General features: G+C 52.4%; 2 protein-coding genes across 2 annotated transcripts; both read right to left on the bottom strand.

Annotated features, from left to right (window-relative positions):
• Positions 1–10,515: 10,515 nt before the first annotated feature.
• On the bottom strand, positions 10,516–13,576 carry LOC104475527 (potassium voltage-gated channel subfamily A member 2). The gene is made up of 2 exons (XM_010123190.2): positions 13,518–13,576; positions 10,516–12,887 (listed from the first exon to the last, which is right to left on the bottom strand). The coding sequence occupies exon 2, from the start codon at positions 12,693–12,695 to the stop codon at positions 11,196–11,198; it is 1,500 nt and encodes a 499-aa protein (XP_010121492.1). The 5' UTR covers positions 12,696–12,887; positions 13,518–13,576; the 3' UTR covers positions 10,516–11,195.
• A 26,121-nt stretch (positions 13,577–39,697) lies between these two features.
• On the bottom strand, positions 39,698–42,224 carry LOC104473086 (potassium voltage-gated channel subfamily A member 3). Its single transcript, XM_010117466.2, has one exon. It carries the CDS (start codon positions 42,106–42,108, stop codon positions 40,348–40,350), a length of 1,761 nt encoding a protein of 586 aa, XP_010115768.2. The 5' UTR covers positions 42,109–42,224; the 3' UTR covers positions 39,698–40,347.
• Positions 42,225–60,948: the final 18,724 nt, after the last annotated feature.

Genomic DNA, 60,948 nt, shown 5'->3' with positions numbered 1-60,948 from the left:
TTTTTAGCATCAGTCATTGCAGGTCGAACAGGAATGATGGGGGGGTTTGGGGCGGGGGGTTACTTATGGAGGGGGTGTCCGCCCGGCTCTGCGCTGGTTTGTCAAGACCACATCCTTGGGCTGTGCAGCACAGGGAGACTTCTGGAAGCTGAATAATGAATAAAAATGCCATGAGGGTGGCTGGGAGCTGAGCAGAGGAGGCCCTTGCCCCGCAACCAGTGCAACTGCAGTGAGAGCTCCTGCATGAGACCATCGCCCGTGCTCCTCCGCTGAAATGGCTGCAGCCAGCTGAGACATCTGAATCTCTTCTTTCCTAAAGCACTTTAGAGCTACTAATGAAAAGCACTGTGTAAGAGCCATGTAACGTCATCATCGGAATAGTAATAGTTACTATCAATGCTTGCTTCTTGCCAGCTTTATTGGATGCCACAATTATTTTTTTTTTTGTGTCTGTCTTTGTGAAAATATGCCCTGCTATACCAAATGCTCTGCTGGTTTTTTTTTTCTGTTTTTCATCCTTGAGGGTTTCAGGGCAGTACAGTAAGCCAAAACCTTTAAAAACATTTGTGAGTAAAGTGCTTTGGGCTGCAAGGCTAGGAGATGTTATACAAGCGCAGAGCATCGTTCTCATCTGATGGAGGTCCTTCAGGGTTAAATTCTCCTTCTTCCTTTTCAGGAGTGGAAATAACCAGCATGGGAATGCTCAAGAGCATGGATTGGGCTAGTCTGGAAGTTGAAGATGCAACCATCTGGACCCCCTGTGCAGTTGCCGGAGGGAAGCCAAGGGCTGAGTGGAGCCTCCTCCCTCAGAGATGCCCGTCTCCCCATTGAGCCCCAGGTGACCCCAGCAGACCAGGCTGCTTTGTTTTAAACAGCTGAAACTGGAGAAACAGCTTCCAGCCCTGCTCCTTTCCCCCGGGCCTGCCCAGCCCTCCCACGGGGATAAAACACGCAGTTTGGAGCAAAGCCCTTCCGCCGTGCAGTGCTGGCAGGGGCAGAGAGCAGCCGCAGCAAAATGGGAAGGCAAGTGCCATGGTGCATCTTCCCTCTGCCCTTTCCACCTTCCCAGCCTGGATTTGGGCTCCCCATCTCAAAGACCTCACCCAGCATCAGGGATGTGGAACCAGCCTCCCTGACCTTCCTCTGCAGCAGCTAGAGCAGGGTGATACCCTTTCCGGATGGGATCCAGCTGCCTGTAGACATCTCCTTGGGGATGAGAGGACTTGCACCCAGAACCGCCTGCCCAGGGACCAGCAAACACCTCTGTTTGCTCAGACACGATTCACCCCAGCCATTCCCCACAGCATTTCCAGGGATCGGTGGGACCTCACCACAGCCACGTCATCTCTGAGGTCCTCCCCAGGGACGATCTGGGAGTTTAACTGGTCCATCCAGCTGATCCTTCTGTAAACACGGACAATACGGGGCTGTATCCGCTGTTGCCTCCTTCAACAACTCACAAATTTATTATCCCTGGAGCCAAAGCTGGTGAGCTGCGAGATAAAAATGCTATTTCTGCCCAGCATTTCTGCAGCTGCCTCCGAGCGTTTGCAGCCACTTTCTAGTTATTAAGGCTCAGCTATGAAGAACTGCATTCCTTCGGCAGAGATTTGCCTGTAATTAGCCAAGGAGAAAAGGACAGTGGAAGACAACCCCGTGCCTAAGCGGAAAAGGCTGCGCTCTCAAACGATGCGCCATCGGCAGTTTTTGCAGGCCAGGGAGCAGGTGCCTGGCAGAACAGATTTGTTCTGCTTCTCTTGCCCGCCCCCACTTTCACCTCTCGCGGGACCAAACCCGTGTCCTTGGGGCCTGATCCTGCCCTGTGCCCGCACACCGGGGAGGCGAGCGAGGGAGGGAGGGAGGTTGCGATGGATGCAGGGGGCAGCTGGCAATGGCGCCCAGCTGATCTCCGTGCAGATGTGAGCAGCACGGTGACCTTGGCACCTCCGGCTCCCCAGACCCCAGCGCTGTTCCGGTCGGGAGCTGATTTTGGCTGCATTAAAACAGCCGCAAAGCAAACTCCCCAGGTTCTCGCCAGCCCTGGGATTTCTCTGCTAATCCTGAGGCTGCCATGCCTGATCCCCTTGGGTCCCTACAAACTCAGCAAACCATCCTTTGAACCAACAACCTCCCAAGGACTCATCCATGGAGCATCGTGCAATTCCGGCTTGGACCAACACCCCCAGGGCGGAAAGCAAGCTTTGCCCAAGCCACAGAGAGTGGGACAGGGGCAAACCTTCCGCTGAGCCTTCGGGAAATCTCCCAGGCACCCTGAATCCACCTTCTCCTACCATTTTTAGGGATAACAAGCCGAGACAGTCCCACCATGGCTCTTTCTGTGTTTTCCCAGCACTGAGAGGCACAAGACAATGTGACGGCTGAGCAAGACCTCAGCACGCTGGGCTGAGAAAGAGCTGGGTGCCTGCCTTCCCCGTGAAACCGGGGTAACATTGGAGCAAGGGGCCTAAATTTCGGTGTAGCTCTAAATGGTTGGGTAGAGCTGGCCTTAATCCTTGGATCACAGTGCATTATTTGATCTGCCCTAATGTTTCTTAGCTCCAGGGCCTCAGCAGACTCAGTTCTGCGTCTGTAAAAGCGTAGGTTTCTGTTTCTTTAGTACATCCAGCTATTGCTCTCATTTGCTAAAGCTCCCCTTCTCCTGCCCCGCACAGAGCGCCGGGGTGCGGATGAGAGCACTGCTCCCAGGAATAAGGTTTTCAACACCCAGCCCAAATGCAAAGGAGGGAGAAGAAGGAGTAAGAGCAAGTGGGAAGGAGAACGAGGGACCTGGCCTGATTTCCAGAGCTGCAGGATAAACGTGCATCTCGGCGAGAGCTCTGCAAGCGCCAAACCTTTGCCTGGAGGTTACCTAAAGATAGGCTGCACGCACCCACGCTTGCAAATTTTTTGTACCCAGCTGCTTGGTTAAGGCTACGCCAAATCAGTGATGGTTCCACTCTGCATCACCTCCCACCCAAGACCCACCGCCCCGGGCACCCGCAGAGCATCACCGGGAGGGCAGCAGCATCCCGCGTGCGGGATCATTTTCCTTTCCCTGCTCTCAGCATCTTACTTAATGGCCTCTCCACAGCTCCACTCCGGGAGGTGATCTCCAGATCCAAGTGCCCGCTTTGCCAAATGGAAGCGGACTGGCTAACAGGCGGGAGGGCTAAAAATTCCCACCTGTCCCTGGGGCAGCTGCGATGGGCTGTAATGGTGTTTGAGCATCCTGAGCTTTGACAAGCAACAGAGGTAGTGCTTTCCTGGCACTTGACTTTTTTCCTTCCTCGACGTAAATGAGCAGGATTTTGAGGGCTTGAGCCCCTGAGCAGAGAGAGGAGCTTTTGCAGAGGCATGCAGCGCAGTCTTCCCTATGAAGAGCATCACTGGATGCTCTTCCCCTTGGAGACCTCTTTAATTTTAGGAGCTGGAGCGGATCTGTGAGGGGTTTTGTGGGGTTTTGCCTGGCGGAGAGGCAACGCTCAGCGAAGAAAGTGGAGGAAAGTAGGCCATTCAGCACAGGCGTAACCAGCCGGGCTGTGCCCAGCAGGGATCAGCCGCTCGCCGCAGTCGGGATGGCAGGCTGGGAGCCGCCGGTTGCGGAGCCGAAAGGGCTGCCCAAGCACGGGGAGGGCTCTGCGTGGGACCCTCTCATTGTTCCATCCCTCTGCTTGTCTCTTTGAACGGTATAAAAGCACAGGCAGCTGGGCTGGCAGGAGGATGCAACACCTCTGATGGCATCTCCCGCATCCTCCGAGCGCGGCTGGGATTGCGCAGCATGCTGATAGACCGGCAATTTAAAATAATTACTGTATCTGCCTCGCAGCCTCCTCCTGCCGTCTCTTTGGAGAGCAGACTCTGTTCTGCAAACTCCTTGTACTGCTTCGTGTTTAGATATTTATGAGCCCACGAGCCAATGGGACACAGACAAGGGAAGGGTTTGGCATCTGCCAAAGCTGGCTGGAGCTTCTCCTGGGCTCGGAAATGATGCTGGGGAACACAAACCGGCCCAGTTTGGGGACTGCTTCCACGCAGCGTTGTAGCAAATACCGTGACATTTCGCTCAGGAAGCAGCGCTCATAAATACTTACGTTACTTTTTGTGCACTCAAATAGTTTTCCATACTTAAATGTTCAGAATTGGCTGCTCTTAAACACCTCCTCCTCTCCCAACAACGTCCATCTAGGGGTTCAGCCACCTCTTTATGCATTTTTGCCGTCCAAATCCTGAGCTAAGCTTTGTGATTTGCTGGGTCCTTGGAGACAGCTTAGCAAGTTGTGTTACAGATGGGGAAACTGAGGCACGGAATGGGACGTGACATCCCCTGGGCCGCACAGTGGCCTCGCTGGCACAAGTGACACTCAAACCCAAGGACCTGGACTTTGAGCCCACACCAGAGGCTCCTCCATGACCAACGTGAGGGGATTGGGGGTGGACATGGAGGTTTAGCACTGCTAGGCCAACCCTTGGGTGACAAGGTGGGCTACCATGGAGTAGGTGGGCCACCTCAGCTCTGCTTTGTGAGAAGGGAAGCCCCAAGCAGCAGCGTTGCTTGCGAAAGCCATTGAGCAAATGGGCAAACACAAAACACACCTGCCCCCTGCCCCCGACGGCTTCCCTCCCTTTGCTGCCCCAAGGCACTCCGAGGAGAGGAGACAAAACAGCAGGAGGAAATACGGCTGCAGGGGCTCCCTGGGGATGGAGCAAACCCACCACTCCTCTGCAAGAGGAGCTGGCGCTGTCCCGGGAGAGTCCATCCCCATTCCCTGCCGGAGATCCCACCAGGAGACACCTCTGTGGACACGAGGTTTGTAAACCCACAGAAGATGTGCTACCGTCCCTGCCTGTTTTCTTCTCCCTCTTTCAAGAGGGATCACAAGCTTAAAAAAACCACCCGCTGGGTGCCTGCCAGGTTTCCCGAGAGCAGGTTTGTCCCCTGGCATCACCCATTCCCCACGACCTGCACAGATATGGCCAATACCCAAGCTGGTGGAGTGGAGAATGATGGGGAACGTGGGCTTGACCCTGGCTGCAGCCTCTTCCCCTCCGCCTGCATTGCTGCTGGAGCTTTTTTTGGAGCAAATCCCAGGGGTGATCCCATGCAGCATGTCTGTCCTCACTGGCGCCCATCACCAAGACCCACCAGCTCCTCCCAGGGGGTCTCCCTCTCCAACAGCCCCTGCATAGTGGAGCACAAACTGATTTTTCTTTGGTTCAGGCTGGTTCTTTCTTTTCTCACAGAAGGTTTAGACATACAGAAAAAAATACCCAGCCTACCAAAAATATAGTCACTTGTCTTTTTCTTCCCCACCCTCCACAGAACTGATATCAAAATAACTCCTCAATAATATACATATTTATTTTCTCTTAATTAGTGCCAATATTTACAAAAATTGTGATACTCTGTGAAGAATAAATTATGTACACTCATGATAAACCAGACAGCAAATGCTTGTTTGGAGCATGTATGTACACAGATCTGTATACCTATGTACAACGGTGAGCCTTATTGATCGGGGCGCCTCAGCCCGCAGATCCCCCCGGCCCCCAGGACGCCCCTGCGCTGTCAATAAGAGCAGTAACGTCTATACACACTGTGCAATTCGGGTACAGCTGGTGGCTAAATTTTCATCTAGCAAACACATGGTTAAATGACTTGACATTCCCACGAGTCCTCCTTTAACGGTTTATAGGCCTCTCTCCATTCCTGGTCCCATTTCTACCGTAACCATGGAAACAAAAGGTTCAGCTTCAGCATCCTTAGGATGAGTCCTTCTTGGATTTCCTCTTCCTATCGATTCACTAAAATTAGGCACTGCACGCAGGGTTGATCCAACGTTCATTTTTTCCCCCCCTTACGGTTTGGCGGATGACATTGGAGGACAAGAGTGCAGTCTCAAGCAAGTGCAAACAGATGATTACAGTCTTACAGGCAGCAGAAAAATTAAAAAAAAATAAATAAATCCCAGAACAAACCCCAAAAGACCAACCCCAAGCTCAGGACAGCCAGGCAGGGCTGGGGAATGGACGTGGTCCCCAGGAGGGTCCACGTGTGTGGACTTTGGTGGTTACATGATGTCCAGCAGCTCCTACAAGCCAAACCATCCCCTCCAGAGGAAAATGATGGATAAGGAATTTCTCTCTCATCACGTGCAGTCGGGCTGGGAGATCTCATCCCCGGGTGTAAACCAGTGGTGTGCTCTCAGGGCTGATTTACACCGCAGGACCCTGGTCCCTCTCCCCTGCGACGGGATGCGGCAGGATCAGAGCACCCATTTCCAATGGGGTGACGAAATTTGGGTGGCCAAATGCAGTAACACCATGGGGAAAGCGAGGCTGCAGGATGCTGTTCACATGGGGCTGGGGATCAGTGCTTTGGCTGGAGGCAGGACAGTGGCTGGTGCATGGGGGGGACCCTGTCCCCACTCAGGGCTCATGGTGAGGGCAGCAGCCGGTCCCCAATGGGAAGGACAGAGGGATGCACTGGACACGGAGGAGGTCGGATGCTGCAAGGAGGGAGTCACAGCCTTTTTTTCGGGTGCGCAGTGTGCTGACCAGCTCCTGCTGACCAAAGAAACCGCTGAGACCCCGCCCCGGGGATGCAGGTCCTGAGATAAACCCAGCTCGGCCCCAACACGAGGAGATGCATCCTGCTGCCGCCCTGAAACGCAGGGTGCAGTCCACGCACAGCTCTTACACTGCAAACAAATCCCTTCCACTTCTGCTTGGCTTTCCCCGCACAGCCACAGAAAGGGTTGCGAGGGGTCCAAGCCGGGGATTCGGGACTCAGAGCAGAGGTGCTGCAAAGCTGCTGGTTGTCAGAGCGATGCGGGGAGCCGGATGCCACCAGCCCCTGGGGATGCTCCCAGCTCCACAGCCAGCTCCAATCTCCTTCCTCACTTGGGCCCATCCCTAGGTGTATTGCAAGCTCTGGAAAAGCTGCAAGACTTTGGCGGCAGTTTGAAGGGCTGACCCAGGAATTATCTGATAACAAAGCAAGCCCCTTCCTGAAATACCTCCTCCCCCTCTGTCTTTTTCTCTCCTTCTGTGTATTTATGCACAAATATGCCCATATTTATACACCCACGTGCTACGCACTCATAATACCAATCCATCCAGAGATCCTTTCTTCATATAGCTCAGTATTCAAATCTGCAGGACTTTGACACAAAACATCGCTGCAGAGATTAGTTCTCCTGGTAAAACACAATGCCCCGTACAGATTTTTTCCTAGCAGCCCCAATCACTTGGTGGCATCCAGTCAGTGTATGAGCCTCACTTCATTGCCCTTAGCAGAGATTTTGGAAGATATTAAAGGGCTGATGAGTTTCTTGTAGGCATGGACATGTGGTTGGGTGTTAGAAGACAACCCGCGCTGAAATCACTTTCCATCTCTCCAAAACCACGGCACAAAGGATAACGCTAAAATACAGCTGCTGTCTCCACTGGGGCCAACCCAGTGGCACCTCCACAGACCAGAGAGCTCCAGTCCTCTGTCCCACCCTGGAGAGAGGCAAACATCTCCACGGGATGAGGACAGGAACCAGACCACCTATATTAGGCATCCCGATGCGATCTAACGCAGACGGTGGGCTCTCCCCCTCCCTGGTCCCTAATTTAGCATTGTCAGTCTGAGCCGCTTTGCAGCTCATTTTTGCACCCTTTCAGAGTGAAGGGGAGTTGGGATACTCAGCATCTCCACAGAAACAGGCCCAGAGCCTCTCAAACCAAATTCCTCAAGAAAAAAAATTTAAAAAGAAGATGAAATAAATCACAGTCTCCTCCTGAAAACTGGTTCAAGATCACATCAGTGAGTCAGAAGCAAAGCTAGAAATAGCACTGGAGCTCCGACCTGCAGGCACAAATCCCATTAAAAGCTATAGGGGAACCATTTCTCTGGGTGGGGGAGAAACCTGAACCCTTCTGCTTCGTGCAGCCCAACAGACCGCTTCCAGCCACGGCCCCCCCGGAACTTTTTTGCCCTGAACCAAACATCCGAGCGCCTATGCGGGTGTTTTCCCTATTTCCCAAACACGGTGCCAAGGGCGACCCAGAGATGCTCTCCCACCCGGCCTCATTTTCCCCAGGAACATCTGCCTGGGTCAACGCAAGACGTGCAGGATCCATCCTATGGAAGGGACCGGCCATGCTGACCCCTGCCATGGGGACAGAGGTCAGCTCACACCGGTCACAACAGGAGGAACGTGGCCTCTCGCTCTTCAGCCCCGTTCGTCCCTGAGAAGCAGCTCTGGGGCTTCCCAAGGCATCCGGGACACCCAGCTTGGCACGTGGGTTTGAATGGGCCTGATCCTGCTCGCAGACCCGCTCTCCCCTCCTGTCCAGCCTTGGGAAGCCCACAGGAACACCATGCCCAAAACAGCCATGATCCTCCTGCTTACCCAACCACAACTGCGCTCACACTCCCGAGATGCTCCCAGCACTTTGGCAGATCCTCTCCCCAAATTATCCAAAGCCCACAGGCATCAAAAAACCAGGCACTTTGCAAAGTCTCCCTGAGTGCCAGCACCCTCCCAAAAAAACCTGCAGCAACCCATCCACCTTGGTGCTTTCCCACACACCAGGGATGGGATCACCTGATGGTGGGAACACCCATGGGTGGGTGGGCAACATCCTGGCCCATTATGCAGCATCCCCATGGACCCACGATGAGCTGGATCGATGGAAGCTGGCCCATGGCCCTCGGAATTCTGCCCAAGCCGGCGACTCATGCCAGCCCTGTCCCAATCAACAGGATGAGCTTCAGAAGCAGAGATTTATTGCTTTTGGTTGCGTTGCTTCTTTTTGTGTGTGCTCAAGAAATTAATGGGCTTCAGGGGCACCCATTTCAGACCTGCAGCAGCAGAGAGGGAGGAGAGGGCTCCTAATATAACAAGATGTAACTAAAGACAGGCCAGGGTCCCATGCTGCGTGGTGCTGAGCACCTTTGAGACCCAACACATTGATGCTGCTGGTCCTCTCCACCAAGAAGAAGCCAGGAGTCTTGGGCACAACCATGGACACTTGGTATAAATTATAGCCAGGCCTGAATCAATCAATCAATCAAGTAAAAATGAGGAGTGATTCCACCTGGCTGAGTGAAGCCACACCAGCACAAGCAATGGACCTGGCCCCAAAGCAGCATTTTGAACCATTGCTGTAGAATACGCTAGCACCATTTGTTTTATTGTCATTGGTCTGGTTTTCCGCTCTGAGCTCAGGAAGGGTTTGGTTGACCTCCCTCACACTCTACAGTGGGCTTCCCTCCTCGCGCCCACCCTTCACCCCAGCGGTACAGCACTGCCCATGCCCCGGGTTGGCCCAAATTCACCTCAACAGGCTGCTAAACCCCATCCCATACACCACGACCTCAGAAGAGGTTGACAGATGAATGGGGTGCCCATCCCCAGGGATTGTCAGCAATGGGAGGAAAAATGCTAGGAAATCCAGACGGAGATGGGGAAAGCAGATGAGATCCCCCTGGACCGCCAGCTCCCACTCATCCCCAAAGAACACCGGGGATGAAGAAGCAGCAGAGACAACCTCGAGGTCTCTGCACCTCAACTCACCCCTTCCAAAAACACTGGAAGGCAAAGCAAAGGCTCTGAGGCACGAGCTCGGACCCATCCCAGCCTCGGCACATGCCCTCTCCACCACAAGGAAACAAACCACCAGCCCTGAGGTTCTGCGCGGCTGGAAAGGAGTTTTCCAGCCCAAAACGTGCCCTGCTCTGGTGATCCCACAGGCACTCTGGGGCAAGTCATCCTGCTCCAGCCTGCGTCCCACCATCCCAACACCCCTGAGCCAGGAAGCCCCCGATGCCCTGCGCGCTCGCACTCGCTGAGGATTCAGCCCTATGGTCGCTCTCTAAATATCTATACACACACAGTAATTGTACGGGAAACGGCTGAAAATTGCTGAACAAACAAGTCAGGAGAGCCGGTACCTGCTATTCCACCTGCTCCTCGTGCCCTCTCCCATCCATCATGGGCTCTGCTCATGACACCACGATTAATGACTAATTACTTGCCCCATAATGAGCGCAGGTGTTTCACTTTCAGCTCACCTTCCCTCGCTTGTATTAGTCGGCTCTCGTGTCCGGATGCTCGGATGCTCAGGCTTTGTCTTGTTATCTATCAAACTGTTGTCAGCACAAGCCTTCTCCATCCAGGTTTTAAAGATAATGGAGGCTTTTTAACTTCCATGAGTCTCCTTTGAGCCATCAGAGAATCTATAAACACTATAAACATGAATACTGTATAGTCTACTAAGAAAATATATATTTGTGTGTGTATTAAATATTCAGATTCATGCAACAACTATCCATGCAGCTGTACTGTGTTACTGGCTAAATTCCACTGCAGTATAAATATGTTATAGGCCACAGCATAGTTGCTCCAGTTTTATATATAGATATAAAAAAAGATGCTTTTTCCAACTCATTTTCAATGTGTCAGTGGAGGTGTCTTTGGTGATCCTGGAAATATTGGTGATGGAAGTGTCATCTAAATAAATAAATAAGATCCAAGCTCCTGATTTATTTACTCGTCCCTCCCGATGCCTAGCATAGAAAATTTAAGACTTAATAAATAATGTGCCGTCATACTAATTATCCCTCCCCTGGGCCTCACACTGGCATACTGCAGTAGCTGAAACTATTGCAGCATGCAGCATTTGCAGTTATGAAACATGAGCCTGGGCAATGCACTCGCACTTGGCATTCCCGGGGCGGAAATCCGAGCCTTCCAGCAATTTGGACACACGGCTGCGTCTTCCCTTCGTTAAGCTCTGCCTGACCTTTCCCAGCCGTTCCCGGTGCCTGGAAGCTGGCTATCGCCCAGCTCTGTGGGCCAGGGACCGGCGTTGGCCGTACCCTGGGATGGCCCGGAGCCGCCCCCACGTCCCCATCCTGTTGCTCGAAATGCCCAATTGCTCCATATCTTTGGAAACCCCCAAACCTGGGATGGGAGAAGGGAAACAAAATGGTTTGTTGTTGGTTGGTTTGGTTTTTTTTTTTTTTGCACAAACGCTTATTCGGTGTGGAAATCAAAGGTTAAAAGTCACTTACACAGCTATTGCTTCCCATGCAGAACCAAATATACACCGTAGAAAATACTGTGTTAACTACAACGCAGAGCAGCACTCAATATCTGCAATTGTTCCACTTCAGCTTTAGATACGGTACTAGATTTTAGCGACTAGACATCGGTTAGCATTTTGGTGATATTCACATAGTTTGTGTTAGCTAGGGTGCAATTGGCTGTCTTCAAGTTCTCCTCCCTAAAATCCTCATTGCTATTGTTTACGCCTTCCTGAATCTCCATATAATCAGACTTACTAATAGTAGAGGCACTTCTGCTTTTCTTTAGGTCAGGGGAAGAGGGGATCTTTGGGCAGCTGGTTACTTGCAAATACTGAGCCTGCTCCTCTCCCTCCGTCTCCCGGTGGTAGAAGTAATTGAAGTTAGACACTATGACGGGCACTGGTAAGGCAATCGTTAACACGCCAGCGATGGCACACAAGGAACCCACTATTTTCCCCCCGATGGTTGTGGGGACCATGTCTCCATAACCAACAGTCGTCATGGAAACCACGGCCCACCAGAAGGCATCGGGGATGCTGGGGAACTGGGACTCACTCTCGTCGGCCTCGGCAAAGTAGACGGCGCTGGAGAAGAGGATGACGCCAATAAAGAGGAAAAATATCAAGAGGCCCAGCTCCCGCATGCTGGCCTTGAGAGTCTGCCCCAGGATCTGCAGCCCCTTGGAGTGCCGGGAGAGTTTGAAGATCCTGAAGACCCTCACCAAGCGGATGACTCGAAGGATGGCCAAGGACATGGCTTGCTGGCCTTGCTGACCATCCTCCGGCTTCTCAGCCAGCTCCGTCCCTAAGGTGATGAAATAGGGAATGATGGCTACGATGTCTATAATGTTCATGATGTTGGTAAAAAACCCAGCCTTGCTGGGGCAGGCGAAAAACCTCACCAAGAACTCGAAGGAGAACCAGATGATGCAAAGTGTCTCCACGATGAAGAAGGGGTCTGTGAAAGAGGTGGACTGCTGGTACCCCATGCTGCTGTTGGAGTAGGGGGGATGGCTCAGCCCGCTGCCATGCATGTCTTCGTTCTCATCCCGAAAAATGGGCAATGTTTCCAGGCAAAAGCTAACAATGGAGATTAAAATCACCATGACGGAGACAATAGCTATAATCCTGGCAGGGCCTGAGCTCTCGGGGTACTCAAAGAGCAACCACACTTGTCTCTGAAACTCATTCTCGGGCAACGGTCTTTCCTCTTCTTTGATGTAGCCTTCATCCTCCCGAAACATCTCCATCGCTTCTTCTCCCAGTTCATAGAAACGAATCTCCTCTGAGAAGATATCTAAGGGCACGTTAACTGGCCTCCGCAGCCTCCCACCAGACTGGTAATAGTACAAAATTGCATCGAAGCTGGGTCTGTTCCGGTCAAAGAAATACTCATTCCGGAGTGGGTCGAAATATCTCATTCTCTTTTTAGGATCCCCTAGTAAGGTCTCTGGGAACTGGGCCAGTGTCTTCAGCTGTGTCTCAAAGCGCAGACCCGAAATATTAATGACCACCCTCTCACAGCATTCATGGTCGGTCTCAGGGTTATACGTGTCCTGCGGGTGACCAGGAAGAGCTGCAGCTTCATCTGCAGGATCTCCAGTAGCAACTGTCATATTGGGGTTTAAAACAAATCTTTATGCTAAACTCTTCCCAGCGCCCGGTGGTGGGATCGGATTCAGGGCAGGGCTACTATCCTGCAGAAGGACAGGTACGTAGGTTTGGAAGTGTCTCATGAAAAGGCGAAGGGATGAGATAAAAAAACAACAGAAAACAAAAAAAAAAAAAAGGAAAGAAAATCGCCCCTGCTGAGAAAGAGAGAGATGAAATAAAGTTGGGGGGAGGAGAGCAGCTCCCTTCACTAGCACATCTATCCCCTTCCTCGGGGGGTTAATTTGCCTTCTTTGGGACTGAGTTCAAAAACTCCCACCTGAACTCATTAGGAAGAGAGAAAACACCTGAGGAACCGTCACCTACACAAAACCAGTGTGGAAAACCTGGCACTGGCAAAGCAGAACTTTTTTTTGGCTAAAAATAAAATTTCCAAATTAAAAAAAAAAGAGGGAAGGGAAGAGAAAGGAAGGAAGAAGAATAACCCCATCCAGCCCTAAAGTGGTGAGGGGACCCGGGGGGGTGCTGGGGACCCGGCTCAGCTCGTTCCCATGCATGCAGCTAAGGGTTAATATTTCACCGTGCAGTCTCAGGCAAGCTACCCTCCTCTCGCTTTTAAGTTCCACACCTTCCCAATCCTCCTGCCCTGGCCATAGAGTGGCGAGGCGACATGCTGCCCTCCCTGCCCACAGCCCACCGGGACTGGGAACTGCCCGGATTGGGAGCTGCCCTGCGGACCACTGCAGTCCCCCTCCTCGACCGCTGGTGTCCCAGCTCCTGTCATCCTCTGCAAACCACCATGGCACACAGAAAACAGATCACATTACCTGGAGAAGCCAAATCTTAGTGTCTGTTAGCGACACCGATTATCTGACCCTGGGGAAATCCTAGAGAGAAACACAGGCTTCCAAGATCCCCATAATTTCCTCTCTCTTCAAAGTTAAAAATAATGGCGAGTCATCGCAGAAAAAGGAGAAGGGACACAAAAGGGGTTAGAATCCCAGATGGTGGAAGTCAGGTCTTGTAATGGTTTGGACTGGAGAGAGAGACAGAGACAGAGACAGAGACAGAGAGACGGAGTCCTCTCGGTAGCTGTTGCAGATCTGCACTTCAGGGCAGATGAACGTCTGTCTGATGCCTTCGGTATGCCGGCGAAAAGATGCTAAGCTCAGCAAAACCCAATGTCCCCAGTGTCCTCGGGAAGTGTGGCATCGCCTGGAAAAAACACGGAGAAGGTAAGGAGCTGCTGGGGGTTCAAAAGGAGCATCTGCAAAGCCTCGGCTCCTCCAAGCAACCCCTTCCTCCTCCCCACGAGCTGTCTGCCCGCCGCCTGGCCAACCTGCACTGCAACATGAGAGGAGGGCGAGAGCGCGCTAGCGGCAAGGCGGAAAAAAACAGAGACCCATCTCACTCCGCTCTCGCTCAATGCCACAGTGTGCAGCTGGGCCGGGCTGCCCGTGGGAGCCGGTGTCAGGCAAAAGGAGAAGGGGGGAGCGACGCAGCCCCTCCTCAGCCGCTGAGGCTCCGCAAAGCCACGGTGGGTTCCCACCAGCGCCGGGCACCTGGCAGTTGCTGGTACCCACTGGGCGCAGCACCCACACCATCGCGTCACATGCCCGGGGTGATTCAGGAGGCTCCGGCTTCATCCGCGATGCTGAACCCCCCACCAGTCCCTGTTTGCCCCCCCCCCCCAAGGCCACCTGCCACCCCAGATGGCTTCAAGGAGCCTCGAGCACGGTGGTCCCAACCCTGGGACCCACGCAACCTGCAGCTGCCCTCCCCGTCCTCCAAAAAGCCAACCCCCCCGGCCCACCCACCCTCTGTGGGAATTTGACTCCAGCGGACAAAATTTCTGTTTGGGATATTGAGGCTCCAGTCCCCAGTTGTCGGGTCATCGGCATCCCTGCTCCTAAGGAGCACTCATTTACATCATCCCGCATTGCCCCGCGCCATGGAGATGTTCAGCCCAGAGAGGTCCAACCAACCTCTCATTTTTTCTTTTTTTTTTCTTTTTTCTTTTTTTTTGCCCTTCTAAAGAAAAAAAAAAGCCAAACAAAAAACCTCTAACCTCCCTTCTTCAGCTCCAACTCGACTTGTCTACTTTGAGCCAGGATTACAGCACCGGGTAGGGGTGGCAGGTGGAAAACAACCCCGTGGTCCCAATCTCCTGGGCAAAGATTTCAGCCGGCCCCAGGCCATTTGTGCCCCTCGGTTCCTCTCCTCATCGCTCCAGGTGCAGATATTGCCGCAGATCCCTCTTTTCCAGGAAATTTCCCCTTTCTGTGCAGCCCTCCTCTCCCTTCTCCTTATGCACTAGAAAAAATAGTACAACCCTGCCAAGGCTTGCAGCATCCAACTGCCTCGCTTAACCCTTTTCTGCCAGGCCCGGAGGAGAGGAGGTCGCATTTGTCCCAGTTTTTCTCCTTTTCCTGCATTTCCCCCCCACTTCCACTCCCCGGCGGGTGGCTCAGGAATTCGGCTGACTTTGACCTTCCCGGCTGCTCCAAGCATCACGCTAAACCACCACCATCACCATCTTTCTGCTGCTGCAAAAAAAAATATCTGGCAGCCACAAACCCCGGTTTCACCAAAAATCAACTAACCTGGATTTTTTTTTTTCTAAACACAGTTTTTCTCCTGCCTGTAAACTCTCTCCTCCCCTTTCTCCTTTCCCAAAACACCCCAGGTTTATTAACAGCTCAGCAATTTACTTTTTTTTTTTTTCTTTTAACATGTTGATTTTCATTTGGCGTGAGGTTTAGGCTCCTTCCTCTGCGTCCAAATCCCAGTGGTGACGCTCGGATCGGAGATGGTTACAGCACCATCCAAGTTGACACCCCGCATCCCAGCACTCAGTTTCTCCCACTTTCTCCCCATCTCATGCTTTCCTGGTGCAACCCCCTCCCCAAGCATCTTTGGGGTTAATTCATGCAAATTTGGGGCTTGGAGGTGGGAGCATGGAGGAAGGGAGGAAGGTTTGCCCAGAGCCCCTCAGTTTCTCGAGCACGGCAGGCAGCAGCCATGCCTGCACTTCACAGGGCTGAGATTTCGGGTGGCACCCCTCGAGGCCAAGGTCGTGCTGGTGACTAAAACATGAATCCCTGCATTTGCTGGGTTCTGGCTGTGTTTAAGCAGGGCAGCGGCGGGGAGGAAGAGGATGCGAGAAGAGAGGGGAGAGAGAAAAAGGCACCAACTCACAATCGGCTCTGCAGTCAGGCATGCAGCGAATGCACAAGCAGCCGCTCTGCTCCACGCACGCCCGGCACCTCGCACCTCCGGCCCCCCAAACTCGGACCCCAGGAGTCAACCTCCAACGGCAGCAGAGCTTCTCCATGAATATTCATAAGATTAATATGAGCGTCTGTCCCCCCCCCCCCCCCCCCCGCCCCTTCGCCTCGCTCCTCCCAAGCAACAGACCTAGATTTCAACCACTGGGAAATAATCATATCCCTGGATACGCGATGCTGCTCTGCCGTGCGGCTCCCATCCCTACCACATTCCTGGTAATAGCCTGCATCTGCTCCGGGACATCTGGGGGATGGAGAAGCACCAGCTCCAGGCAGATTTGGGGAAGGGGATGGGGCAGGATTGGGCTCACAGGGACCACGCTGGGGCTCTTGGCTGGGGCGGGGATGTAAAAAAGCAATAATTTGGTATCACTTTGCATTTACAGACCTTCCTTCACAAGGGGCCATCTCCCACCCCCCAAAGGACGGAGATGGCTCGGCTCCTACAAACGTAGGGCATGAAGGAGATGCATCCATTTGGACCAATCTGCCATTACCCCATGGCCCCACGAAGAGCATCAGGGCAGCAACGAGTCCTGCAAGGCACCTGGCACCCAGCAAACACGCAGGGCTCTGGGTGAGGGGGTTTCATGTCATCTGCGTCGCTTTAGCCTTTTCTGAGGACAGATCTGCCACAGCAGGGTAGGCTGAATCCAGACAATGATTTGCCCAAGGCTGATCCTTATGCAATACGCAGAAACCGAGGCTGGGCAGAGAAGAATTCCAGTGCAGCTGAATCTCTCACTTGTTATCCCTGCGCCGCCTCACGAAGGTTTTGCAAAACCGGGGGGATTTCGCATAGAAACAGCACCAGCTCCTCGCAAAGGGCCACAGGCCCGTCTCCAGCAGATCGGGGGAATTCTCTGAACTGAGTGACGCTCTCCCGATTTACTATCCTAATTGCAGAGCTGTTATTACAGTGTCTGCTCCCACCTCCCTTCACCACGCTGACAACTCCAGGCGAAACCCAGCCTTGCAGGGAACGAGCCGAGCCGATGCACTCCACCCACTTCTCTGTTTCACGCGGATTCACCCAGCCGATATCTCCACATCAACATCACCATTAAAAAATAAACCCCTTCTGGAACACTTCTCCTATCCAAATGGACTTTACAGCCACCCAAACCAGAAACCTCACTCCACCCGTGTGCGCGGCCCTGGGAAAGGCGCTTGGCGTGGGGATGTCCCAAGAAGCAGGCGACCCGGTGTCCAGGTCCCATCAGGAAGCTGATGAGCTCCCCTCGCTCTGCTGCCTTTATTCCCAGGGAAGCCCCCAGGGCTGTTCAGACCTTGTACTTGTGGGTTTGCAGCCAGCCTGCACCATACAAACAAAAAGCAAAAATGTGATTTTTTTTTCACCCTTTTTTGGCCCTGTATTCTGCTGGCGGTGGGTTTGGAGGATGCTCCATGATGTGGTGCTGCGGGGGCACAGATGAAACCCACAGGGCAGGGTGTCCCCATGCCAAACAGCAAAACTCAAGCCCCAGAGTCACACTGCAAAGCGCAGCCCATGCCTGGCCCCACGCCCCATCACCTGGGACGGGCACCAGTGTTTCCGCTGCCGCCGTAAGCCAAGCTGCTCCCTCCAGAGAGGACAGACCCTGTCCCACCACCTCCACGCATCCTGCACAGCCCCAGAGGATGGCACCTTCCCATAGTGTCCCTCCTGGGGACCCCGCGGCACCTCCTGCAAAGCCAGAGGGACTCTGAGGGTCGGAGCGGACACCAGCAGCCGTGCCAGGAGGAAGAGCTGAGCTGGACCAAGGCTTGACCATGGAGCCAAGCAGAGTGGGCTTGGACAGGGCAGAGCACTGAGCCCCCATCTCCACCCCAGCCACAGCTTTCCAGCAGAAGGGGCTGACATAACTGGGCCCTGTGTCATTTTAGGAGCTGTGAAAGCTGCGAGTGACTTTCCCAGGGTTGTGAGTCACCCTCCGGGGAAAGCATCTGACCTCCCACCTCTGCCTATGCCAGAGGACCAAGCTCCCGGCCCCCCAGCACCCCAGCACCCTGGCACCCATGCCTCGGCGTGTGGTGGCAAGAGGAGGGGATGCTGAGAGATGTCAGTGACCCTGATGCGGTGGCACGGCATCTGAAAATGAGGGCAGCCAGGGAACAAAGTGACGTGGACCCGCGGAGCAGGCTTTGCTCTTCCATAGCAGATGCTGCTGGTGAATCCCAAAATATCGTGGTGAGATAGGTCAGAGCAGCTCCTCCTCTCTGAGGAGATGGGGGAGGGCGAGGCCTTTGCCCAAGATTGCGCAGGAAAGGAGGAGCAGAGCAAAAAGCGAAGCTGGGCTCTGCAGGACCTGGGCAGGGCTTCTGGGCCATGGGAGGATGTTCTGGTCCCTGGGAAGGCCCATCATGGCCAGAGGGAAACCAGCAAATATCGCCTGTCTGCAGAGTTAATGTTAAACACATGCTCCCTCTGTATTTCTCCAAGGTGGTTTTCATAATAAAATAGCTGATTATCTTAAAAACAACTCCTTTGCATACCGCTCCGAATTCTCATTTGGTTGAGATCACTGAGTGGCAACATCTTTGCTTCCAAAGATGCTCCACCAGCCTGAGCGGCCGGTCTAGAGAGGAGCCGGGCACCGTTCATTGACAATAAAAGTCATTTAGCTCAGCCAAAACACAGCAGAGAACTTCAGCTCTTGAAGGCTTTGGAGCTCATCGAGATGCTGGTGAATATTTCGTGCTCGCTCCAGGAGAGCTAATGGCCCCGCTGCCGGGCTGGCGCAGGGCAGGCAGCGGTCCTGAGTGGGTTCCTCCCACCTGGGCTGCTCTGGTTAAAAGGCTCTCAAAGCCACTTTATTTCATTTGCACAAACAAAAAGGACAGGACAAGCCAAATCAGTGAACAGAAACTAAATTGATAGCCTCCTGACGGCCAGGTGTGAGTGCTTTCAGCTCTGGAAAGAAAGCCGGCTGGCTCGCAAGCCTGCCCATCACCCGTGGACAAAGACCCCTCAGCCCTCCCTGGGGCTGGGGCTTGATTTTGGGTGCCAGCTGAGTCCCTGTGTCCCCACGGGCTGGCTGTCCATGTCTCCCCATCCTTCCAGTCCTGCTCCAAAGGGACCAAGACAGTAGACTTACTTCACGGCTCCAGAAGTGCCTTTATCTGAGACACCAACCAAACACCGGCTTTGCCCAGCCAGGGCTGCTCCTGTGACCCCGAGGCAGAGGAGAGGTGATGAACATCTCATTTTCTCTCCCGTGATTCATTTTGCCCAGGTCTGAGCCAGACCATGCCCACCTGCGCAACAGAGCATCCCTCCTCCTCCAAGAAGGAGGGAAATAGGGCCAAAAGTTGAAACCTTCTAGCTGTTGAGTTTAGGGAGGAAAAGACCAAGGGGAAGTGGGAGAAACCTCCCGTGGAGATGGCCAGCACCTGTGGGCGGATTGCTTTTGCCTCGGGGGAGCGGTTAGGTGACCTCAGCATCCTCTCTGCACTGCCATGATGGGGCACAACTCGTTTTAGCAATTGGTCCTGGGACTGGTTCCCCATCTAGGTGATGACTGGGCTGAGAGCATCTCCAATCACAGCACAAATGGGACAAGCAGCACCACAGAGGCTGGTTTCAAACCCCATGGGTCTCAGCCCAAGTGTCTGCTGGTGCTGGTGGGGCCCAAGAGCTGCTGAAGGTCAGATCTGAGCCGTGGAGTGGGGCGGGATGTTCCCGTCACCCCAGACGTTCATCCCTCCCCAGTGTGCAGCAGGACTGCAAACAAACCGGGACGAAAAGTGGTTTGAGAGGACGATTTGCCTCTTCTCTTCCTCCCACGTGGACATGCTGCAGGGAGGAGATGCTCAGGCTGGGGAGCGCCTTCCCCACAGCTTGATGGTGTGGGCAGGATGGCAGCCTGGGCACGGTGGCCCTGTGGGCACGGTGGCACCATGGCAGCCCCAGCCACAAGATGGCACTGCGTGGCACGGCACCAAGCGCCGCTGAGCCCGGCCCACGGGGCCAAATCCTGGGCTGGACCAAGTTTTGGGGCATGCCAGCCCCAACGCTGTGCCAGATGGTGAGCCAGGCCAAATCATGAGCTGTGCCAAACTGTGGGCCACACCAGGTCATGAGCCATGCCGTGCCAGTTTGGGAGCTGTGCCAAATTGTGTGTCATGCCAGCCCAATCCGGCTTGGCCCCTGATGTTGCCCTAAGCCACTGGTTGCCCTCACCATCCGGCCAAGACCCCCATGCCTCTGCTTCCCAGTGCAGCTCCCTTCCCTGCAGGGTCTCTCCAGTGGAAAATTCCTAGAAGAAAAAAAATCAGGATTCCGTGCACTTTCTCAAAGGGTTTGGAGGAAATTCATTATTTTATCGCTGTTGCCCAGCTGCTGGGGGCGGCTGGAGATGCTCCATCACGGTGACACTGACCTGGTCCCCAGGCGTGTCCCCAGCATCCCTGGGCTCGCTGTTCTCACTGGTGACTCAGGCAGGTGACAGCCACAGCGCTGCAGGTGACACGGGGAGGACAGGAGGTGATGTGCCCAAGGCTGTGCGGGCAGGCAGTGTCAGAGCCCCACCTGCTCCCCGCCAGGACCCAGGCGTGCTCGACCCCACAGCCCCCTCCGCTCAATCCCTGGGGAACACCGCCGACTCGCAGCATCCTCTTCCACGTCACTTCTGCCGTATTTACTATTTCTCCATCTCCCACCCCCTCTTTTGGGAAGAGACAGACTTCCCCATTTCCATGGAAACCCTCCTCCTCTCCCCTCACTTCTTCAAAGAGGTTTTCATCCATTTCTTTCAAAAATAGCTAATTTTAGCCCCGGCTTCCCCTTCTCCCCCTCCCCACTCTTTGCTCTCAGCTCATGCTTTCCCAGACAAGCAGCACCCACCGGGGCTGCCGCCACCGCCACCAAGCACCCATGGGAGCCACGGCACCACCCATGCAGCTGATGGCTTGGCTGGGGCAAGAGCAGCTTCACTCCCTGCTCAGGTCTGTGGCCCAGATCCCGGCAGTTCCCTTAATTTGTGCATAATTCCTCTGAGGGCGTGGGGATGCTGAGGAATAAAGGAAACGCTTCGGTTCTGCAGGAAGGTCCTGGCAGCATCAGAAATCCCCACCGCTCTGTGGGCTGGGTCCTTGGGAATGACCATCCTTGCAGCACCCTCTGAGTCCACGACCCCGTGAAGCCGGGGGAATGTTTCCTTTCCTGCAGTCGCCGAGGGGACAGAGTTCCAGGCAGACCCAGGCAGCCTTGCCCTGAAGCTCAGGAGCTCTGAGCGTGTTGGCTCCTGCTTGGCCCCGTGCTGGCATGAAGGCAGGTTGCCCAAGTGGAGCCGAGAAAGCCACATGTGGCGGTCACCTCCTGCAGAGCGTGGTCCCCTCTGTCATTCCCCTCTTTGCAAAGCCAAGTATCTGCCACCCCCATAACGACGTTTGTTGGTTGGTGTCTTCATCCCATCCACGCTCATTGGCACGTCCCATTCACACGATGGATAAATCAAGTGGCGGCTCGCACACTAATGCCTAGAAGAGCAGGAGGTGAAGTCTGCTTCCACCCTTCGGGGAGAGAGGAAATACCCAGCAGGAACCTGGCTCCAGGCTGGAAGAGCAGCGACCTGGTGGGAATGCCACGGTTGGAGGAGCTGGATGCTCTGGCTTGGAAAGAGGGAGATGACACAGGTCATTAAAATCCTGCATGGTGGTGAGATGGTGACTACGACATGATTGATCAATATTTCTTCATAACACAAGAAGGAAATGGCACCCAGTGAAATTTCCAAGCAGCAAATTTCCAGGCAGGGAGTGAAGGATTGATTTGCCACGTCGCATCGGCGTGCAGAGCTGCAGTGCTGGAGAACGCCTGCAGCCATGCAGTCCCTGCATGGGGATGCTTGGGTATGGAGGTGAGCAAAACATCAGCCAAAAGGACAGCAGAAACCAGCCCTTCAGCAGCCCAGACCCTTATTGTAAGATGAATTTATACATCACAAACCCAGGCAGCACCACTGCTTGCTCCACGCGTGGCTCCAAACCCTCTCCACTGTGTCACTGCCACAGTGGCATTTACCCACTGCCGCTGACAACCTCCAGAGATGAAGCAAGAGCTATCCATCCTGTTGTCACACCATGCCACCCCCGGGCTGACCTACATCCCGCAGCCTCTGCGCTCCTTCCTCCAAAAGCCAACAAGCTGGTAGATAAAATCCAACTCGGAGGAGACAAGCTGTCGGCACTGACCGTGTCCAGACCCTCTGCAGCTGTTTGGGGCAATGTCTTCATGCGTTTATCACCTCTGGTACGGGCTGGAAACCCTGTAAAACCCATGGGGTTCACACCTGAGGTCTCGGTGATGGATTGGGTATGGGAACATCTCCCTCCACTCATCAGTGGTGTTGTGGAAGCTGCTCTTCAAGTAAACCCAAGTGGTATGTGCCAGACATGGCCCCTGTGCCCATGGTTCCTCCTGGGCTGGTTTTGGCTGATGGTATTTGTGCAGCTGCCTGTGTCTCAAACCCTGCGACATCCTGTTTTTCAGGGATGCTAAAGCACCTCCCCAGTTAACCACATCTCAGTCGAAACCTGCAGCTGGAAGCATCACAACCCTTAGGGGAGCTGATACAGAAATCAAGGTCACGGCAAAGAGAGAAGCACCAAGAGCTGCTAAAACCCCCTGCTCCAGCTCTGAGCACCCCTGAACCCGAGAGGCTTCCTCCTCCCAGCCTTAAATCTGCCCCTGCCACCAGCACTGCCTGCGATCTAATTTGATCCCATCCAGTGCAGCCACTCCAAGATAATTTGGAAACAATTGCACTGAAGCTGATTTTGCTCATTGTGGGTCACCCACCCCCCAGCTCATCCTCCCCAGCAGACCTGATGCTCACAGCAAACCTAGAGAGACAAAACCACACAAACCAGTCCCAGCACTCAACACTGCTCTTCTAGGAACTTGTTTGACACTGTCAGACTTCTTGAGGCCAACAGGGCCAAACAAGATGTTCTGTAGAATTCAAGACTTGAAGGCTGTCCATCACTGCCGAATTCCCCGGTTTGGTCCTGCCCAGGGTGGCCAAGGGCATGCTTGGCTGCTGCTCTGTCCCCAGTCCCGAGCTCCCCAGCTCAGCACCTGGAGCCTCTTACAGGATTTCTGCCTGGAATTCAGCCCTAGGAATGGGATTTGCAAAAATACCCAAGTCACTCGGGACGATAGTGTGTGCTCGTGGCTCAGTGTCGCTAAAATGAAATCCCCCTTGCAGGAGCCCAGGCCCCCCAGCCACGGGACACTGCACAGCAGCACTTACAGCTGCAGTTTGAGTCATTTTAGCACCATCTCTGATAATTTGTTAAATAGTGGTTCCTTTTAAGCGATGCAGATCCTGAGCCAGACCCAGCCTTCCCTGCCCTTCCCCAGGCTCCTCTGGCTCATCCTGAATCTTGGTTGGGATTTGGGCTGAGCTGCGGCTCCACTCCCTTCACTGTCTCCAGCTGTTTTCCCCAAACCATGAATGCATGTCTTGCTTTTTGAATTAAATCTGCCAATATCAGAAACAGGTGATTTAGAAGCAAAAGGAACCAGCAGAGTCTCCAGTTTTCAGCTGCTCCTGGAAATCCTCTCCTCGAAGGTTGTGGGAGTGCAGGGGATCGGGTCACGGCTGCTGCCGATTGAACGTGGCTTGTAAAATCCTAATTTATTTTTCCATTGTCATTATTAAATATTTTTAAGACAGCCAATAACATAAAAAAAGCCCTGACATTCTTTGGCCACGGTCGCTTTTGGGTGAAGCTCAAAGATGTGGTACAAAGCCAAGGGCAAGGCTTTCAGATGAGCTTCGAACTACGTTCCGCAGGATTCCCACCTGCAATCGGGACGAGCGGGTCAGCGCCGGCGCCGGCACCTCCGCTTGCATTTGCTTTGCCAAAGCATCGCCAGTGACATCCCTTCTTGTGACACTCATAATTAACATTTCAAGGGTTTGCCTTGAGCTTCTTCAGGCCATAAAGGGCACAGCTCTCCAGATGGCAGGTTGGGATGCTGGAAATGTGCAGATTTTACCCCGAGATTTTACTTCTCTAATGGCCTAACTTTTATTCCTGAGAATGGCATTAAATGTCACTTTATTTATCCTGAAAAATGAGTTCATCCAGGGGATGCATCTCAAACCTCATCCTTGCGCCATCCTTTGCATCCGCAACACCTCCCCTCCACCCCATTTCAGTTTCAAACCACCACGCGTCGAGTGTTTCAGCCGTTTTATTGAACTTTGCGTATGAAATAACAGTTTCAAGTTCTAATGAAAAAAACATTAAAAAAATAAATTCAACATCAGGTAAAAAAATCACGCAACCCACCAGAAAAAAAAACAAACCACTTTTTTTACCAGTAACTGAACACAAGGCCCACACCGCGGTGGAGGTCACCTGAACGACGAGATGCAGCGGCTTGTTTTAGCATCAGACTGGTATCAAAAGAACAAGTTTAAACAATTGCAACACAGCCCACGGGCAAAACCAGAGTTTAAAATGAAATTGGAGTAACAGGATGGCGCTTTGCATCTCCAATCCAAAACTGCATTGTTTCTGTGCCACATATTAGTCAGGATTTAGCCTTCTCGCAGGGAAGGCTTTAGGTTTCCAGTCTGGTACCCTGAATTTCACAAGGCAATATTTCTCTGTGCAAACACACCCAGCTGAGACAGTCACGGAAACAGCTCAGCATCACCCAGCTGCGCACGCGAAGGAGGGAAAGCAAAGTCAAAATGACATCCAGCCATCTCAGCCCCAGGACGACACCACGAAAATAAGTTGCATAGTGAAGGATGGGGAATTGGGAAAAAGGAGCTGTTCCTGTGCGGGAGGCCGATGGGCGAGTGTCCTCCATTATGTTTTGGGACCTCAGGTGATGAATCAAGAGCCTGCTCTCCTTCGGAGATGCTAAATTCAGCCTTGGGAACATCTCACCTTCAGCAATGAAGGCGATTTCCCGCACGACCTGAGCAATTTGAATAACCAAATCCCATGTCCAATACACTAACGGCAGCACAGGACAGGGCAGAAATCACACGGTTTTGCATTAAAACTGCCCCACTCCAGGCACTGGTTTCCAGTTCCCTGGCTGCGTCTCCTCTCAATACCATCTGACTCGCAAGTCTGTCAATGACTTGTGGGTTGCCGGATGAATTGTCCTGCTCTGAAACCATCCTTAGCACCAGCGGCCTGGCCTGGCGATGGTCAGAGATGCCGTGTTACGGAAAACACCAGGCCGTGACAGCGGGATCTCAGACAATCCGCTTTAAAGATGCACGGATGATGTCATCTTGGCAAAAGTGGAAAAAACATGAAATGTAATTTACCTGTGTCAGAGGCTGGGGGATGAAAGCACGGGGATCACAGAGCTGGGCAATGTAATTCACCCTGTGACCTGGCTTTAGTCTCAGCCCAGGGGACAACTTCCCAGCTGACTCCATGCGACGCAGAGAAAAGCAAGAGAGTGTGGAGCACACCGGCTCCCAGAACTTTTTAGGGGAGAAAAATGCTATTCCACAAATTCCACAATTTTAAAAGAATTGAGGAGCAGTAACAGCATTTGAACATCTGTCTCAGAAAGCGTCCAAGTGTGTGCGCAATCAAAGCCCCTGGGGTGCTCAAAGGCTCTGAGACGTGAATAGCGCAAACTTTTTCACCAGCACCTGTGGAAAGAGGCTGGAGGCCAGGACGGGACTGCAGGAATCCTGACATTTCCCCCAAATCTAGCAGGGCAAGCACACCAGCCTGCTGTATGCTGTCTCTGACAGCTTTCTCCAGCCACGCCGCGAAGCCCCATCCCATCTGCTGTGTCCACTGAGCCTCTGTCAGTGGCCTTAAACACTTTTTGAGATACTTTGCTTTCTAATTTTGCTGCCTTCTTAAAACTTTTTCTTAAAACGAAATGGCTTTACACCAGCCCATCTCCCTCGATCTGATTTCCCTGCCTATCCGCCAGGACGGACCCAACAGCAGAGCTCTCATCGCTTTAATTCCACCCTAAAATGAAAAGGGGGAAGGGATGGCGTACAGCGTTTTCTGGAGGCGGCAGCTGCACTGGGCACAGAGGAGAAACATCTACGTGTTCAGCGTCTAAAGAGCACGTCCAACACACAGCATCTCAGAGATGCGCTCAGCATCTCGGAGCATGGCTTTGAAGGGCTATGAATAAAGATGAGCAGCCTGCGTTCGGATGATTATGGGAATCAATGCATGCTATTTTTTGGATCTTCTCTTGATGTCAGCCATCATTAAATCGCTCCCTTTTTTGGTTTTTTAATCGACTGGATACATTTTTAATTTGTCTTCCCTTGCCAAATCCAGCCCTCTGCTCCAAATGACATTTCAATGCGGCTGTCCTGATATGATGGTTATCTTGGAAACGCACAGGGCTAGAGTCAAAGTCGTGGCAACACAGATTAACACACTGACTGACAGTTAGAGACTATCAAACTCTCAATTATTTTGAAAAAGCACATTAACAATTAGCTGGCTCAGCGACCAAGCAAAAGAAACCCAACAGCATGGAGCAACGTCATCAACACCGGTACGTACAATACCGAGGAGAACTTGAAATTTGGCAAGGTTGTCACCAGAGTGAGATGTCCATGGGGCGGGTTTGGTGCTGATCGGGAGGAGTGGAGCAGCGGCGGCCACGGGCTGAGCTCTGCTCCGGGAACCGGGCATTGCTGCTGCCAGGAGCAGAGCCGCTGGGACCCACGAACCCAAATGGGTGAACGGATCTGGTTTTTCCCGTCACATCACTTGTCAAAATACACCTTTTGGACTGTAACAGAGAGACGCTTTGACACGGTGGCTATTGAAAACAGACAAGGTATGATTACATTATATACACACGTGCTGTAAAAAAGCTTTCCATAACACTGGTGAAAAATAAAAATCACATTAGTACTGATACATTCTATCCCCCATTTTAAGGGCTACTAGATCATGTTCCAAAAGAAACTAAATTTAACATCTTTGGGACCAGGGCTTCCCAAGATCCAGGTCTGTGCTGCAATCCAGAAACTCAGTACTCCTCCTGTTAACGTGCTGTCACCACCGCGGCATGCCGGGGCCGTCTGCAGGGGCGCGGGGCGACGCTGGGTCAGACGGTCAGTGGGTGCTTCGGCTGCTTGCAGCCCAAAACTATCAGCATGGCAGAAAAGCGCTTTCTGGGTCAGCCCCTCAAGATTCAGGGTTGCTAAAGCTTTGGTTCAATCTCTCCTGCAGCCTGAACAGCGCGAATCCAGCATGCTCCAGGGAAGGCTGCAAACAAATAGACTTTGCAGCTCCTCAGTGGTTTTGGAGGTGAGATCTCCCAAAAAAGCCCAGCCCCATCTCCCCCAGCCTGCCCGCAGCTCCACCCATGGCAACGGGGAAGAGACTACTGCTCGGTTACTGGGGCTCCCAGTGATGGGAGCAGGCTCAGTCCTCACTCCCCAAGCACTGGGGACATTTCATAGTTTCTTTTAAGGGGACTTTTAAGGTCTTTTTAATGCCTCAGACTTTCTATGGTCTGAGCATCAGTTAACCTTGGTGCTGCAGGATGAGACAGCCCAGGGACGGCACAGCTCTCTGCAGAAGATGGGATGGATACCTGGGGGGTGGGTTTTGGCTGTGCCACGTTAAGATACAGTCGGCCACGAGTCAAAAAGCTCTGCAAGCCCATCCTCAGACCAGCTCCGGCTGCGGCAGTTACTGTCAGATCCCAGGGGATTTGCCGCAGAGCAATTTGCTGTAGGATCCCATGGAGGGACTCCCTCTCCTTACCCCGATTTGGGTTGGCCTCAGCACAGGACACGGCCAAACACAAAGTTAATGAGAGCCACCGCTCCAATTAGCTTTAATTTGTGCAGGCGGCGGTCACATCAGATTGATTTCACACCACGGGGTGCTTCACCTCCAGGATTCCCCAGCATCCCTCTGTCCAGCCTTGGCACCCCCAGCTCACCTCCCTGGGCTCAGGGACCTGTTCCTGGGGCTCTTCCAGCAGCCCTGGTCCCAACCACCTCCATCTGCCCCTCGTGCTGCAAAAGCCACGATAAATCAGGTGCCAGCAGCAACCACCCTGTTTAGTTTATCCGCAGCTCCAGTGGCCACAGGGTTTCTGCCATGCTGAGAATAAATGCAAACAAGCTCAAGGAGCAATGTCCCACCAAGTGCCAGATCCACGCTTGCTCTTCTTTCCCCAAGGCGAGCAATGCAGCTTTCACTAAAACTGCTGGTTTGTTCGCTTTCGTTTCTTTTCTCACCATCTCAGCCCGTTCTCCCCAGCCAACACCCATGCAGAGCCCCAGAGACTTCTGTCTTTGGGAGTCCAAAGTCCTACTCCCACAAACAAGGTCTCCATCACCAACGTTACATATGCCACAACAGGAGGAGGAATTCAAGCCAAGAAACTATCCTTGTTTAAAAACCAAACAAAATAAACGTGACCTCACCAGAGTCAACACATTCCTTTACAAACAACATCATTTCCCCTCCATTAAGGGAATTTCTCAATCCTAATTTTGGCCGAAGTTTGCATGCGAGGCTTAGACAGCCAGAAAGGAGGACAACTTCTGCTGAACTACAGACAGGTCTGGAGTGATCCCAACCCCAAATGACAGCTCAGAAACCCACTTGGGTTTTGTTTCTCTTCAAAGGAGAAGTCTCTTCAAAGTCTCTTTCTGCAAGGAGAGACACGTGGTGCAGGCAGCCAGTTGCTTTGCCATGATTATTTCCAGTTTCAGAGTCTTTCTTCCAGGTAGGATGTTTATTTTGAAGTGCATCCTTACTTAGGTTGTGTCTCAAAGCATCCCATGTGTGTCTCCTGTGGATGTTCCCCATCTTCTGCCTGGGATCTGGTTTGAAATGCAGGTTACTAGCTCCGCTCCAGGTTTCGGTGCTGTGTTCTGGGCAGAGTGGTCCTTGCTCCGCTTTCCAGGTACCCGGGGGGGACCTCAAGGCTTGTCCTTGGACACGGACCCAAAGCAATCAGCAGCATGAATTCAACAGTCCGCTTCACATATCTGATGATTCTGTCTCCTGTTAGCTCCCCTTGAGCATCCTCTGCTTCAGAGCAAGCCCCAGCTCACTGGTTTTGGTCCAGTCCAAGTTAACATTTCCCGACCATCCCCGGTGAATTACTGCAATGCAGATGCAGAGGTTCCTGTGCTCGCCTGAGTCCCACCGGCATTATTTTCGCCTAGAAATCCAATGCTCTCGCAAGTATCGCCTTGCTCCTCCGATGGAGCATGTGCCGGGTGGGTTTTAGTCTCAAAGCTGCGACGGACACAGCGTGCCGAGGAGGATGAGGCTGGGGCGAGAGGGGGAAGCCAGAAGCAAGAGAGACCATCGACCCCTTTGCCAGTTGCATTTATGGCTTTGCAGAGCATCTATCCCATCGCACTGGGCTAATATTTACCCACACGGTCCTAGTAAACACAGTGAGGTTATGGAGACCCCGGTTTCAGCAGCTTCGCAGAACACTGCAGGCAACGCACGGCTCTTAACCTGCCACAAAAATAACCCTCAGCATGCAAAACGAAACAGCAGCGGGCAAAGGAGCGATGGACTTCCCGTTTGTTATAGTACTAGCAAGGCAGTTCTAGAATATTCCCTCAGGACTGAAGTACGGAGGAACAGCAGAGAAGGTCGAACGGGCTCTCGTGAAATGAAGCAGGGCCACGACCAGCCAGGATTGGGTTTTTGTACCTTTTCCAGCCCTGGAAATTTGATTTTTCCTTCGTTTTTCATGGAGTGATCCTGAAAGCAAGGCACAACTTGTTGACGGTTCGACATAATTTTGCTCAGCATCGGCGGAGATGTTACATTCTTAAGTTAAAAGTGAAATAAGGGTTACTTAAGGACTTAAAATAAATCACAGCCTTTGGTACAGTACATACCTACTTATAAAGAGCATTTACAGGAAAGTCAGAAAAATGGAACAGAAATTATTCACATCCCAGCGCCAAAAACAGCCTGTGGCCTTCGACGGGGAACAGTGCGAGCAAATCGAATTTCCCCCATCTCCCTCACACCCCTAACAAAACCCTTGCACTGCTTATTAGCAACTCTGGTGAACATTTCCTTTCCAGTTGCTTCATCTTTCAAGAGATTTTTTAAAATAAAAACCAGACTGAAATAATGTCCAAATGACTTCTGCCTCCCCTCCCTCCTTTTTCCTGGCTTTGTTCAGTCTCCTTATATTGCACACGATTTGAAGATAATCTTCCGGCTGCAAAGCTGTTCCCTTCTACACAACGCACTTAGGAAACACAGATAGCGTGGCAAATATTTCACATATATATATGAAATATGAAATGGGTTTAACTGGGGAGGACAGACCCCCGGTTGGCTGGGTCCACAGCAGCATCCGTCACCATGTCAGTGACGTTTGCCGTTTCCCTGGAGATGTTTTATTTCTCGACACGGGCCTGAAGGTCTGAATTTTGAAACTTCTTCTGTCATCTGTTGGGCAGAGCAAAGAACAGCTTTTATGCACAGCCTGGTTTGGAAAACAAGCAACAGGTTATTATTTTTTTTTCAAGGCAAAGTAGAATAAATGTGGCACATTGGTCCCCCTTGACAACTTCACATCCCCTTTCCCCACAAATTAAAACGGGAAAAATTGCTAATTAAAATTGTTTAATAGACTAAATGCAACACAGTCTAAATCGAGCTAAAGACAGAAAAAAAGATTCATTAATGATATTCCGGTTATTAACTGTTATCTCACATTAATGGCAAGTTCCAAATGCAGAATGATTAGCACAAAGTGGGTTTTCCTCTTCATGTTTTTATCTTCATCAGGCTGGGTTTGTTCCAACCCGATATGATTCACACGATATTAAACAATTGCTTGATCTTATAAACCTGATAGAGGGGACGGCCGGAGCCGGGGCTGATCCCACGCCCAGCGCTCCCACCGTGCAGTCGCTCCCGCAGAGCTCAGACCTGAGATCTCGTTCTGAGGCGGGGATGGAGATGTCCAGCAAAGGGCAAAAAAAAATCCCCCAACCTCTGCAGCGCCAGAGCTGCCGAGCCTCCAGAACGCAGAAACCCCGCTGGTATCACAACAGGTTGGCTTTGAAGCAAAATAACCCCACAGCATGAAGGGACTCATCCTGACTCCCACTTTAATCCAGTGAGATGCTCTGCTCTGTCTTTAAGACACTGAAATTCTTCCAAACTTCACCCAACTGCTGACATCCCTCTCATTTTCAGAAATTGTACCCTCTGCCTTCAGTTCACACCGCGGCCACCGGCATCCCACCTCCTGCCACGCCACGTCCCGGGTTCTGCGCCCACCTGCAGATGGGGCGCAGCCAAATTTCCCGAGAGTTTAAGCCTGGCGCAAGTCACCAGCAGCCACACACCCAAATTCTGGCCCTTCCGTGGTGACTTTTCAAGGGGGAATTAGCAAAGCTCCCTACAGCCAGGTTCATTAGCTGTGCACGTGGTGCACACTAATAAGATGAGCGCTACCACCAAAGCAGATTATGTGAGCTGGATGCTTCGTTAGCAGCCGGTGATGAGACAAGGGTAGGAAGGATCGGTATTCATGGTTCAGATCCCAGCCTAATGCACAAGGATCCATTCCAGCTCATCCCCAAAAACTAGCCCATTTTTCCCAAGGGGAGAGTCAGGATGGAGTTACGCAAGACGAGACAGGATCCACGCACCAAGGAGGGCGAGAAGCGCTCTCTGGATGTCGCAGGGATGGTGTTACCAGGATGGTGCCGTGGGGATGGTGCCGCGGGAATGGTGTCACCGGGATGGTGCTGCAGGGATGGTGCCGCGCGGATGGTGTCACATGGATGGTGTCACGGGGATGGTGTGGCAGGGATGGTGTCGCAGGGATGGTGCTGCAGGGTTGGTGCCGCGGGGTCGGTGCCGCGGGATGGTGTCACCGGGATGGTGCCACAGGGATGGTGCTGCAGGGATGGTGTGGCAGGGATGGTGTCACGGGGATGGTGTGGCAGGGATGGTGTCGCAGGGATGCTAAAAGCAGGCGGAGAAAGGAGAAGGGGGATTTCTTGCAAGGAGCAGAGATCCCCTTGCAAGGCAGCGCGGTGCTCGGGGAAAATAAGCTCCCAGAGGGGCTTAGTGCTCCTTGCAAGGGTGTCAGGGCAGCTGGTTATTCAAGCACTGACTTATCGTGAAGTGCCAGAAGGACTACTCATGGGCTTAAAGCTAACTGGGGTTTACGCTTTATTGGACTGGGCTTGCTGGGGGGATTATACCCCCCTCCCACCTGCCAGCAGGGAACAGCTCCTGCTTTTTTGCAAAGCAATGGTTCAAACTGCCGGGATCCTCAAACATCACTGAGTATTACACAAATAAAACCCAAATAGCACCTTCCGCCTGGCATGGCGTGGGAAATACCGTTAGTTTGGCCAAGAACGGGACAGCAGAGTTGGGGCTCTGCGGATTAAGCAGTAAATAACAATTTTCTCAAACCAGGCAAATAATCCAGCATTTGGGGTACCCTGGTGCCTTTCCAGGCTGCATCCCTGGCCTTCTAGAAAGAAATCCCAAATCTTCAGCCTAATTATGACTTTATTTCACCAAATTCAGGAAGAACAGCAGTGGGAGTGAGAAGTCAGGAGCATTCAGGAGATATTGCTGCTCCGGCTCCTGAATGGATCCAAATGTATTCCCATGATATGGGGTGATGAAATCCTCTCCACTCCAAGAGAAACAGAAGATATTAAAGAGCAGCCACAAAAATTAGATGTTTTAGATGGGCCGAGCCAAATAACTTGTATCCAAGCGTTCAGAGCTGGCGAAGCAGCTCGTGATATTGCAAGTATTGAGGATCTCTTGAGCCCTGGACCTGGTGAAAATCCAGAGAGATGGAAAACGGCTCCTGTTGGGCCACTTTTAAGGGATAAACAAAAAATGACCTGCAAAATGATGGGTCTGGCCATCTGTTGCTGAATGCAAACAATATGCTGGAATGGCTGAGCGTCTTAACACAGAATTAAAGAGGAAGATATTATTGATGCCAATCAGCGCAGGGTTAGGGAAAACAGGTCTTATCATATTAACTTGATATCTTTTCTTACTGAGCTCCACATTTGGCTGGTAAAGGTAAATGCTTGTGCAATGCTCTCCTCTAAGGGAGCTGCGGGCCAGCTTGGTTAAGAAAATAGAGTGATAAAGCCAAATTCCCAGGAGATATCCCAAGTCAGAAAACCAGCTGAACCCAGGTCGCCTTTGCTGGTTCACGTCTCCTTGTGCTTGCTCTGCTTTCTCAGAGCATTTTGCAACCAGGATGGGTTCCAGAACCAGGACAGAACAGCCCAGGCTTGTTTCAGATGCAGCAGAAAGATTTCTTCCTTTAATGCGGAGGTTTCTGAAGTGCAGAACAGGATTCAGGCACCTGACGGGTAAAGCAGAAGCGCTGGGTGCCAGCGCCCGCCGGTGCACGCAGAGGTAGGAAACCCCTGCAGCCCGCAGTGCTACCCCAGCTGACAGCAAACCTCACACCCCTGCTGCGAGCTGCGAGCTGCGAGCTGCTCCGATTTGCAGCAGGCAGGTTCATTTTCAGCCCAGGCTTCTCAGGTCTCATTTTTGACCTGCTCCAAGGTTCAAATCGCTACGGAGTCACGGCAGCAGCTCCAAGTGGGGAGCAGTGAGGAGGGAGAAGAGGGATTTCGACTGTGAATGCACAGAGATTTCGGGAGAAATGGGCCATAAGGGTGGAAAAGCAAGAGCAAAGATGCAGAGTGAACAATCCAGAGGAGAGGAGGAGTTATGGGAAGGGGATGCACAGGGCAGAGCTGGCATCCCCAGGGAGCTGGGTGAAACCATGGGCTTCCCTCCAACTGGGGAACTTAATTGCAATTATTGGGGTGTCAGGGGAGGTTCTGCAGGCTTCAAGACAGCTGAACTCCATAAAGCCTTTGGAGGATTCTTTACTTCTGGCTCTGTGTTCTGAAAATGCCTCTTCCGTCCACAGCATGTGTCATTGCAAACACTTAATGACGCCGCTCGGTGTCATTTACAGATGGGGAAACTGAGGCCCGGAGGAGCTGACCTGCCCAAAGCCACCCAGCAGGCCGGCAGCAAACACCCAGCAAACACCACCGCGCTCCCATCCTCTGGGTCCGGGGTGCAGGGATGTCCCGGGCCACGACACGCTATTGTCACAGACCAACTCTGTGCCAAACCCCCCCACCCCGAGCGGCACAGCGTCACCCACCACCCTGCATCACGTTCGGCTTCTGCTACAACCAACAAGCCAAACACAAAACAGCAAAGGCAAAGAAACACTTTGCAAAGTGTGTGTTCATCCTGTCCATGCTCCGTCACAATCTTCAGCTTCCCATGAGAGCAAGACCCCGCGCACGGACCCTGCTGCCAGTGGCCCCGCTCCCGCTGCGGAGACTGAGCCTTGGGTGCTTCCACTGCTGATCGAACCGTGACACAGCCCCAAAGGATTTCCTGCATTTATCCATGACGGTGCTTCTGAGGAAGCAAAGCAAAGCAGCTGGTGCTGGTCAGCATCAAAATAAACCCGACTGCGCTCTGCATCCTCGCTAACCCAGCCACGCGAGCCGCCCATCCAAACCAAAGCTTCCCACCCAGTCCGTGTAAAGATGCTAAAAAATGAAGTGCAACAACTGTAGAAAAGCAACAGACATGACAGAGCTTAAACGCACTTGGAAAAGCATCTGAATGCCAAGTCTGAAGGAAATGAATCATTCCTGACCAAACGCAGCGGCGCGGGCCTGCACCAGTCGGGTGTCGTAACAGGAGCATGCAGCGCGACTGGTGAAAATGATTCCTGCTATGAGTGGGGGAGACCAGTGTTCGGAAGTGGTTTGGCTGCTCCCAACCTGGGTGACAAGCTGAATGAGATGGGAGACAGGTTTTAATTTACTTGAGCGTGTCTTGGTTGATAAGGAGGAGAAAACTGACAGCGCCCTGCGGGGAGGTTCGTGCGTGAAGGTTTCCCTGCCCTGCTGCAGAGCATCCTCAGTGCTGAAAATTCAGGCTCTGAGCTGTGATGAGACACAGACGGACCCTGAAACGTGGGAGCCTCCTAAAGCAGCACCTTACTCATGGAAGGAAAAGCATGCGGGGGCTCAAGGGGGATTTTCTCTGAGCATTTTTGGCTGAGTTTTGCCAGCAGCAGGGATAAAAGGGCAACGTGGGACCCCACACACGTCCCTCTCCTGCACAGAGGACTCTTCTCTTCAGCAAAAAAATGGATTTGGTTTTGCTGGTGACAAAAAGCAGAAGCCCTGCTGCCTTCCCAGTTCAAAGCAGCAAACACACGTCCCATCACTTTGACGGAGACACCATTACTCATTTTCCTGTTTGGGAAGTCAAGTTCGGGAGTAAAAGGTCTCAGTTGTGTCCCAGACTTGACCATAGCGGAGCCAGGAGAGCTTCGCTGTACCCCCCTCTGCATCCCAGTCCTATTTCTGCCCTAAGGGACCCCTGTACCACCACCCCCCAAAATGAAGCCAGGACCCTCCCGCTGCCAGAGAAGTGATTCCCAGCCCGGACGAGGCACCTCGGGGCACCCACCCTGAAACATCCCCAAAATGTCCCCATCCGAGCGATGATGGCCGCAGTCCTGCGGCTGTTTCTGAGGAAACCCTCCTGCCAGGGCAGCGCGTTGCTCCGGCCCTCCACGCTCCACACCGACTCCCACCGCTTCCACAGGGAGAGGGCTCGCACCCCCAGCACCCATGGGTGGTGAATCCCATAGTGGGGAAGGGTGCAGAGGAGCAGCACCAGCTCCGTGGCAGTGAAGGAGGCAATTTCTAGAATACTGCCCTGCCCACAGCATCCCATAATGTCCAGAAAGCCCCTGTTTCCCCGCACCCATCGCCCATACAACTGCTTCTGCACGAGGTGCCGGTGCTCTGAGCTCTCCTTCCTGCTATGCGCAGCAATTGAGACTGAGGGCCAAAATGAGTCACATTTAAATCCTCTTTGTCTGCTTGTACCGAGGGGTTTGTAGCCTCACCAGAGATCTCCTGTTACAGCAGTTAAAAACAGAAGGAAAAGGCCCTGTCTGCCATCAGCCCGCTACGGGAGCCTCCACGCGCTCTCACCAAGAGATGCATATTTTAAAAGCTTGGCAGGAAGAGGGCTCCAGACTACACAATCAAAGAGATTTCCCGCAGAACGCTCCCCACGCACACCAGCCGCTGCACGGGAGCCCTTCCCTGCGCTGCCGCCCTGCCAGGAGAGCCCTTCGCGCCCGGAGCTCCTGCCCCTCTGCTGGGGAAGCCGCTCCTGCGCCCTTTGCCTCCGCTTAACTGGCCATAAACTGGGGATTAAAAGCAAAACTCCACTTCTTTTGTTAAGTGTTGGAGCAGAAACAATTGCCTGGAAAGAAATTCAACCCTCCTGGAGGAAAGAGATACCGCAGCCCCTGTTTGTGCCCACTGGTGGGGCGGGACGGGCTCTGCTCTGCTCCCCTGGCCACCCCAGGCACCTGAAGGGCATCTATTGTGCTGGAGAACAACAGAACCTTTTCAGAAGGGTTCAGGCCTGACAACACACACAAAAAAAAAGGGCAAATAAGCAGGAAAAAAAGGTGACGGTGTCAAAGAACCAAGCAGAGGGCCAGGGTTGGGGTTGCTGCGTGTCCCCCGTGTCCTCTGGATGCAAGGGACCATGGATGTGTCTGTCCCTGTTTCAAGGTGGCATCCAGAGCTCAAACAGGGGAAGGGAACAGGTCCTAAAATACAAGCAGGGGGAAAGGGAACCGAGCCTGCGGAAGGAGGCAGGAGGCTGTACGAAGTTCTGTATCACCCAGCGCCCTGGTACAAACCGAATACGTAAAGCATCTGGGGAGGCAGCTGCAGCCTCCCAGGGCTGCGTCCCTGGGGTGGGAGCCGCCTGCTCCCGTCCTTCGGTGACAGCAGTGTCACTTTGTCTCTCTGATGACAGGTACGAAGGACAGAGGAGGACATTCCGGAGGGCAGCCCTGCCACAGGCAGACAAGCTGGGGAGTCCGCGCCAGGGACCAGCTAGGGACACAGCTGCTCCCCACCGTGCTTTCTGGGCGATCGTAAATGTCAGCCAGTGGCTTTCGGTAATGCACTCTCCTCCATGTAACGCAATAAGCTGAGCCTAAGCAAGCCCTTTGCCTTGCCTTGGGAAGGCTCTGCAGCAGGCAGGCAGCTCCGCTAATGCGAATCGCCTCACGCTGCCGCTATAAGCACAGCGGAATCCAACACGCTGCGAAGGCTGAGGCTCAGCTTTAACTCCCAAGTGTCCATGAAAACCAGTCTAAGTCCTAACAGGAGCACGCTGCGAGAGAGCAAAGCCAGTGAAATACGCAGCCAGCTGCAAAGAGCGCAGTCTTTCAGGGATCTCTCCAATTCCTGGCATGCCGCACGCGGCAGCCCGCTGAAGAGCAGCCGTCAGACCGTGCTGAATGGTACCTAACGAGACGGCGCAGGGGGAAGAGGCAGGCAGAAACGGGGCAGAGCGTGGAAAGGAATATCCCCATTTTTCCACTTCCAGTTTTTTGGGTGTGTCTTAAAGACAGAGCAGCAGTGCTTTTATATTTTTCAGCGATACAAAAACTGGCTTTTACTCCAGTGGATGAAACGGTCTCCTGGCCACCTCTCCCATGCAGCATCTTTTCCTGTCAAAAAAAATCCATTTGAAATTATTCTGCCCCTACAAAATAAGGCAGGAAGTAGTCAGGAAAGCAAACTAACAACCTGCACGGTTTCTGCTTTTTTTCAGATGACAGAGAAACTGAAAACTGTACTGTGCCATTTCCAGGAGAACATGTGGTTTTCGTACCCCGCGCAGCTGCCACGGGGAAAATGCAGACACAAAACTCCTCTGCAAACCCTCCTGAGAGGGACTGTTTCCACTGCTTTTAAACTCCAGTCCTCCTTTTAGGAACAGGCATGTGGAAAACTCTTAATAACACTCAAAAATGAGAGCTCGTAGGCAGAAATGACATTTCAGCTTGCTGGCAGCCTGCAGAAAAGGCATGCTGGGGTGTTCCCAGTTATCCCAGACAAGAGATCCCAGTTATCCTGGACAAGGGATCCCAGGTTTGTCACCTCCTGCAGTGCTCCAGAGCATTTTCCTAATAAAAATCATTCCTTAGATCCTCCGCTGGAGGAAACTACGGTGGCTCCAATAAAGTTGTCACATACCATTAGCCAAGAGCTTCTCTGACGTTTTTATTGGTTGTGAGGGTTTTAGCAACTGGGGCGAAGGGAGAGCATTACAAACTGTCCTGATCCTTTGAGGCCTGGGAAAAAGCCTAGCTAAACCCTGATTTCAGCATGGGGACGGTGTGACTCGCAGAGGTTGGGGTCAGACCTCTCTGTCATGGGAGGCGTTTAACAGCATCCCTGCGCAGGACACTGCCTCAAAGGAATTTGGGTTTATTTAACCCCAAACCCAGCAAAACGGAGCAGAGCTGGAGCCAAGGGGCTCAAGGCTGAGCAGCCAGGCCTTGCCTTCAGCCTGCTTCCATGGCAGGGGTGGGACCGAGGCATTAAATCTCTGCAAATAATCATTCTAGCACAAAATTGGAGAAATCCAGCTGCAAACAAGCAGCAGGATTTTCCTCCTATGCCCAGCACTGAATGGCAAAGTAAAAAGCAAATATCACCAAAGGAGCGACAGGATGTTACCCCACTTCACCTAACGTGCGCAAAAATACCTGGGAGCACCACGGGAAGCTGAAGAAGAACACTAAGCAGTGGAAAACACGAGCTTTGTCCCAAAAAAAGCAACATTATTTTATGAGGCTTAACAGATTTTTACAACTCTACCCCGTGCAGAGCTCACCTGATCCCATCAGCTGTCCCACGGCCCCTGGTGCACGCGTACAGACGAAGCCGGTGTACTTTCCCCGGCGGGGTTTTGGTTATTTTTCGATCCTGCTCTTTATAGATCTGTCCCCCTTGTTTCACAGAGCTGCTGAGGTTTCTCCACCGAGCTTTCCCGCTGGCTGCTCGGTGCCACTTCGCACAGGGTTTGGGGAAACAGACAGGTTTCGTGCGGCGCAGGGGGAGAGCGCGGGGTCGTTCTTGGCGGAGCGGCCGCTCGCGTTTGCAGGATGAGACTCCATCCCCAAATTTCACTGCCAAGGTGTGAGCTCCTCTGCGAGGGAGAGGTGGCTTTGCGGTGTGCTTATTGCCTACGGGCGCTTTATTCGGCACCGGGGAAGCCGGGAGCGGGGAGGTGGTCGGGAAGGGGGTGCCAGGATGGGGTCACAGAGTGGGGCAGAGCGGGATGACGGGGCTGGAACCATCTGGAAAGGTTTTTTTTTGCGGGAAGAGTGAGGACCAAGGGGGATGGGAGAAGGGATGCCATGACAACCTTTGGGGGTTTCCCAGGAAACCAGGGTCGCCATGGCAACTGCATCACTCCTGTCCGAATTAGTGACTTCCGCTGGAAGGCGTGTTCGCCACTTTAATCTTCTTGCGATAAGCGGCTGCATCTCTCCCAAACGCATTGCAAAAACAGGAGGAAAGATCTCTTTGTCTCCAGCTGGGTGGGTCTGAGGCTGCACAGCCGCAGCGAGGAGCCCCTCTGGATCCTGCATCCCCACTCCATGCCGGCATTGCTCCCCACGCACCATCGGCTCCTGAAATCGTTCCATTTTGCCTTTCGCCTCCCTCCTCCCCGCACACAGACCCGCTGCACGGCCACAAATTTGACATTGGATGAAATAATGCCATAGGGTTGCAGGGGAAGGAAATAAGGAAATTAAAAATAGAAAACAAGGGATTTTTTTTTTCCTCTTTATATCAGCATTGATTGCTCTCAGTCTCTGACCAGATTAGGATTCCACAAACGATCTAACGGGGAGAAAAGGGAATCTGTGATGTGCCCGTAACGGCACACCACATGCTGCAATATTAAGCATCATTTAACAATGTGGTAACAGAGCCTCTCCACAAAATTAAATGCCTGTTTCCACCCAACCCCCTTCCAGTACTCTCTGCAACATGTTTTCCTCATCTCCCCACCCAGTCTGGGACTGTTAATCCAACAAGCGACCTTACGTGATGGAAGGGAAATCAGCTACACGCTGCCTTTAGGGAAGGGGGGGAAAACCAGGAGCAAAGCGAGAGGTCCCCAAAAACGAGAAAACAAAAGCAGCCCCGCAACACGTTGCAGAACAAACACCTGTTTCAACGGTGAGTGTGTTTTGTCTTCATCTTCCCTCTCCTTTCCCTTTAGCTGTCCTCTTCTTCGGAGAATTTTAAATCCATTTTTTTTGGATCTTTAGAAAGGAAGGATCTAAAAAATAAAGGTATAAAAACGAGGACACACACAGACCGACGATGGTGCATGTTCCACACAACACCGAGTACACAGTCACTTTGCATTATTATTGTTAGTATTTTTTTACCACATCCTCAGATTTTTGTTGATGTGCATTTGCTTTTGTTTTTTAAACATCCGTAAAGATCTTTTTGATGTTCACACAGTTGGGATTGTTTGTGGTTGTGCAGTTGCCTGTCTTAAAGGCAGCCTGTTTGAATGCACTGTGGTTGATTCCCCCTTCCTCGATCACCATGTACTCGGACTTGCTGAGGGTGGAATTGCTGCGAGCCTTCCTCATCTCCTCGCTGGATGAGAGATGCTGGCAGCTCCCGACATGCATGTATTGGGCTTGCTCCTCACCTTCTGTCTCCCGGTGATAGAAATAGTTGAAATTGGAGACTATCACAGGCACGGGGAGAGCGATGGTTAGCACCCCCGCGATGGCACAGAGAGAGCCCACAATCTTGCCCCCAATGGTGATGGGGTGCATGTCCCCGTAGCCCACTGTGGTCATGGTCACCACCGCCCACCAAAAGGCATCAGGGATGCTACTGAAACCTGAACTGGGGTCATCAGCTTCTGCGAAGTAGACGGCACTGGAGAAGAGGATGACGCCTATGAAGAGGAAGAAGATTAGTAAACCCAGCTCCCGCATGCTGGCCTTGAGGGTCTGCCCCAGGATCTGCAGCCCCTTGGAGTGCCGTGAGAGCTTGAAGATACGGAAGACTCTGACCAGCCGGATGACTCTGAGGATGGCCAAAGACATGGCTTGCTGGCCGTTGCCTTGCCTCTCAGCCAGCTCGGTGCCCAGCGTGATGAAGTAGGGAATGATGGCCACAATGTCAATGATGTTCATGATGTTCTTAGAGAAGGTGGCCTTGCTGGGGCAGGCAAAGAAGCGAACCAGCAGCTCAAAGGAGAACCAGATGATGCACAAAGTCTCCACCACAAAGAAAGGGTCAGTGAAGGACGACACCATGGAAGTGGCCGAAGACGAGGAGTTGGTGAAGACATCAGGTGTGAGAGGGCCAGCACCCGTCCCAAAGGTCCCTCCAGTTCCTTCATAGTCGTGGTCATCCCTGAATTCAGGCAAGGTCTCCAGACAGAAGATGACGATAGAGATAAGGATGACCAGGACAGAGACTATGGCAATGCCTCGGGCCGGCCCAGAACTCTCGGGGTACTCGAAGAGGAGCCACACTTGGCGCTGAAACTCCTTGTCGGGAAGCGGCCGCTGCTCCTCCCGAATGAAACCCTCGTCCTCCCGAAACTTCTCCATGGCCTCCTCCCCGAGCTGGTAAAAACGGATCTCCTCGGAGAAGATATCGATGGGGACGTTGACAGGTCGCCGGATACGCCCACCTGACTGGTAGTAGTAGAGAATGGCGTCGAAGCTGGGACGGTTACGGTCAAAAAAATATTCGTTGCGGAGAGGGTCGAAGTAGCGCATCCTCTTACGTGGGTCCCCCAGCAGGGTCTCGGGGAACTGCGCCAGTGTCTTCAGCTGGGTCTCAAACCGCAGCCCCGAGATGTTGATCACCACCCGCTCGCAGCACTCGTGCTCCCCACCGCCCGCGGGCTGGCCGGCGGGGACGGCGGCTGGAGTCGGGGGGTGATCGTAGCGGTCCCCCCCAAGCAAAGGATGAGGATGCTGTGGTTCTTCTAGCAAAGGGTCTCCGCCGCCACCTCCGCCTCCCACCACAGTCATGCTGCCTTCCTCCCCTTCTTCACCGTCTTCCTCCTCTTGGTCGGGGCCCGGCTGGGCGGCGGCGGGGGGCAGCTGCTCGGTGTAGCCCAGGTTGTGGTGGCTGCTGGTTGAGTCGCCCCGCGGATGCCGGCTGGTGGAGGAGGCAGCCGGAGAGTAGAGCAAGCTCCGGCGCTCGTCCATAAAGGTGTGGGGTGGAGGGGGAAGGGGGGAGGGAGGATCGGAGAGGCAGCAGCCGAAGCCTCTTCTGCCTCTTTTTCCTCTTCCTCCTCCTCCGGGCGGAGAGGGAGAAACAGCCGCCCAACTCCTCCAGCGGCTGCCGCTGCTCTGAGGAGCCGAGGCTCTTCTCAAAAAATCCGCCCCCAGCCCTGGCACCGCCTCGCTCAGTCACCGCTCCTGGAGACACCCACCAGCACCCCAGCCCTCCCCCACACCCCTCAGCACCCCGTGGGCCCCCCTTCCCTGCCCCAAATCCGGGGGGGGGGGGATCCCCGTCCAGACCCCTCCCGGGAGCATCCTTCGATGCGAGCGGCAGGCGGGGAGAGCGTTCTCCCGGTTGCCTCAGAAAGACTTTTTCTGTCCTTCCCCCAGGAAGGCAAAATGTCCTTTTTCTTATTAATTCAGGGCTTTCCTGTTTGTTTCAAGTCCCCTTTTCGAGCCGCGGCAGGGCTGCGGGTAACGGAAAGCAGACAGCGGCGGCCGGAGCCACCAACAGTTGTTTTGAATCAGCGTTTCGGCTGAAGCGCTGGGAATTTTTGGTTTGGTTTGGTTTTTTTTCTGTACAGGCGAGAGAACGCGTGCATGTGGGTGTGCATGTGTCTGTGTGCACACGCATGTGCGCACATGTGTGCATTTGCACACGCGTGTGTGTGCGCGTGTGCAGCCCCCTCAGGAAAATAAACAGAGAAATTCAGCTGAGCCAGCCCTCCAGCAAGGCAGTTTCAGTCTGAACCCAAATCTGCGTTTCCGACTTTCCTGCAAGAAAGCCAAAAGGCTTCGAATTTTTTTTTTTCTCCCTTCAATTGATCTTCTTATGCAAATAGTTCAATTTTGGTCAAAAGGGATTTTTTAAGGCAAAAGTCTCCTCTGCAGGAGCCCTGTGCTGGAATACGCTCCGTCCCCAGGAGGTGTGCACCAGGGACAAACTCTGATCTCTGCTCTCGGCTGTGCCCCACCATGGGTCCCCATTTCCCCAACCTACCCCACAGCAGAAGCACTTTCATCCCCAGCCCCATGCCAAGCAGGGCTTAGGCAATTCAGGGAGTTCCCAACCAAAGAAGCGCGACTATGGGGGTCGGGAAGAGGCGAGAAGGGCGACCGCTCTGCCGTTCCCACGCCGGCCGGGTGGTCCCACTGCGACGGAGGTTAAACCCCTCCACCAGCCCTGCCTGAGCTCATCACCATGGTTATTTTTAACCAGCACAGCCTCCAGAAGGTAGGGAGAAAAACAGATGAAAAGATCAAAATTATTTATACTTCCAATTAGAAACAGGCTAGAAACAGGGGGAAAACAACAATAAATATTGGTGTAAGAGCTGACTCCAGACTGTGAGTGGCCAATTAACAGCACTGAGGAGGTCTGAGCAAGCCGAACCCGCCTTCCTCTTGCTGACAGAAAAAAAAAACGCTCTGCCATAGAAATGAGGGGGTTTTCCTGGAGAATGAGCCTCGGCCAGGTCCTGCGGGTGAAAAGCGGGACCTGGCTGTGGGACCTGACCCAACACAGCCTTTAGGCAAGCTGCCCGCTCTGCCTCCATCCCCACCAGCCCCCCGCTGCCAGCGCGGCCAGCAATGGGTGTTTCACCCCGGTAAGGCAGCAGCTCGTCGTGACCGTTAGAAGACATTCACCCGCCATCACACACAGGGACGCTCATCTCCGGGTTGCGTCACCTTGCCCCAGACTGGGACCCATGCCCTTGTTGCCACCTCCAGCCTTGGCTTTAAGCCCTGCTTTCGAGTTCTGTTCTGTTTGAGGCTGCAGATCTCCTGGGATGAGGGAGCTGGGGGGACCAGTCCCCTAGTCTTGCTCCCCCCATCACTCCTACAGCAATTAACAGTGCTAATGAGCAATGTGCTCCCAGCAAAAGCATCAACTCCTCCTTTCCAACACACAGCATCTCCCAACCATCCCGAACCCCAGACACAGCAGGAAGCAAAGCCCTGGAGCATCATTAACCCTTGAGCTGCCCATGCTGCTTGTAGATTGAGAAAAGTTCCTGGAAACAACAGTTCACATCCAAGTTTGAGGCTCTGTTTTTCACAGGTTTCATGATCACAAAATAACCGTCATCTGCTCACTACATACATGTGTGTAGCACTTAAAGACTTGTCTGGCTCATCACTTTCTTCTGCTAGGATTTCTGCCAATAAATCACTGTCATCTAGTCTAAGGCAAACAAACAAGGCTGCTTTAAACCATAAACATTTATTGATGACAAAAGGCTCGAGGCAACACGGCGTAACTTCCATCCTTGCAAGAGTTTACTCTGGATCTCAGTCAGGGGCAAACTCTGGAAATACTGAGAGCGTCACAGACCTCTGGGATGCTGCTAGGAAAAGCCCTTCCCTTAAAATGAGGAGGAGGATGAAGCTGTTACCCACCATCAGCTGCAAGACAGACATTAACCCTTGAGCTCCGGGCAGCTTTGGACGGCATCACGCTGGCTCAAAGGATTTCTCCGAGGGCTACAGCCCAGCAGCCCGAGGCACCGCATGGCCTCCTGGCCCTGTTTACTCCTCCGCTGCTTCCCCATAATCCTATCAAAGCCAATTAAGCTGTGCCAGGCAAGCAGCACGGCTGCAGGCAGCGAGCAGCCGGAGGGGCAGATCATCTCCTCCCTGGTGAAGTCCCCTCAGCTCCTTCCTTCTCGTGAGGTCCCCAGCCAAGGCTGGGTTCAGCACTGGGGATACAGCAACAGCATCACCTCCTGCTTGGCATCAGCCACCGCCAGCCCCACGCGTGTTCCCCGGAGGAGTTTTCACACAGGCACTGCACCAAGCCCAGAATTTGTCAAGCGGCAACAGAGGTGGCCTCGGTCGCACCCCAAAACCAGGAGGTCTGAGCACAACGGCAGAGGCAGGGAAATAAAAGCCCAGGGAAGGGACACCTCTGCGAGGTCCAACCCGGCCAGCACTTTCCTGCGAGCTGGGAGCTCGCCGGGCAAGGTGCAGCACCAAATCTACTCCTTGCTTTTCTGTCAAATGCAAGTTGTCCCAGTCCACTCTCTGCAAGTTTCCCTCTGCTTTTTCATCCAGCTCTTCTGATGCATCTGGTCTCGACAAATCTAATTTTATTCTCAACGGCCATTTAAGAAATCCCCCTGTGCAACGATGTACAGGCTGACCTGTAATATCAGATGCAGCTTCTACAAAGAAGAACAAGCGTCACCCTTTTCCTCCTTTAATGGCCTTCTCAGGGCAGATTTCCAAGCAGAGGGGACACACAGCTTCCCTCCTCCCCCAGCCAGACCAGGACCACGCGAGGAACCCCCCCAGCATCCCTCCCCAGGGGACACGGGCTGCACAAAACACGTCAGGACCTACCCCCCACCTCTCAGCTATTCCCAGGCATGGGGCTGCCTTAGCACTCCACTTCCACCTGGAAATCTTGCCTCCTTCCTGCTGAACCCCATCACCTCTCAAGCAGCCTTTTAGGGTTGTTCTTCTCCCACCAAACCCCCCTTGTCCCCCGTTAGCGCCAGGCAGTTGGGCAGAGCAGTACAGCATCCAGCCCGGCTGCAGCAGCGAGCGGGATCTCACCCGCCTTCCCCTCCCTCGTGTTTGAATGGAAACCCTGCCTTCATTGATAAATCTGGGACAAATCCGCTCTTCTCTACTTTGGAGGATCAGAAACCTTTCAGCGCAAAGGCTGTTACAATAATACCTTAATGCACTGTAAATGTATTGTCTCTCCTCCCACAGCGGGGAACGCACAAAGCCCCAACTGCTCCACCGAGGCAGCGCAGCGTTAACTCCCTGGCCAGGCTTCTCGTGCCATCGCAGAAATGTGAGCTCCACCTCTGCTGCTCCGAGCCGTGGACAAATGCTCCCGACTGCTCAAGGTTGTCACTCGGGTCACTAATCACTGCCTGAAGCCTCGGCAGACGGGACTGCAGGGGACCGTGGGCATCAGACAGACATCAGCAGCCACCCAACTTTTCAGGATTAACTTGGAGCAATCCATACATTATACAGCTAAAACATACATTGCACAGCTAAAACATACGTTATACAGCTAAAACATACATTGTACAGCTAAAACATACATTGCACAGCTAAAACATACATTATACAGCTAAAACATACATTGCACAGCTAAAACATACGTTATACAGCTAAAGCGTACATTGTACAGCTAAAACAGATGAACGAGCGCTCTAACCCTGCTCTGCTCCCTGTAGCCTTCAACTGGTTCTTCCCCACTAGATTATCCCTGATTTAATTAAGTTATTATTTGCTTGGCAATTAGGGAATAAGTTGTACAACATGAGCTCTGGCTCCAGACTGACCAGTTCCACCATCCTCATCCTCTCCTTTGCAGAGACAGGAGGTGGGAGCATCCCCACAGTCCCGAGGCTCACACCCTTTCAGGAGAGTGCCATGATCCCAACGTACACCACGACGGGGTGACTGACTCCATTCCCAGAAATCAGGCATCCCATCTCATCCCTTCATCAAGCCACAAAAGCACCAGATGAAGGCAACACCTTAGACACCTACACCCCTAACAGCTGGGGTACAACAAATTCTCCACCGATGTTGCCCAGAGAGTCAGCAGGAGGGATGGGAAATGCATCTTGATTTCCCAGGATGAATTCCGTGCTCTAACTCGGGAGCACACGGTCCCTATTCCTGTCCCACCTTAGTCAGACTCTGGGTGTACCTCACGCATGGAGTGAATCCTTCAGTCTCTCCGTGCCTCAGTTTCTCATCTGTACATTAAGAGAATATTTCTCGCCTCCCACCTAGAGTCTATTTAAATCCTACGCCAGAAGCCTTTCGCTGCGCTCATGGTTGCAGAAAATGAGAAAAATACTGAAATTTGGCAGACGGAGGAAAATTCAACACTCTCTGAACACTGCGGCTCGCTTAGCCCTCAGCACAGGTGAAGAGCATCTCTAGGAGATCCGCAGGGATAACCGATGCTTCTCTTTAACCGGGTATTTAGCACCAAGCACAAAAGGACCCCAAACACCCCAGGATCTTCTCCGACTGCTGCAGTCCAGCTCCCAAAGGCAGCATGTCTTCAGAGAACAGTCATTACTGTTAATAGATGGGGGGAAGTGAAAATTGAACCGCTAACCCAAAATAACTGAGCATGGACAGGAGCTATTTTTCATATTTTTTTTCCACTATGCTTTGGATTTAGCAAGAGCTTCACCAGCAAAAGCCAAGATTTGGTGGCTAAAAAAGATCAGCCAAGTCCCTCCGCATCACTCGGTTATGTCACCCGGCAACTCCATTGGCTTTAACGGAGCTGCCCGAGCTGAATCCCATCCAGCCCTTTGGGAATGCAGGGGTTACAACGCAGGATGTAGTGAGAACCTATTTTAATATCCTAAAAATGGGATTAACTGGGTGGGATTATGGTGGCCAAGCAATGTTAATGTGCATTCTGTTGTAATGGGGATCATGTTCCAAGGCCTTCACAACGACAGCAAAACGATACCCAGGGACTTCTTGCGCAGCTCCTGTTGCACGCCGTTATTTGGTCGTTAAGATATAACATTACATTGACAAAGCAATTGAACCACAAATCCAGGGAGACAACAGGGCAACGTTACCGTGTTTTCATTACAAAGGTACAAATGTCCGCAGGAGCAGGCAGGCGACCAGCATTTCGGTGACGGGGAAGAGGAAAGCCAAGGGCTCCTCAGGGACTCAAGGAGATGCCGGGAGAGCATCAGTGCCGAGTCAGACCCAGCCTCGGCATAAAGATGCAAAAATCCCAATTTCTGGCAGCAAAAAGCATCGTGCGGGTGAGGAATGACTGCTCGCCTCCTGAATAATTCATTCCACGGATGTCACGTCTGGTTGGGGTTGGTGACAGCCACCCAGCGAGGTGGCACGAGCAAGGCACAGCCTTCACAGCCTCCATAAGCCGAGCAAACTGCAACGCCATCCCATGGCAGCGAAAACTCTTGGTACCAGCCCCTACAACCAACCCCAGCAACCGCCCTCCATCTCAATGTGATTGGAGCAATTTGCCCTAAAATATGGGATCGACCCCTTCACAGCAGTGTTTTAGGTTGAATTTTCAGAGGATGCTCAAGATATTCAGGGTGAATGGGTGCCTAACTCCCTTCGGCTGCACAAACAACTCTGGTTTTAAGTAATATGATTTTGCTTTGCACAGAAATACTGGAGAACTCATAAGTCACCGCTGTGCCACAAAGCATCCCTTTTACGGGCTCAAATGTTTATTTTTAGAGCACGCACTCTCCACTTTTCCCCCACTCTTTAGCCAGTTATATTCAGAAAAATAAATTGCATCACAGAAATGAAATGACTTTTCCTGTGTGGGGCAGCTGGGATGGAGCCTGCCTCAACGCTCCTCTGCCCCAGCACCAAGCACCAGGGCCTCCCAGCAATCAGGTCAGTGGGAGCTGGGCACGGAGGAGCGTTATCGAGGGCACTGAGCTGTCTCACCCAAGCACAGGATCCCCGTGACAGCCGCTGTGCCGCCTGGAAAGCAGGCAAGGACTTTCAAATTGTGTTTTGTCTCTTGGATTTCTCTACCTTTCCCCAGTCCTCCCAATTTTTCTGTGCCTTTTCATTTGCTAGTTCAGTGAACATCGTGTTAGAGAGGAGAGAGATTAAATCTGAGCTTGCAGGAGTTTGATCGACACAGCCCGGGAGCAAACAACAAGAGATGAGGCACTGCCATCACATTGTGTTCCAGTGGGACATGACTCCCATCAACCGCACGTCTCTGGCATTACGGGGAAGAGCCAACATTTAGCAAATGTGGTGTCAGTAAGGAGCTAGCAGGAGGAATGCAAGCATCAATACATTCAGCCTGGGGACAAGGCAGCCAGTGCAGAATCAGGCTTGTCCCCCAGAGCATCCCAGTCCCCTAACGGGCTGGCCGGACTGGTGGAGCCTGATCCAGCTCTGGGTACCTACAGTCCCCATGCCACTATGCTAACCCAAAAAAAACAAAGCCAGGGAGCTCTCTGGTTTCGACTGAAATCACCCGACAGATTTTGCTGGAGGTGAAACTGCTGGTGGTTAAAATGGGGAACACGTTGGGTAGGGGAGTGCCGAGAGGGGAGAGAAAACTCTTTCGTAGCTTCACGCCTTCTAACAAACAGTGGAGCAAACTCACTGTGGTATAATTATCCTGGAAACATAAAACTTTGATAAAGTCAAAGAAACAGGGTGACTACTGCCTGGCTGCAATGAGGGAGCCAAATCACAGAGAAGGAGGCTCCAGCAGGCTGCATCCCCCAGCGACATGGTCCTCGGGCTTTGGGTCTTAAAGGAAATGGCTAAATAGAAAATTAAAACTTGCACAGGTCACCAGGCAAAACACATTACTGCAGCCCTGGCTTCCTGGCTTAAGTTAATTAGTTCATGTCTGAACAGTGCTTTGAAAGAAAAAAAAACCCACCTTGCACTAAGTGCTAATACTGTCATCATTCACTTTCCAGCTGGCAATCCAGGGGAAATTCTCTTCAGCCTGAAGGCCCTTCTGCCTGTCCTTCCCACCCTCACGGCCAGCTTAACCCCCCATCACCAGCGCTGGGAACTGGTCTGTCACAAACAGCCCTCCCCCGGCGGTAACGCTGCCATGTGGGGGTATTTTCTGCAGGGGAGAGGCATCTGCGCAGGGCTGGCCGTCTTCAGGCACAGGCAGGGAGCTTGCTTGGGTTTCGCTGTCGTGTCTGGAGGCCGGTGGGTCTGAGCCTGCAGGTGAGGCTGGAGCTCCCAAACGCTTCCCAGGCACTAAGCAAAGGCTCCATTTCCAGCTGGGAAACCCAAACCAGCCAAAATTCAGAACACAGGGATTTGTGCAGCATCACAAGGAGCCTGCAAGAGAGCACGAAGGCCCAAGCCCTGCAGCTCAGCCCTGTGATTTATTTTTAATCAGGTTTCTTGTTTTTTTCCTACAGCACTTCTTCTCCGGGATCCCCCTTCTTGCACAGCTCGTTTCCGAGAAACCCTCAAAACCTGCTCAGAAATCCCTTCCTACCATGGGCTGTTTGCAAGGAGGGACGCACCGAAAACGGGGTGTGGGGCAGCAGATGGGTTGCTTTTTTGTCTTCTTAAACACTCTGGGTGGGAGCAGGGCATGCGATGCTGGGTGCTGGGTGCTACAGTCCTGCCAGGAGATCACCCACGGGTGCCCCCGGGGCCAGGTTCATTTCACTGACCGACCGCCTTTTTGGCAAGAGCTGGTAATAACGAAGGAGATCTGCTGACAACGAACCCAACGTTCTCTCAAACGGCTTTTCTTACACAACATCCAAAGCAAAAGTAAAAGCCACCACCTTCCTCTTTTCTATTTCTCTGAGCCCAAAATGACAAAATAACCGATCTGGGGATCTTTTCTTCAGAGGCAGGGGGGCTTCCTGGAACCTGGCTTTTTGATAGAAGAGGGAAACCAGGTCCCCGCTCGGCTTGGGGACACCAGTAAGGCTGATCCGCGCTGTCACCTGTGCCAGTAACCCCAGCAACAGCTCGGCTACCGGCAGAAGCAGGAGAGGATGCTGACTCACTGCCTGCTTTGCTTTTGCAGCTCACCCTTTGAAAAGCATCGCTGGAAGAGTCTTGCTATTCCTTTCCTCTCACCCTCCCCTTAAAAAAATAATTATGAAACCTCAGTTATAAGTGAAGGCATGAAAAAAAAGAAAAGTATCAGTGCATATCAAGGAAAAGTTTAACGCCACGAAGGAACTCATTTCAGTTCAAAAGGCAGCACCCATCATTAATTCACTGAAGTCATTACAAGCAGAAATGACTCCCGAGATGGAAGGTTTTGCTGCAAATATAAATCACTGAATTATTAAGAGCCTGGAGATAGGAAGAGAGGGGAGGAAACTTGAGAAGACCTTCTTATAAGAAGAATTCTCCCCGAAATGACTGAAAGTCTCTTCTTCCCTCTGACCTTATTTCTTTGTCTGCTGCTTGCTTTCTTTTTTCATGTGAATCTCGTGCTTTCTCTGCTGCGTTATTCCCCTTCCTCTCTTGGGGAAGCACAAAATGAGACCCAGAACAGCCAAGTGAGAGGAAATCAGTTGAATTTGCCTCTTCTCACAGCTCTTCCTCCTGGTAAATTCATTTTGGCCGGAGAGCGATGGGAATGCGGTGCAGGCAGAGCACGGAGATGCTGGCGGGAGCGGGACCCCAGGGCGGCTTCCAGCATCCCGGGGAGAGAGGGAGCGGGGAGGGAGCTGAGACATCACGGGGGTCCCCAGCAGGACACAATTCTGCAGCTGCCCCCTTGGGAGCAAAGTTATGTGACACCCCTCCTAACAAACAGTGAATTTGGCAATGTTTTTAATTGCCAAGATCTATTTCTGCTTTTCATTCATCTGTTCAGTCCATCCCGAGGAGTATGTCTAGGTACCCCTGACAGGCTGGAAAGGTGCCTCGATGGTCTCACCACACGTGGTGATGTTTGGGCTGGGTTCCCTCTGCTGCTGACCCCAACTCCTGCTGCCCAGCAGCGATGGAAGACCCTCGCCTTTCACTCAAAGAGTGAGTTTCCAGCCCTCATGCTGAGTAGACCCTGCAAGACCCCAGCACAAGATGATATTATTATTATTATTATTATTATTATTATTACTTTCTTCTTTTCTTCTTCTTCTTCTTCCAAAAGCCTCATGATGATTTTGTTGAGGGGCGAGAGCAGAGAGTGAGATCTGACTCACGGCTAGGAAACACACAAAGATGCCTCCTTGCCCAACAGTTATCATAAGCCAGAATTCCACAGGGAAATCCTGCTAAATCCTCCAATTTCTGCAACACATGCAACCGCGTTCAGAACTGCAGGAACCCAATGATGCCAGAGCCCAGGGTACGTGGATAACGTGGCTCTGGGGATATGGTGGGACAGTGAAGAAGCTCTGCTGGCCACATAGACGCCGCACACACCCTACACACACCCTGCACACACCCTACACACACCTTTCTTCCCAGTTCACCCACGTTCCGGTGACAACCAGCACCCATTGATAAGCCTCCCTAGGAGCCCCTATGCCATAAGGCCAGGTCCCTCCGTGCCCAGCTGTTTTGGTTTTGTTAGTGAGGGGGGGCCTAAGGTGGTAGCTTCTGTAGGAAACTGCTAGAAGTCGCTCCCCTTTGTTCAGTGGACTCGGCCGGGCCTAGGGCGGACCCGCTGCTGGCCAAGGCCGAGCCAATTGGTAGCAGAATGTCCCGTGATAACGCCTCTGCGATAACGTATTTAAGTAAGGGAAAACAGGAAAAAGAGGAGGGAAGATGTGAAGCAGCTGAGCGGGGGGCAGAGAGGGGGAGGCGCGAGCCGCATGGGCCTTGCAGGCCTCACCCTCTGGCCTCCCGCCGGGCAGCCGACTGGGCCCAACTCGGCCCGGCCTGGTTGCAAGAAGTGGAGAGGAGATGAGAAGTGAATAAGATGTAAAAAGGATCCTGAGAGGCGTCTGCCAGCCTGTTGTGAGGAACGGCTGCAGATGCCAAGGTCAGTTCAGAAGGAGGGGGAGGAGTAATATGGCTCCTGGCCAAGATTCCTCTGCAACTCGTGGTGAAGACCATGGTGGAGCAGGTTGTCCCCCTGCAGCCCATGGAGGTCCACGGAGGGGCAGAGATCCACCTGCAGCCCGTGGAGGACCCCACGCCAGAGCAGGTGGAGGCCTGAAGGAGGCTGTGGCCCGTGGAGGGCCCGCTGGGACAGCTGTTCTAGAGGGACTGCACCCCGTGGAAGAGATGACCCACGCCGGAGCAGTTTCACGGAGGACTGTGGCCCGTGGGAGGGACCCCACGCTGGAGCAGAGGAGGAATGCGAGGAGTTCTTCCCCTGACGATGATACAGCGGCGTAAAACAACGCGTGATGAACTGACCGCGACCCCCATTCCCTTTTCCCCCCCCCGTGCCGCTCGGGAGGGGAAGGTAGTAGAGATAATGTTAAGCCCGGGAAGAGGGAGGGGTGGGGGGAGGTTATCTTGTTCCCTGTCTCATTCTCCTGCTAGTTTTAGAAAATAAATGAATAGTTTTCCCCAGGTCGAGTCTGTTTTGCCCGTGACGGTAACTTTAAGGATTTCTCCCCGTCCTTATCTCAAACCTTGAGCCGTTTTTCTTATATCATCTCCCCCTGTTCTCTCGGAGGGTGGGGGGAGCGGGAGAGAGACTGCGTAGTCTGGTCCCGATCGGGGCTGAACTACGACAGTTTATTTTGGCGCCCAACGTGGGGCACGAGGAATTTGAGATAAGGATTGAGTTTAATTGGGAGCAGTAACGGGCAAAACAGGGATTGAACTTGACAAAAGAGCAAAATTATTATGGGGAATTTATGTTCTGATTGTGGTGAAGGGATAAGTGGTGAATTGTTTGTTAATTGTCTACCCACTGTTGGTGGTGTGAGGATATTATTTTGATTTTGGTGCAGGGAATTCTATTTTCTTCTGTTGATGTGTGTGTATTTTACTTATAATACTTAAATACGTAATTCGCAGAGGCGAGGGGTGGAATGTTTTGGTTTTGTTAGTGAGGGGGGGCCTAAGGTGGTAGCTTCTGTAGGAAACTGCTAGAAGTCGCTCCCCTTTGTTCAGTGGACTCGGCCGGGCCTAGGGCGGACCCGCTGCTGGCCAAGGCCGAGCCAATTGGTAGCAGAATGTCCCGTGATAACGCCTCTGCGATAACGTATTTAAGTAGGGGAAAACAGGAAAAAGAGGAGGGAAGATGTGAAGCAGCTGAGCGGGGGGCAGAGAGGGGGAAGCGCGAGCCTCATGGGCCTTGCAGGCCTCACCCTCTGGCCTCCCGCCGGGCAGCCGACTGGGCCCAACTCGGCCCGGCCCGGCTGCAAGAAGTGGAGAGGAGATGAGAAGTGAATAAGATGTAAAAAGGATCCTGAGAGGCGTCTGCCAGCCTGTTGTGAGGAACGGCTGCAGACGCCAAGGTCAGTTCAGAAGGAGGGGGAGGAGTAATATGGCTCCTGGCCAAGATTCCTCTGCAACTCGTGGTGACGACCATGGTGGAGCAGGTTGTCCCCCTGCAGCCCATGGAGGTCCACGGAGGGGCAGAGATCCACCTGCAGCCCGTGGAGGACCCCACGCCAGAGCAGGTGGATGCCTGAAGGAGGCTGTGGCCCGTGGAGGGCCCGCTGGGGCAGCTGTTCTGAAGGGACTGCACCCCGTGGAAGAGATGACCCACGCCGGAGCAGTTTCACGGAGGACTGTGGCCCGTGGGAGGGACCCCACGCTGGAGCAGAGGAGGAATGCGAGGAGTTCTTCCCCTGACGATGATACAGCGGCGTAAAACAACGCGTGATGAACTGACCGCGACCCCCATTCCCTTTTCCCCCCCCCGTGCCGCTCGGGAGGGGAAGGTAGTAGAGATAATGTTAAGCCCGGGAAGAGGGAGGGGTGGGGGGAGGTTATCTTGTTCCCTGTCTCATTCTCCTGCTAGTTTTAGAAAATAAATGAATAGTTTTCCCCAGGTCGAGTCTGTTTTGCCCGTGACGGTAACTTTAAGGATTTCTCCCCGTCCTTATCTCAAACCTTGAGCCGTTTTTCTTATATCATCTCCCCCTGTTCTCTCGGAGGGTGGGGGGAGCGGGAGAGAGACTGCGTAGTCTGGTCCCGATCGGGGCTGAACTACGACACCAGCAAGCAGCATCTGTGCCATGGAGATGCCGCGGAGATGCTACCAGCAGCTCCAGCCTCCTCCTCTTGCTCCTGGCATGGGAAATGGGTGAGAAAACATGTTTTTTACCCCAGGTCTTCTGCGCCAGGGTTTCAGGCTGTACCTGGCTGTGTCTATTGTCTGCCGCCTGCCTTAAACCGGAGCTTTTAATAGCTCCATTATGGCAGCAAAGACGTGCGAGGCATGTCTGCAAAGCTGAATTGGAAATGCTTTTTAATGAGGATGATTCACAGCAGCACCCAGCCCTGGTGTCAGCCGTGGCACTGCGGACGGGGCACTGCCTTGCACTGACATTTCATCACGAGGGAGCTTGGAAGAAAAGCTTATGGCTACCAGCATCTCCTGGCTTTTTGCAGCGTGAGGTTTGGACCTGAGGCCGATCTCCACTCATCTGAATCTCAAAACCAAAGAGGTGAAAGGATTCTTTGAGCTCCAAAGTTTGCAGGAATGCCCCAAAATGTGATGTGACCAACACCACAACCACCTCCTCCACCAGCCCGACTCAAGGACAGCAATAAAGCCACAGAGCAGGGACAGGAGGAGGTCCTGGATCTGTATTTTGGAGGCTGCTTCACCACTTAAGGACACTCAAACTGCAAATCAGGGTCAGGGAAAAGGCAGGAGGCTCGAGCCGGTGCCCACATCTGGGTCTGTTTTAGCCCATCATTCATTAGTCCATTAAACAGATGACTTTGGGACTCTTTCCCAAGGTGATGCACAAAATTTTGGGGAAAAAGGACTAAACCCCATGTCCCCTCATCCCTGTCACAGAGGCTCTGCAATGCCCGCAGGGAATGGTGCCTCCGTCTCCCCATCCGGAAAACGGGTTGCAGGTATTGACCTTCCTCCATGGAGCGCCCTGAAATCTGGGGAAGACGTGATTCGGGGGACGATCGTAATCATTTACAGCACCCTAATGGCATTTTAGAGCCTATCATGGTCGTGGCTGGATTTCTGACATCTGTTAGAAAGAGATAAAAGATTTTTTCGCTGGTCGGTCTGAAGGCTTTCAGGCTCTCTTTGATGTGCTGTGGCTAATAGCCCCTTCATTTGATTAATTTTCATTTCTGCTGTCGGTCTTTAAGAGCTGCCACACAGACTTTGTGAATGGCTTGGAAGAGACGGAGCAGCAATCCACCCCGAAAGCTGCTCCAGTTCTCATTAATAGAAATCCCCGCAGGGCGAACTCCCAGCCCGGCGCTCGTGCACGAGGAAGCTGAAAATAGCAACATTTATAATAATAATAAATAACAGGGCGGGTGCTAGGAGCCATGAAGTGCCTCAGACGGATTTTATGTGTGTGTATATGTGTGCGGGAAGGTCCCAGAACACAAGTGACAGTGATAATCGAGGCTTTTGTCAGAGCATGAGTGTTAGGAATAATTGAATCGCTGCCTCATTACATATGGACCTATTTAGACCCTCATTATGCATTTGGCAAGTACTTAGCATAACGAATCGATTTAAAACGGCACATGAGACTCAAGTAATTCATAATGAAACTCCAAATCAAGATTACAAGGCAAGACTAAACCCCCCCAGCTCAACTTAACAGGATGGAGAGGCAACCTGTGAGGAAGATGAGCTGAGGGTGGGGAACAGGCTGGAGGAAGCCTCGAAGCCTGTGCCACCACGTCCGCATGGCCTTGGGTCAGGCAGTTAAGTCTCCTGAGGCTCTGGACCCTCATGCCATGCACGTGTGGTATTTCTGTTTCAGAGGGTATTTCACGTCTGGGTCCTTCCACAGAGGAGAGAGGCACACCCTGGTCTGTGGTTGCTGTCGGCTGTCCCTGGCTGTATCGCGTCTTCGTCTCTCTTCGGACTGAAGAAACAGCCCCAATTTTAACTGGTTTCTTCTCCCAAACTTACCCCATAAAAGCCCTTTTGCCACCACATGAGCTCCCTGCAGCTCTGTCATCCCTCTTTGCTGAGCCACAATGTTTCCCTGGCTCCCAAACATCCCGCAGTTTAACGGGCTTAAAACAGTGAGACAGGGGAAGAGGCATCAGACGAGTCACGTGGGCGAGACAGGGTACCCACAACACGACTGAGGGGGAAACAAAGCAAGTAAATCCAGAAAGGCTTCAGAAACATCCCTACACAGGCGTACGCAACAACTCCAGCACACGATGGGCAAAACTCAGCAGAAAGGACCTGGCTGCCATCCAAGAGGCTCGGAGCGAGGCAGAGCCTGGCATAAGCTGCGCTCAAGTCTGGCTTTACACATGCAAGGCAGCAGAGGAACGCAACAGCACACTCTTACTGCAGCTGTCTCCTCAGGCTTTACCTCTGTGCATTTTAGGAATTATCCAGCTGGGATTAAAAATGCCTCCCGCCCCTTCGTATTTAAATATAGGTTTTCAGGCTAACAAAAAAAAAACCCAAAGACAGAGACAAGGCTTTGCTCAACTAGAGCTGAATAATTAGGGATGACTAACACGACACACTGTGGACAAGCGCAGAAGAGACTCTTGCCAGGATGCAGACCCCAGCTGATAAAGCCTACTACATCCACAGGACAGGTCATCCGGAGTTTCCGGGATAATGCGGTTTCAAGTTTACAGCCCCTCTGTCTTCAGAGTCTCCAAACAGGCTGTGTTCCTCTGACACCATGGGTAAAAGACGAGTCTAAGTCCACGGGGAGTTCGCTGGGCTGGGACCACCCATTTCCTCCTGCTCCTTTGAAGAGGTCCCAAAGGCACACCAGAGCCAAGCGGGCGCCTCGGGAGGGCTGGAAACTCTAACTTGGCTGGAGCACTTGGGGAAAAGAAAAAAAAAGCCCATCTGAGTAAATTTACAGCCGACGAAAAGCACCCAAGCACCCTGAGGTGCAGGGGGCTGATTCCTGGCAGTGGGAGGAAGATCCTCCTGAAGAATCTCTTTGCTCCAGGTGCTCCCTCGTTAACCTCCATTTTCCCCTCAGAAAGATTAGGAGGGGAATTCTTCATAGGTAATTCCAAATCTCTGCTCCTTGTGTTCACCCTGACTTCTCATCCCAGCTTCTGCCTTAACAGCACAGGTCAGCTAAAAGGAAAATTCCAACCCTGCTGCTCCATGCGGGAATTCCTGGTTACAGAGGGCTGCTGCTGGAGGATGACAGAAAGAAGTTACCAGGCTCCCAAAAGGCACATGTAATCCTTAATCTCTGCATTATAATGTATGAAAATGAATGTATGAAAATATTTAGGATCCTCTGATATTCCCGGAGCTGCTGAAGTGGCTACAAGTACAGGGATTGGGTACGTGCAGCAGCAGCTCCAACGCTTTTTTTTTAAGATCTCAGGAAAAAGCACACACATTTAATGGAAGAGATTTAAAAGAAGAGCATCATGTCCAGTATCGCAGTGGAGTAATTTTGGCTGAAAGGCATCTCTGGAGGGATGCCGTGCAGCCAAGCATTTTATAAAAAATATTGATGGAGACTTGTTATGAGTTGTGAGAAATCAAGCTGCTTGTTGCATTAAGTTTCCCTAAACTTTTTTTTTTTTAATTAATGCTCAAGTACTTAGAGGTTCATGATTTACCCAACAAAGTGCAGAGAGGAAGTAACAAGATCCTTGTCTGTTTTTCATCAAATAGCACCTAATAGCACCTAATAGCATCTTCTTAGTGTGACATTGACAGTGCAATAGCCTATACTGCTCTTGTTCTGCACAATATTCCACTGAAAGCTCTGCTGCCCGATGCTGCCGCTGCACGTCACAGCCAAGGCAGAACCACCAAACGTTTTCTGAGGAACATAAAGTTTTGGTGGGATGGGCCCCATCATCTCCAAAGAGCTGTCCCTGAAGTCACAGCAACTTCGCAAGGTTTTAGGAAAATTAAGGTTACTGCTGCCCAGGCACTTGCTGATATCTCCCATTAAGTGGCCGGATCCGTAAGGATCTTCACATTAAATGCTCAGAAGCAAGTCTTTCCCATCTCTTAATTTTTCCCAAAGAGATTCTTTTTTTTTGCTGAAAACTCTTAGGTGCTAAAAGCAACTCTTAGGTGCTTCTTCTAAAATCTGATACAACTCAATAGAAGATGAGAGAAGTTCATTCCCCAAAATGTGCTCATAGTAATGCTACTAAACCACTTAATAGGAGTCAAAACCACGGGGAAGTGTAGATGGTGCATTTTATTAGAAATTAATGAGCTCCAGTGACCATTCTTTATTAATATTTTGCAAGCTGCATCCAGAGAGGATTGCCTTCCCCAGAGCCCAAGGGGTCGGCTCCTCCGTGGACACGCACAGCTGCTTCCAGGGTGCTGGTGCTGACGCTGGTAGAAAACCAACCCCAGGCAGCGCAGGATTGATGCACCTTCCGTGGTTCCAGTGAGTCGCCCCATGTCACCCAGACTGAGAGCAGGTTTATAGGCTGTCACATAACCTCCTTCTGCCTTTTTGTGGCTATGTAGGACACGCAGCCTCCCGGGAGGCTCCCACGCTGATGTAGCATTCTTGATCTACTGAGGGTTGTGCTGCAATATGTTCATCGGCAGATGGATTATTTGGGCCAAACCCTGCGCTCGGGGATGCCCAACACATCTCTTGGTGACTTCATTCAGCCTCCTGATCTTGTCTGTGTGCAGCCCCTGGAACAGCCTCCATGTGTCCTCCGTGTCCCCAGCAAGCTGTCCCAGCACACAGCTGCAGGGCACGGCGGGGCAGGTGGACAGCCACCCATGGTGAGACATCCCTCTGGGTGTGATGAGGAGCGTGTGCCCACCCCAGCCACTGGGAAAGGCAGAAGGAAAGGGATGGATTGCAGGGTGTTCATCAGCTTCCCAGCACGTGGGTTTGGGGTTTTTTAAGTTAAAGGATGTGCTGGTCAAGGCAGATGTCAACACTTGCAAGTTGTACTGAGCATTTCCTCTGAATCCTCCCCAAATCCCAGATCTTGAGAGAAGCCAGCTCCCAGTTGCGTGTATTCAGCCTGTAAGTGCACATGACTATAAACCCTTTCCTAAGGAGAACCTACCCTTCCATCCTCCCACCACCCACACAAATCAATGCCCTGTTCCTTGCTGAGGAAAGGAGCTGACCTTATTTCCAGCCGTCCTCCCTCCAGAGCAATGAGGGAAGATGATGCAGTCTGGAGATCCAGCCGTGGCACGCAGTGTACGAGCTGGTGTCTTGGGCTTTGTCAGAGCATCCTGCAAGAGTTGGACTAAACTAGAAGGGGTGAAATTTTCAGTACCCATCACCTGCTGCAATGAGCTCTTCTAAAAAAGCTGCCTTGCTATTAAAGCATCCCAAAAGAGCTTCACGCTACTAAAAATTCTTGTCCCTGGTAAACAACTACTCTGAAATACAAACAGCCTAAGTTTAGCCATTTATTGGGAAACCTCCTCCAAACTGTGTCCCCAAAGCACAGACAAAATAAATTCTTACTTGACAAAAGAGTCTAAGAAAACAATCTGGGCTTCCCCACATCTGGTTCGACATTAGTACAAAACACAGATTTTAAGGCCAGCAGGAAGGCTTTTCATTGTGTCTTTCACCCTGTTTAAAATAAAACAACTTCTTGCCCGGTAATTCCCGTGTCAAGCCTGGTTTGCAGCAGAGCCAGAGGAGATCTTTAACACTACACCTAATCGCAAGTGCAAAATTTCCACTACTTTTTCCATTCCCTTGTTTTTCCATGGCTGAGTTTATTTATTCCACAGACGCTTCCGTAAAGAGCCCCTTCACTGCTGCCGAAGACAGCCTTTGAACTGCAAATCTTGAGGTCTCAGCTCAAAACACGATGGAAATTGGGCTGCTGTTTAAAAGAAGGAGAGAAGAGGAGGAGCAGCTCCCTGCCACAGATTTTTGCGCTTGAGCCTACCGGATACAGACACATGGCTTAGCCCAGCTTCACATTAATGCTTTTTGAGATGCAGAGTCTGAATTAAAAATGCCATTTTGCTCAGGGAGAAAACTTTCATCTCCGCGAGCCAGCCAGGGAAGAGGCTGTGCCATGGCCCTCGGCACTGTCCTGCAGCAAACGCAGCAATCAGTCTCGGCGGTCTGAGGTCAAGGGGTTTGTTTCTCATCCTATCTTAACACCAACTGGCCCCAGGTGGCAGAACAAATGCAGTTAGCTGAAGCTGTTGATGTAATTTCTGTTTGTCTCCTTCAATTTTGTTCAATGCTGAACCTATTATCTTGGGTACATCTCACAAAGATGCTGCATCGCTCCTTGCGGGAACCTCTT

The sequence above is a fragment of the Chlamydotis macqueenii genome, chromosome 23, assembly GCF_036417535.1.
Source record: "Chlamydotis macqueenii isolate bChlMac1 chromosome 23, bChlMac1.mat, whole genome shotgun sequence".
NCBI lineage: Eukaryota > Metazoa > Chordata > Aves > Otidiformes > Otididae > Chlamydotis > Chlamydotis macqueenii.
The sequence above is the reverse complement of the archived record's forward strand: the minus strand, read 5'-3'. Positions and strand labels throughout refer to the sequence as shown.

Coding starts and splice junctions, on each gene's coding strand:
- LOC104475527 (XM_010123190.2), bottom strand. CDS start 12,695: ATGACAGTTGCTACTGGAGATCCTGCAGATGAAGCTGCAGCTCTTCCT.
- LOC104473086 (XM_010117466.2), bottom strand. CDS start 42,108: ATGGACGAGCGCCGGAGCTTGCTCTACTCTCCGGCTGCCTCCTCCACC.